Below are 72,089 nucleotides of genomic sequence, written 5' to 3' on the forward strand. Positions count from 1 at the left end.
TCAGTCTGTTGTATACTTTTATTATGTAGTCTTGTCCTAGTGTTTCCTGTTTTCCCTAGTTACTGTTCTGCCTGTCTTGTCTCACCTCCCTGTGATTACTAGTTTTCTCCACCTGTGTCCTGTTAGTCTCCCAGCCAATCCCAGTGTTGATTGTTGTTCTGTTGCACCTGTGTCTAGTCCTTATAAACCTCCCTGTGTTCAGTGTTCCCTTGTCAGATTATAATTCATTGTTACTGTGTTTGTCCTGCTACACTTTACTGTGAGTTTATGTTAATAAATATATTGGACTGCATCAGTTTGCCTGCTTGGTTCTGCTTCTGGGTCCTCACCTGACACACCGTGACATGATTAGGTTGCCTGTCTTCATCAGATCCAGATATAGCCATAAACTTGGTTTTACTTTCATTAACAAGCATGCCAAATTCATCACAATATTCCTCCAGATATTTCAGTTTTTCAGTCAGCCTTTCCCTTGATGTTGCAAGGATAACAGTGTCATTAGCGTTAAAACATGGAGCCATTTTAGGAAGCCATCGTCCCCATATTGTTTCATCTTTCTGATGATTATGTTGACAAACATTACAAACAGGAAGCAGGATGTAGGGGGATCCTTGCCTCACTCCGGTGGATGCTGTTATTGTGGTGGATCCCAGGATACTTGTTGTCACACTCATACATACCCAGCCAATCACCAATCATACCTTTGTTACGTCATCAAGAATGGTGGACATGGACAACACCGACATTCTGTACATATACCCAGCCGATTGCAGTAGGCTATACTGCAATACTGCTTGCGCAAGTAATAATGTTAATATTGTCCAGAATGTCCACCAGGAGACCAGGTTCTCTATGGAGACTCTCTTGTGTGGGGGGTAGTCAGTGAGTTTGGGGGGGTAGACCAGCATAGAGTATTAAAAGGGGGTAGACAGTGTTCCATTCACCTCCACCATCTGTTCTCTCCCCTCCAGGTACTGACAGGAAACTTCCGTTCCACCCCAGAATGAAATCTACATGACATCAACTATTCATTTAAATATTGTATCTTGTAGAATGTAATACATTATAATTTATTGTAAAGTTTAAAGCATTTAAGAGCAATTAATACCGATAATAATTCAGTTCAGTTCATATATTGTGACGTTGCGTTATTTGTAATGGTCACCTTCAGCCACTAGATGGAGCTCCTGCTCCTCCAAGACTTTGACATTCACACTGTTGAGATGGCCCATACCCATAAGCCGACACTGACCCATCACAAGGTATACCAACATCTTTCAGGCTTTGACCCCCCAAAATAATCATATTTGGAACAGATGGAACTCCCATCGAGTGGGTGGAGCACTACAAATACCTTGGTTTCAGGTTGGATATACACCTTAGTGTTAAGCTTAAAGTCACTTTAGGCTTCTTCTACAGATTGAAGGCTTGTTTTGCTTGTTCAGCTCGCAAAAAACTGGTCACTGGCGACTGGCCTCTTTATTCTGTCCCAGAGTTGCTTGTGCCTCTTGTTCTCTTTGACTTTGCGCAGGCGGTCATTGGTATATTTTCATTTACAAAGCCATTCTTGGTGATTTGCCCCCTTACATTTCCTCCAAATTTAATTTGGGAAAAAAATTGTCTAAACCTCAGATCAAATTTTTGGTCTGAGGTTTACCCACCTCAGCCTTTAAATCTGAGGTGGGTAAAAAACGTCTTTGGCCCCTGGTCGTGGAATGACCTGCAAACCAGATTAAAATTGGCCTTGAAAGTTCCCTTGAGAAGATTCAAAAGGATCGTCTTATTCTACAATCCAACACCTGCACATGTTTGCATATGCCCATATATTTTTAGGTTTTCGGTTCCCGTCCATAAATGTAGGCTACATGTAGGCCTATTTGTGTGAAAAATGTACCCGGTTATTGTTAGTGTACTTGTTGTATTTATTGTATAGGCTTCCCACTTGAAGAAGAGACACAGTCTCAATGTGTGAAAAGATATTTGGAGGCTGAATAAAAATAAATCACAGCTGCAACCCCCCCCCCCCCCACACCACCCATCTAGTTAAATAACGACCAGTCCCCTATGTAGGCCTAATCAACTCGACACGAGTAAAATTAATCATGTACGCTCGCAAAAAGTTAAATTGTTTAACATCTTTAATTTACAAGAAGTCTACACAATTAGAGAATGCAGAAGAGTTCTATAGTTTGATCAACATTTGCCTGTTATCACTGCTAATGGTACCAGCATCGATACAGCATGGAAAACCTCAAAATGAAAATGAATTATTATTATTCACAATTACACCAATTACATAATTTCCACGTACCGGACAGCAATGATGGACTTTTATTGGAACACTAGACATTCTAATTGTTGTTTTCCAGAGTGACACTAATCTTCCCCGGTAACATCTTCAGAGACTTGCCAAATACAACTGAAGAATGCATGCAGTACAATAATTGGTAAAGAAACAGAATTTCACTTTTATCTCCATTACCAAGATGAAATGCCTAATAATGCAAACAAATGTCTTGTCTCTGTGTGTCTTTGTGTTCTGTGGTGTGTCTGACTCTGAGCACTGAGCAGGACAGTGTGTGTTGTGTAAGTTGGTGTGTGAGTATAAGTAGTAACACCTCCCTTTTGTCTTGGAGTGTCTAATTGTTGTTTTCCAGAGTGACACTAATCTTCCCTGGTAACATCTTCAGAGACTTGCCAAATACAACTGAACTTTTCAACAACTTCATATAATAGGTCATCACTAATAATCATGATAAAATGGCACGATTTTTTACCTACTCAGTCTGTGTCTAATAGGAGGGCTGTGGCCAGTTTAGAAACCGTCTTCCAGTGACATCATCATTAACTTTTTTTTTTACAAAAATGTTTAGATTTTCATTATCGTGAGAACGATGGCTTCCATTTTCGCATTGCAACTTTTCAGGACTAGAAAGCCTGTAGTTTTTATTAGCTTGTATTCCCCATCGATGATGTCACTGGAAGACGGTTTCTGAACTGCCCACAGCCATCCTATGAGACAGAGACTGAGTAGAATAAAATTGCGTCCATTCTTTCAAGATTATTAGTGAGGACCTATTATATGAAGGATACCATTACCAATATTAAATAGCTAACAAATCATGGCTAATAATACAAACAAATGTTCTCAGGTGTGCGTTGCAGAGCCTGAATTACTAGCTTTCCCACACAGGTCACAGTGAAATGGTTTAAAATAAATCATATGGTTTGGTGTTCTAGGTTTAAGGCCAAAGGTTAATGAGGAAAAACTCAAAACTAGACACTTTGTCTCCATCTGTCTGTGTCTGAGTGACCTGCAGCTGGGCAACAGGCTCGCAAACCTCAGTTCCAGCTGCTGCTCCTGGTGGTTCAATATGATGTCTTGTCAAAATGCGGTAGGCCTGTATCAAAAACATAATGGAATGAATCAGCTTTTTATTTGAATTTCAAATATAGGAGTTACACATAGTATTTCATTGTGGTATTGCTACTTATACTTAAGTTAAAGCATATCAAATACATGTACAAGTCAGCAAGTGACTCAACACATGTATGTGGAATGGATGGTTGTGGAATATATACGCCACTTCAATAACGCAGTTACAATTACGCGCTAACATCACGCAAAATTAAATTACTTTATGTGAAAATAGCCCACAAATCCAAAAGATTATAAGGTGTATTATATATATATACAGTAAGTGACTGTGACACAGGGGTGCATACCATACTTAGTTTAGACTAGTCATTGGTTAGACATACGTTAAGGTTAGGTTTAGGTGTGCTGCCCCGTGGGAGGTTAGCGGTTAGGTTTAGGGTGAGGGTTTGAGATAGGTTGTAGTTGTAGGACTAATGACTGGTCTAACCAATGACTAGTCTAAACCAAAAAATGTCTAAACTAAGTACTGCACACGTGACACCTACGCAGTGTTATCTAGATTTACACTGAGGAAGGCCTCCGGCCCTCCGGGCCAAAACGTCCACTCTGTTGCTGTTTGCTGCTGGGGGGTACAAAATAAAACAAGAATCCTAAAGAATACAAAGTGGGAGTGCTGGTATTCATTTCTACAGTCTGGATCTTCCAGAACCGTGCACCCGTTACTTTATTACGTGGAGTTACTCAACCGGGTGCTTGCTTTTGCTTTCTTCTACAAGTATAATATCATACCATGATATTGTCTTACCTGTAACTTAGTTAGGATCCTGTCCATATTTTCTCAGAAGGTCACTTTGAAGAAGAGCTGTGCAGCCTGAAAGTTGAACTGAAATGATACCAGCTGCTTGTCTCTGTGTGTCTCTGTGCTCTGTGGTGTGTCGACTCTGAGCAGAGCACTGAGCAGGACAGTGTGTGTGTGTTGTGTAAGTAGTTGGTGTGTGAGTATAAGTAGTAACACCTCCCTTTTGTCTTGGAGTGTCTCCTCCCAGATCTCCTCCAGTTAACTGCGGTCAGAAACACCTCCTCCCAGCTCTCCTCCAGTTAACTGCGGTCATAGAAACACCTCCTCCCAGCTCTCCTCCAGTTAACTGCAGTCAGGCAACATTTCAATATGAAAGGCTAAAAACGCTGAAAGGCTTTTGTATCCCATGTCCTATGCTTCATTAACATGTGTGTTTTTCTTTTGTCAAATAACGCAAACACTGATTATGTCAGCAGTTAATTTCCAAAGTCATTGATGAAGTTATTTACAATGCAATAGAATGCAATATAATTGTCATTTAGATTATAAAAAGGTTCTAGACCTACAGTATGTGAACCAGTAAGACGCCTGAGGTCGCATGCACGCATCCACCTGGGTGACAGCAGACTGCTTTGGAATGGGGTGTAAGATCAACGCCTGGGTGACACGCACGTACGCACACACACACACACACACACACACACACACACACACACACACACACACACACACACACACACACACACACACACACACACACACATGCACGCGCGCACACACACAATGGTTGTTGACTTATTTGTATTTTAAATGCAGATAGCCCACTCAGTGCAGGACAGATGATCTAGAGTTCTAGACACTTTAACTGCCATTGTCTCCAAGGTGTCCACCAATTTACATTCTAGACTGCAGCGTGGTTGATCTACAATTCTTAATTCTTGAAGTACTCTCTCAGTCCAAAGGACACTCGATTTGATTAGGCCTCACAGTTCGATGGTATGCATTTATTGTGTTGCATTATTGAGTATGATTTGTTCAGTCCAGAATCAATTCGATAGCTATTTAATGTTTGGAATTGAGTTAAAAGTTAAATTCTGTTCCTATACCAATTCTTGTACACATTCTCTAGTTTTACTTATGCGTAGTTATGGTGACGATTATCCCAAGACCCCACATTGAGAACTATTGATCTACACATGATTTGTATTTTTCAGTTTATTAATGTCTGTTCATTAATGTAACATTTATTAAATATGCCTACAGGTGATAGAATCGAGACTCATTGTCAAGACAGCATATGGTTCAGGCAGCAAAAACAATGAAAGATACATCAGAAACCCAGATCTGAACAGACTGAGAGGACAGAGAGTTTACAAGCCCTGAGTGAGTAGGCAGTCGATTGTCAATTTCATCCTACAGTACACGTACACTTTATAGTTTGCACAGTACAGCAAAGTATTTTCGCAAGTGCAAACATGTCAGTAAGGATACATTAATAAGTACAGTAGTAAATGCAGATATGAGCAGTAGTCATTTAAATAAATGAGTAAGGATATGAGCATGTAGCCTGTAGCCCAAAAGCACAAGTGCTTTTATCCCAGGTTGTTCACGCATTGTACATTGTATTTTTAGACTTGGAAGGTAATGAACTAGAAAACAAAACATTCATGCCAACATAAGGAAAATTAAACGATAAGATACTGTCCATTATGAGGACATGAATACCGGTAGTGTTGTTTATTGTATACATTGTAAATGACAGAACACTTCCAGGTGTGCATGGTAGTGTTTTTGTCTTTGTTTTTAATTAAAATGGAAGAGTTGTTGTTTATCTGTGGTTGATAGTTTGTTCATGATATTTTCAGGTTTCTATATAGACTTGTGGTTTAGCTTGAATAGCAAAAGGGGGCGAGAGACTCATTCAAGCAAGGACATTAATTAGTTGTTGGGTTTTCAATGTAATGCAAATGTGACTCACGACAGGATATGCATAATAGTTAGAACTTTTGCCACACTGCAAGACTATCTTAAGATAAAACAAGAAAAAACTTTTACCACCATGTTTGTAGGAAAAGCTCACTGTGCCGTCACTGAATTTGCAATAAACGTAATGTAGGTAATGAAGGTACAGTAGGTACTGTTAGTGCTTTCTACAGCTAAAGTCCGCCGTAGTCTGAAAACTCACCTCTTCAGACTCCATCATGGCCCGTAGCACTTAATTACCCTAGCCCCTTAGATAGAATTTATGTAGACTTAGATAGCATTTTATACAGACTTATACAGACTTGCTTTTTATGTAGTCATAGCACTTTATAGTATAGTATAGTATGTATAGTTTATATACATAGTTTCATTATATAGATACTCCACTGTTACATTCTTAGCTTACGCATGTTTCATGATAACTACTTTTTATGTATGTGATGTATTGCCATGGTTTTTGTTTTGTTAATTGCTTATTGTAAATCGCTCTGGATTAAGAGCGTCTACTAAATGCCTAAATTGTAAATTGTGAAGTCATAGATAAGACAGGTTGTGCAGTAGTAGGTTACTCATTCAGTGCCATTTCTATCTTCTTATTTTTTTTCCACTGCCAGAATTGTAGAGCCTCTTTCAAGACCCACAGTAAATTCTGTGCTAGGACTAAATGGATGAATCAAAATGAAGATCTACGTCTCTAGTTTCACCAGAAAAATAAATTGAGCTTTTAGCATATTCTGTTCTCTACTTATTGTTGATTTGAATACAGCCTGTTTTCATCAAAAAAAGCCTCTCTGGGAAGTGAATCCTGAGAAAAACACATTTTTGTAAAAGACACAAGATCTCACTTAGTTTCAATCCATTTATTTTCAACTGAACTGACATCAGACATGTATATACTGCATAGTTTTATCAAACAAATGACAAATTATTATTTTTTTTTTTACATTACAACAGTACAGTACAGGCTTTTCTCAGTGTGAGTGTGTGTCAGTGACAGTTTACCGAGCTGCAGTTCAGTCACAGGTGGTGTGTGCGTGCGCGTGCATGCGTGTAGTCCACAGTGTCATGGCATTACAGCACAGTACAGTACAGGCCCATCAGTTTACAGTTTACTGAGCTGCACAGTTCAGTCACAGGTGGTGTGTGTGTGTGTGTGTGTGTGTGCGCGCGCGCGCGCGCGTGTGCACGTCCTTTTTGTTTTGTACACGTGTGTTGTCAATGAAGTGGAGAAAACGGAGTATAAGTTGGAACCAGCTATTGCGGGACATAACTTTAGCAAAATACGGGGTCATTGTGTGCGTGCGTGTGTAGGTGCGTGCTGGGACTGTCTGGTGGGGGGGGCGGACTGTCTGGTGGGGGGGGCGGGCGGGGCGGGCTTTTCCTTGAGCTGCGGTGAGGTCGCACCTGCGCACCTTCTGGTAAAAAAAAAGTTACCGCACACACGCCAACACGTTGCCTGCTAGTGTTTGTTAATTACAGCAAGCCGTTTGTTTTAATTAATAACTCGTAATGAAACATTTAATTGACATGGACATCGAGTAGACTAGACTCGTCAGTGTTTTTACCAAAACAAATAAAGCTTCTACAAGAATCTGCAGTGGAAACAGAAATCCTCACTGTCCACTCTGCAGCCTATCAAACTCGGTGAGTGTTTGCAGCCTGTGTTGGCTCATTTAGCTCAGTGGTTTCCAAGCCTATTTATTCGGCATTTGAGGAGCCACGGACCACCATTTGATGACATTTAGCCTCTCAGACACATTTGAGCCACGGACCACCATTTGATGACATTTAGCCTCTCAGACCCATTTGAGCCACGGACCACCATTTGATGAGAATTATAGCCGACGCAATCAGACCCAAAACTATAGAATATTTTGTTGTCGTTTGATAAGATTGCAGTAGCCTATTTACTATTTATTAACAGTTTGCAGAATGGGTACATTTCACATGAAAGCACAACTCAATATAGCCCCATATGTGCCCTCTCCCTATAGCTACAGAATGACTCAGCATATAGGGTAGCCCCTCTCGGAACCCCCTGGGTCAGCCCAATCCGAACCGAACCGGGCTGACCCGTAGGGTTCCTGGTCACGCTAAGATTTTTCAATGCGATTGTTGGGACGCGGATATACACAAACTTTAGTTTAGTCGATCGGCGCGGTATTACGACGCTTTTTATTGTGTTTGTTTACGGATGTGCGAACTATAAGTACCTTACATACCTCTGATAAAATCTCCTGTGTCGCGGAAGCCGTTAAGTATTTTTAATCCATGTTTGATTAAAAATGTCGCTTTGATTTCCTCTTGTTTATTTACCGTTTATTGTACCGCCTCCCGATGTGCGGTTGGCTTTGCGGGCTATGTCCCTGCCTTTGATCTGCTCCGTCATAGCTGTAGCACCACTAGCTAGCCAGATAGGCGGTACAATGAGGTGTCAATAAACAAGGTAGGAAGAAGCGACATTTTTAATCAATCATGGATTAAAAATACTTAACGGCTTCCGCGACACAGGAGATGTGTCGGTATGGTATGTAAGGTACTTATAGTTCGCACATTCGTAAGTCAATACATGAATAACCATGGTAAAAGCGCGCAGAAGTCCGTCTCATGGCGTGTTTACATTGTATTTGTTTGTGCGTAACTGGCGACAGCCCCACGTGAAGCAGGACCCAATGCAGTAAAGTCATAAAAGTGTCAGAAACTTTACTACATTCGGGTTCTGCTTGCGGGGCTACATATAGGGAGAGGGCACATATGGGGCTAAACTCAATACAAAGACTGTTAGGCTACTAAGCTTTTTGCTTTTGTGTTTTCCAGTGTGTGTGTGTGTGTGTGTGTGTGTGTGTGTGTGTGTGCTGGCTCAAATGCCCAATAAATAATGGGCCTTGATATGAAAAGGGTTAAACTACTGATCTAAATGTACAAATTAACGTAACGACATTTTTCAAATTAACGTAGTGGAGTAAAAGTACAATATTTGCCTCTGAGATGTAGTGGTAAAAGTACTGGAAATTGAAATACTCCAAGTAAAATATATATTATTTGATTATGTTTTTCCTATATTACAACCGTCCAAACGTGTGTAACTATCATGCCAGAATGGTATACCCCTGCTTTAAAGGAGTAATGTCACGTTTTTCTGGACGGCGAAGATATGCTCAATTTTTGTCCGAAATAATTTCAAAGGCTTCAAAAGTAAAAGTTTGGTTTATTTTCAAGGGGCGTTAGCCCCTCCTATTAATTAATTAACATGAATTACATAGGGACCACCATTCTTGATGATACAATGAGTGCCCCTCACTTCACACAGGTGTGATTTTTTTGGTGTTAAGCTATATGTTAACTACTTTAACTATTGAAAAATAGCAGATCTACAAGCTCATGTGTTGCTATAGCTATAGCTATTTTTGAAAAACTGTGAAAATGTGGCACAAATCTTTGAATATATTCTCTCATTGCAAACGTTTTTAACTCAAATCTTTGCTTCTGGGGAGGTCCCTGGAACAGCATATTTTCAGATGGGGGTCGGCCGTCAATTTCATATATTTTTGGGGGTCCTTGACATGAAAATGTTTGAAAACCACTGACATAGAAACACATAAAAAGAAAGAAAAGAAACATGAGGATTTACAGAAAACTGTCAGGATTTAGAAGGCATTTGTAGAATTGTCCTCGGGTCTAATCCTTTTTGTTGGTTTATTTTGAAAGGAAAATGATGCCTGCTGCCCTTGTCTGGAACCCTCCTCAGAACGGCGGTGGGGGAGAGGTACAGATTTGGCTCCCTGCCTCTCCCCGGTCTTTGGACCCGGCAGACCGGTGAGTGTGTTATTACAATGTTATTACAGTGTTAAGCGAACGCAGCTCGTAAATTGCAATAACAATGAATATAAATGACATAATTTTATTTATTTATTTTAAGTTTGAGTACTTCGGTCATTCCTTAAAGATGGAGTGCCGTGATTTTTTTGTCCACCATGAAACATGATCATCAGGTCTTATTGTTAGGAGGTATAACTTGTATACAGTATTTGTTAAAATGTTGTTTTTATGTGGGCACGCCCATCAGTTCATTAAGTATGCCTGGTTTGCCTGATGGGTGGTGATCCGCACCTGAACTGAAGCCGCACCCACAGCTGTAGTTGTATGATAAATGTGTGATGTCACTATATTACTGTTTATTTCATTGGCTCGTTTGACTGTCAAGGGTGCATCCTCCAGGAAGAAACCCTAAATACAAAGTTAATACACCATTGCACATAAAAACGACTCTAGGGTGTCTAATGAAGTACTGTCACCTCATAGACACATGACAAACTGGAGAAAAAAAACTCCCTCTTACAATTTTGATCTATTGGCACTTGAACGTTTTCCTGGGTTTTACTTCTACTTCTACGATACATCTCGGATCCATATATTATAATTTGACCTCCACTACATTTATTTGAAAACATTAGTTACTAGTTACTTTGCAGATTTTTTTTTTTTTTTATTATTACAAAACATGCATTAACCACTTCAGTCCTGTATAAATGTATACAAAAGTAGCCGATCTACAAGCTCACATTTGAAAACTTGTAATGGGACATTCTGCAAAAGGACTACTTTTTACTTTTGGTACTTTATGTTTTTTTTTAAACCAATTATTTTGTACTTTTGCTTAAGTACATTTTCAATTCTGGACTTTTACATTTAACATAGTATTTTTATACAGCAGTATTGATACTTTTTCTTAAAGGACAACTTTAGTTTTTCTTCAACCATGTTTTAGGTTATTAGAGAAAGTAAAAGATCAGTGTACATTTTCTTTCATTTGCTGCTTTCTTTCATTTTACCTATTTTTGACATGGGGGGCGGGGGTCTTTCGAACATGGGGCTAAATATGTTTTTGTTTTTTTTACAAAACGTTATAGCGATTTTTTTTACCATAGTCCTACTAGACCCCATACAATTACATCTGGCCACAAAAGATCACAGGATCTGTCAAGGCGGGTGAGGTGAAAATCTGACATATTGAGCCCATGACACACAGTATGGCATCCCCCCACTTTCCTCCTTCACATTCAGTTGATCCCGTGATCTTCTGTGGCCAGATGTAACTTCCTGGGGTAGCCTAGTAGGGCTATAGTAAATATTATTAAAGAAATCGTCATAACATTTTGTAAAAAAACAAAAATCAGATCTGGACAGATCTGGACATCTGTACATGTACATCAACTTATTTTCAGCTAGGTACACTGACTGCACACAGAAGGTGTAAGTTGGTACTGTGGTGACTTCATAGAAGGAGTAAAACTGCTTAGTTATTTACAATCAGGCCTGTAAAAACCAGGCCACTATATTATATTTCCACACTCACTCCAGAGGGCCACTATATTTCCACACTCACTCCAGAGGGCCACTATATTTCCACACTCACACCAGAGGGCCACTATATTATATTTCCACACTCACTCCAGAGGGCCACTATATTTCCACACTCACTCCAGAGGGCCACTATATTATATTTCCACACTCACTCCAGAGGGCCACTATATTATATTTCCACACTCACTCCAGATGGCCACTATATTTCCACACTCACACCAGAGGGCCACTATATTATATTTCCACACTCACTCCAGAGGGCCACTATATTTCCACACTCACACCAGAGGGCCACTATATTATATTTCCACACTCACTCCAGAGGGCCACTATATTTCCACACTCACTCCAGAGGGCCACTATATTTTCACACTCACTCCAGAGGGCCACTATATTTCCACACTCACACCAGAGGTCCACTATATATTCAGGGCTGCACATAAGCGGTGCGCCAGTGCGCAGTGTGTGCCAGTGGGCCTAATCAGTCCCCGGCCTCACCTGTGCAATTTCCAGCCTCTGCCTCAGCCAATTGATTGCCATGGCAACCCCACACCTCCCAATTGATTACTTAACCAGTCCACTTCTCCCAGTCAGTTTGCACTCTTCAGGCACAGACAGACAGATACAGAGACCTCCATAATACAGTATGGGCACAAAAGGGACCCGTTAAAACGGGTGCTATGACAAGTTGACAACGGGTATTGGTAGGTTCCCTAGTTGCATCGTTCTCAAGTAGGCCGGTGGCCGATGGGCACGTACAGGTGTAGTCATTTCTAACACTTGTTTTTTGTTTATTTATTTATAGGCATTATTTATTAAGGAAAATTATGCCGGCTGCCCTTGATGTCTGGAATGCTCCTTGGGAACGCCAGGGGAGTGACCTCCGAACACCGGGGATAGGGTCGAGATGCCTGGGGGGTCTCCCCGCCCGGTCAACGATAGTGGGCGCGCTATGTTGTCTGGAATCCCCATGCAAATGTACCGCTCAAGCTGGTACATTGAGGTACATTAGGCCCGTCACAAGTATTAATAAATTATTTAAATTACAATAAAAAAATGCATGAATAGTGAAAGTAGCAGATCTACGATATCAAAACAGTTTTGAGCTCCTAGATCTGCTACTTCCACTACTTTCTAACATGGGAACAATTGACTATTATCCCAAAAGTATTGCGATTATCACAAATACTTATTATGAAGTAATTGTGATGGGCCTAAGGGTGTGTGTGGGGGTGTGTGTGTGTGTGTGTGTGTGGGGGGGGGGTGGGGTTGTCTGTGTCTGTGTGTGCGCGCGCATGCGTTTGCCGTGTGTGTGTTGAATCCGTTTTTGATTGGCCCGACGCGACGTGTAATCTACGAGCATGTTGAATTTGGGGCCCGACGTTGACAACATTAAATCTACGAGCTGAACGACGCTGGATCTACGTCAGTTATAGTGTAGTTCTCCCCGGGGTATGGGTTGAATCTGGGATAATCAGGCATAATGGGCAGGCGGGTCGTGCAGGAACTGGGTTGTGCAGGAACCGGGTCGTACCCAGCGGTCCCTCGTGCGACCCCCGTCCATTGTGCTCTGCTACCCGGCCTCCCGTACCAAGGTCTTTAGTCTAGTTTCTCTCTTCAGGTTTCAGATTTCATCTCTTCACATCTCTTCAAAGTACCAACTGTTGAATATCTTGTTTCCTTCCCGCCAGGTTGGCCAAATGTTTTCCCTATCTTGTACTTTCCTTCCCGCCAGGTTGGCCAAATGTTGTCGTTTCTGTTTGATTAACCTCTTTTCGTAGTACTTTTCAGGTGGCAAACGTTGAATTTGTGTCACTCTTCTAGTGACATAAATGAACAGATAATAATTAGTGCAGCTCTGTACCGTATAACCCTACATAGCTATAAGGACATTGTGGTGGTGTGGATGTTAATGCACGCGTGCGTGCGTGTTTGCGTGCGTGTGTGTTTGTGTTTCATTCAATGAAACGATTGACGAATTAAATGTCTTCAAGAGAATCTGCGAATTTTATTTAATTTCCCATCATTCCTTGGAGTCCCATCATGGCAAGGTAACTATTACCTATACTATTTGGATTAAGGGCATCTGCTAAATGCCTAAATTGTACATGGTTGATTAAATAATATTAAATATATACACATCTGTATATATTTTTATCAACAATGTACAATTTAGTCATTTAAACAGATGACCTTAATCCTGAACAATTTACAGTAAGCAAGAACAACAACTAGCTAATAATAAGAATCTTTCTCTTTCTTTCTCTCAAGGTTACAGAGCCTATAGGTTGAAGCTATATATTAAACACTAATTTTGCCGGAAGTGCATCAAAGTAAGAGCTCCGGGGTGCCAGAGTAGTCGCCAGAGTAGTGATCGCTTTTACTCTGAAAGCCATGAACCGGAAACACTTTCTTAAAAAAGTTGACTTGACAAAGTGACCTCACAATCCCCGATCATCTTAATATATTTATATACGCTCCAAAAAGCGTTCATATTTTGCGGGAGAGATGGATGAGGAGCAGAAATGAAGCGCCAGCATATCGATCCTTTCAACACCATGGAGAGCGCCCTGGATGAGGAGATACGAGTCATTCTTTCCGCCGCGCTAACATGGGACTCAATGACAAGCTAATAGTTGCACAGAGCGTTAGCATACGGCAAGCGAAAAGCGAAATGCCAAAAAAAAAATAGGAATAATTCTGAATATTCTTATCTCGCCCCGTGTCGATTGGACGTCGCTAGGACGTCCACAGACGTCGAAGGCACCTCTCGGTTCCAATCCTTATGACGTTTCCAGACGTATTATGTACAGAATGTGTTAATGGTACCAACATCAATACAGCATGCAGTTGTGGACAAAATCTCATCCAACAACAAAATATGAATTAGTTTAGGTTACGAGAGTCTAAATCTCATCGAATGGTGGCTCCGTGGCTCAAATGCAGAATAAATAATGGACCTTGATATGTGGAAATGGTTGAAAACCACTGCCTTACAGAGTAGTAGAGTAGAGTAGTTTTGGTTTGAGTTCCAAAGCTCTTGTGAACTTCTCGCTGTGTCAGACAGGCTGCAACACTGAGAGGTTTTGCCCACTCAATTCATAATTAACGTTCCAATTTTGGCTCATGGACTAAGAACCAAAAAGAACTGAACCGGTTCCCATTGGGAACCAACCGGTGGAAAAGGGGCCTGAAGGCTCATTCATAGTCTGGATATTCGGTGGTGAGGTGACCACCGAACTACACCATGCCTAAGGTTGCCAACCGCCCCGTAAAATATGGGTTTGTATCGTATTTTACAACTAAAAGACCTGTCCCGTAATGAACCGATACGGGACGCACTTAATCCCGTATTTTGGGGTCGTGGAAGAATGACAGCGCGTTATGGTGATTCTCAGTCGCTCACATGCGGACACTCACACATACACACACAAGCAGAAGGGGCAGCCATCTGAGCTATCATGCCGTCACTGAGCCGCGGTGAAGAGCAAACCACCGCCACAGCCCTTCTCTCTGTTTTTACTCACCACCGCTCAACGTTATTTCAGCTCCGGTGGTCACCTCACCACCGAAGCGGTGGTCACCTCAGCACCGAAAATCCAGACTATGAATGAGCCTCGACGGTGTGGGGTTTGACAACCTGACTGCTCGAGAGTGCAGGCCGATTACAAAAGGACTGTAGTAACGGCAGTAAAACATAACGCCACTTGATTGGACGGGGGGACCCCTTTTGGTGTTTTACGGATTGTGTTATACTTTTAGCCATTGGAAAATAGCAGATCTACAAGCTCGTAGCGCGGCACCGAGTGCGCTTGTAGATCTGCTATTTTTGAAAAGTCGTGAAAATGTGACGCAAATCTTTGAATATATATTCTTTCAGAGCGAACGTTTTTAACTCAAATCTTTGCTTCTAGGGGTAGTCCCTGGAACAACGTATATTCAGATGGGGGGGGGGGGGTCGGCGGCCAGTTACATATATTTTTGGGGGTCCGTCCTTGACATGAAAATGTTTGAGTTGGGTTTTTTCAGAAAACTGTCAGGATTTAGAAGACATTTTGTATAGAATGGAGCTCAAGTCTAAATGGGTTAAGGACACTATAGGCACCTCGCTCATGTGGTCGAGTTCTGTTCTCACTCCTTCCGTCTCGTGCGGTCCGTTTCTCCGTCAACGGGGCTGAAGTTGCTGAACAGCAGGATTATATTATATGTTATATAGCAGTGTTTCTGGACCCACTGAAAACTCTCCAATTCCTTAGATTTACACAAATATTGATATAAATTATTCAACGCCTATATCAAGCCATCCTGGTGACTCATGACCATAAAACCTTTGATTCTGTGAAGAAAAATAAAAATATATAAATAACAGCAAAGCAAAGTTACCATGTTTACCCAGGGTAACTGGACTAAGAACTTGTTTACAGCCAGGCCCTGCTCATAGAACATTTCATGGTAGGGGTTCAACGCCTTGCTCAAGGGCACTTCAGCGGTGGTAATTTTAACGTGTCGGTCCGGGGATACGAACTAGCGACCTTCCGATATCAAGACCGCTCCGCAATCCGTTCGGCCACCGCTGCCCCCTGATATATATATTTTTTTAATTCATCTATGCTACATGTATACTACATTTAATAAATACCCTTAGTTTAGCGTTATTCATTTTTTCACAGAATCAAAAGTTTTATAGTCATGATTCTCCAGGACTAGGGATGTCCCGATCGATCACATAGTTTATTTTTTGAAATTTGAAAATTATGTGATCGTCTTTGATTTCCGATCACCCGATCCAGGACCCTGGATGGCTAGTTTCGAGGGCTTAAAATTATTCATATCAATATTTTTATTAGTAAATCTCTATGGGAAGCATTTATGAACCAGGCCCACTGCTGTGCCCTAACACAGCACACCGTTACCGTATACTGACATACTGTGAATATCGAGGAGCCCCTCGGAAACGGTATATTACCGGCATATAATTGTATCTGTTGGATATACCGAATGAGTGCATCGAGTACACTTCTGTGTAGATTTGTAGTGTTTTATGTGTATTTGGGATTGTTGGAGTCCTTGTTGTGCGTTGTTAAGGCAGAGAGAAGCCGGAGCACAAGTATGTGAATAAAATGTTAGTAGAGTATGTTAATATAACTAGTGGTGTCATGCTCGAAGAACGCAGTACCACGCCGTGGTGCCAGTCGTTTTTTGACGTGCACGGCACGCACAGGGACGGAACGGTGCGTGTGCATGCACGCTAGAACACGTCCCCCTATTCAAGAGAAGTCACCAGACTCACCACCGAGACGCACCGAGTACCCAGTGGGTTTACTTTGGCGTGGCAGCGCCCACCCCTCCCCCCTATTTTCACACCGTGTCAAGTACCGTGCCAAATTCAAATGGTCACTAATTTGCATAACAGCTTTAACCGTTTATACCTGAGCGGTTGTTGTGAGCACACGTATACAGCCTATACGGCAAGCATGCACACTTGATTTACAGCAGTGTGGACTGCTATGGCTGCAGTATAGGCTACTGCTGCTGTGTGGTGTTCTCCTCCATCAAAGAACAGTTACAGATTCATTCGTCCAAAGCAAACTTTTTTTTAGTTAGTGTGCAGTAAAGATGTTTGTCTGACCATTTTCATTATACTTTTGTATTTCGTTTGTGTGTCTAAAACTCACACACTATTTAACAATAGGCTTAGGCTATGCAGCTGTTCTGTGTGCATGCCGCGATGCGATGCGCACATGCACACGCGTGCGTGCGTGACGTTCCGTGGTACCAGTAAAAAGAAAATCACCATGACACCACTGTATAACTAACAGAATTGCAGCAAATGTTGCGTGTAAACGCTACAAGCAAGCCAGCTCTATTAACTCAGTGGTAAATATTTCAGCATTTTATGTAGGCGACCCGAGTGCCCGTCTCGGGTCGTACATGAAAGTTACAGAGTTACAGCTTTAAGCTAAGTAAGTCCAATACTGACGGCATGGAAACACACTATTGGGGAGAGGATGGGTTGGACATATCCAGGCACATAAGTGGTTTCATACAAAACCACAAACTTAAACCACATTTTGATTCCATGTATTGCAGATACAAAATAAAAAAAAAAGATGCAGAAAGTCATTCATTCATGCAGTCATTCAGTAAAAATCACATGAAAAAAAAAACCAAGAAAATAAATTATATCCCATTCTGTCATATATAAAGTCAGAGAAAAGAAAAAAAGTGTTTTCAAGCAATGCTATACATTTCATAAACCCTTGGCTGGAAATGTGAGGCCTGTAAGCATAGTCATTAAAAAGCAAATATTGCCTGTGAAATAACAGAAAAAAATAATAATAATGAAAACGCTAACCGAATTCAACAGATATATATTTCACTTTGTACTTTGTGGTCACCCTGTCAAAAATAACACGGGACCTTTCCCCAAATTCCATCTTCACAACAACACTTTTTGTTTTCTTTTGTCAGTAGTCAATCATATTGCACTTCAGTAGGGGTATATACAGGTGCAGAGGGCCGTGGATCTATAGGATTCATGGTTCATTGGGGAGGTTTGGAGACGAGGGCTGTCAAAAGGCCCATGGAGACTCACTGCCAATCATGCAATCAAGGCTGAGTGGCTGGCAGCTTGCACACTAGTGCACACAGGTGTGGGAGGCTATAAGTAGGACTGGCTGCACTCATTCACGTTTCCATAACGTTTCGTTTTGTTCACACTCTTTGTCCATTTCTCAAGCACGATTTATTTATACTGATTCATATCGGGGGGGAGGGGGGGGAATAGCCGATCTACAAGCTCACAACCTTGCCGCGATGCACCGCGTTGTGAACTTATTCATCCGGTGTGTGTGTGCGCGACAACAAAGTACATAGTATCGATCAGGCATCGATCATGCCCACTGTATCGATACTGGCTCAGAGTACTACAGGTGTAAATGTTCAACACCGAGTACCGAACTGAACATTTAAGTTAATGAAATGAACAACTTATATCGAATAATACGGAGAAATTGCTTAGGGTCACACACAAACGGATGAGATTATCGTCCATTTCTCTTGGTGACAAATACACTGTATAGCCTCGTTCTCGGGGGGGCGACCGGTTCGAGCTGGTTTGATGATGTGACCTGAAGACATGGTTGTCCACGCCCCCACATTTTGGTAGCGGATCTATAAGCAGCTATAGGGGAGGGCCAAGATTTGACCGATATACCGGCGTGCCGGCGCCCCGGTGCTCGGCTCTCTCCTCTGGTTTAGAGGCACATTCTCCTCACCCCGCACTCGCAGCAGAACTTGGCAGACTCGACGGGGAACTTCGTCCCGCACGAATGGCAGAACTTGCTTCTCGTTCCGCTGTTGTCCACGTCGTCGTCCGCACCGTTGTTGGGATCGTTCCTGGAAGAAAAGAAAAATCACACCCGTGTGAACCGAGTGCAACTCCACTCTCTCCTCCCCCCCCCCTCTCTCTCTCTCTCTCATTAGCAGGCAACAGTGCAGCACGTGCAGCACTATCTCTCTCTCCGTTTCTGGCAAACAGCGCCCCTACTGGTACTAAGTTATTCTGGTGCTCATACATACATAGGCGGACACATACATAGGTGAACACGGACATTGCTGTTCCTTGGAGTGGTTGCACCACTCAAAGAAGTTGTTATACTTTAGCTATTGAAAAATAGCAGATCTACAAGCTCATAGCCGCGCTACGAGCTTGTAGGTCTGCTATTTTTGAAAAATCGTTAAAATGTGCCGCAAATCTTTAAATATATATATTCTTTCAGGGCGAACGTTTTTAACTCAAATCTTCGCTTTTGGGGGGTTCCCTGGAACAACATATTTTCAGATGGGGTTCTGCGGCATGTAGTAGTTGTCCTATACCTAGAGATGTAGTTGTCCTACCTAGAGATGTAGTTGTCCTATACCTAGAGATGTAGTTGTCCTACCTAGAGATGTAGTTGTCCTATACCTAGCGATGTCGTTGTCCTATACCTAGAGATGTAGTTGTCCTACCTAGAGATGTAGTTGTCCTATACCTAGAGATGTAGTTGTCCTACCTAGAGATGTAGTTGTCCTATACCTAGCGATGTCGTTGTCCTATACCTAGAGATGTAGTTGTCCTATACCTAGCGATGTAGTTGTCCTATACCTAGAGATGTAGTTGTCCTATACCTAGAGATGTAGTTGTCCTATACCTAGAGATGTAGTTGTCCTATACCTAGAGATGTAGTTGTCCTATACCTAGAGATGTCGTTGTCCTATACCTAGAGATGTAGTTGTCCTACCTAGAGATGTAGTTGTCCTATACCTAGCGATGTAGTTGTCCTATACCTAGAGATGTAGTTGTCCTATACCTAGAGATGTCGTTGTCCTATACCTAGAGATGTAGTTGTCCTATACCTAGCGATGTAGTTGTCCTATACCTAGAGATGTAGTTGTCCTATACCTAGAGATGTAGTTGTCCGGGTTGGAGACTTTCCTCCTGAGTCCCACTCCTCCTCCTGACGTGGGAGCGTTCCTCCCAACGGAGCCGTAGCCGGAGCCCACAGCTCTGGGCCTGCTGCCCTGCACACTGACCAACACACCAAACACAGGGATTAAACCCTATATATGTCGTCGACCAAGCTCACAATGCAATGTGACGCTTTGTGAGCTTGCAGATCTACTGGTGTTTTTGCCTAATAGTGACATGCTCAGAATAGATACACTTGGCTTCATGTGGTTAAGCGTGTCAATTATTTCATACAAAAGCACATAAGGGATTCTGCCGGCCAGGCGAGAGACTCACCCTGACGGAGGACTGGTGATGCCAGACGGAGAATTCCTCACTATCCCTGAAGAGGAGCTCTTACTAGATGGGATTCCTGCAAACACACACACACGAGAGAGCGAGAGAGAGAGAGAGAGAGAGAGAGAGATGTTGTTAACAGTGTTAACATTATAAACAATATGGCGATGATACAGTATGTGATTGTGTCTCTAAGGCAGGGGTTCCCAACCTTTATATTTTCACGGACCGGCTGACAGTTCATAAAATGTTCACGGACCGGCAAAACCTAACGTTCTCACGGACGACAGTTGACTGGCCCTTAAATAGGCTACCTGCTGCTATAGGCCTATTATTGTTATATATACTGTATCATTGACCTAAATGGCGTTATATCATTATCAACAATGATATGATTTAAAAAATAAAGGGTTAGGTCTTTTTCATAAATTGCCTTGGACATGTGGAAAACTTAGTTAAACATGCAGAGGGACACATTAGGCATTACTTTACCTTAACCCCATCTTTTCATTTTGACATGAAATAATAATCCTGTACCGTCACAGTGCATTTGGTTTCATTAGCGCAATCGTGACAAAATAGCCTACATGTGGTTGCTGCTGCTGCCCGCCGAGCACACGGCAAAGATACTAAAGGATTGGACAGTTATGCTACGCAACATGGAAGTAACACGGAATCAAAGCCGTTTATAAATCACTGTCAGTGACAGACTGTGAACGGCCGCGTCGACTTTTCACCGCCGTTTGATGCGTCGTCCCCCCCCCTCTCTCTTCTCAGTCGTGTTTTCAATGGATTTTTATACGACGTGAAAACATTCCCCTCTCCCGTGCCAGTGGCACATGCCCCGCGGACATGTGCCATGTGACATGTGCCATGTCCCGCGGACATGTGACATGTGCCATTTGTACACTCAGAGTGTACAAATGGACCCATTAGGGTCCATTTGGTTCCATTTGTACACTTTCAGAGTTAAATTAACAAGGGTTTTACAATATAAATTGGGGTACCAGAGATAGAAATGCCATTAAATCGGGGGGTCCGTAGCATAATGCGTGTGAATGAATGTGTTTCAGAATCACTGCTAGAGCCGTAAAAAACCTCCCTTATCGGTGTTACTGGCATACGTTTTCAAATGGAGGGGGTCCGTGGCCAAATAAATGTTGATTTGGGGGTCCTTGACAGTTTGGGAACCACTGCTCTAAGGGATGAGATGTACCGGTACAGATACTGGTGTCGGTACTTTGGGCCCAATACCACCCTCAAGTACTTGTACTCGGTACCGGACGCGAGACTCTGACCCGAGTACCAAAACATTCGTTTGGACAAACATTCGTTTGGACAAACATTCGTTTGGACAAACATTCGTTTGGCTGAAATGAATGCAACGGCAGCAAGTCTGACCCAGTATTTACAACACTGCAGCAAATCGCCAAAAAACTGACGATCTACTACAAGCATAAGACGATCTACTACAAGCATAAGACGATCTACTACAAGCATGACGATAATTGTATTACGCTTATGACTCAATGATAATCGTGTTGTGACTTTAAAAATAGACGCCTCATTGGCCGCTGCATTTCTTTGGAGCCATGTGTGTCGACGGGAGGACGGAACAATTTACACTCTGCGCCGGAAGTGCGTAAAAAGGCACGCTACGTGAGTGGCACGCTGCCACTCACGTGACTACTGGCCAACCACAGCGCATCTTTTTTCCCCGGAACTTGTCAGACCCGAACATCCGCTCTTGTGACGCACGCAGGAGCTTCCGTGAAGGACCAACGCGGGGAAGCTTGCCCTCTTTTGAGAGCATTCGCCCCCAGAGCCGGAAGAAGAGGCGTCGTCTACCTCTCTATATGTCTATGGCTATATAAGTATGGCAGAGAAAGAGCTGAAGTCTCACCGGTGGACTGTCCTCCAGGGCCCGCCCTCTGAGGTAAACGAGAGGAGGGCGAGAGGGACGTGGACACAGCAGGGGAGTTGACCTTCCTGACCGGACCCGGACCTTTGACCTGCAGAGAGAGAGAGAGAGAGAAAGTAAATGCGAAAAAGAGGTTGCGCATCAGCAATGGCTTTCAGTGGAGTGCCAAACCCAAATCAAGTATACATCAAAAAATAGGAATAAAAAATTCCAAAAAGGTAGCACATCCAAAAATTAAACAAGCGGGGGACAAAGTACTCACATTTCCATTTCTTTATTGGCACACACCAAAAAGGAACGCTCTGATGAAGGCTGCATAGCCGAAACACGTTAGCGTTCCTTTTTGGTGTGTGCCAATAAAGAAAGAGAGAGAAAGTGTTCATAAGTTGCCACAATTTGATTTGAAAGGTAGGTGGCATCTCCTAGTAAGGGATCAATATAAGTCCTGCTTTGAAACTCACACACAAACACTGTTTGTGTGCGAGACCAAAGATATATCTTTATAATCATAATCAAGGCAAAAGTTGGACATAATTGTGCTCAAATCAGGCCTAGTGTGTGTGTGTGTGTGTGTACCGGTGTGCGTGCGGGGGGAGGCTTCTTGGCGACGTCACCAGCCTTGGCCTTGGGCATGCGAGCGGACTGCTCCTTGCAGAATTTGATGTGTCGGTCGGCGGCGCTCTGGTTGAACCGCCTCTCGCAGAACGGACACTGAACATAATCTAAAACAGAGAAAGGTATAAGAATGTAATTGTGGAGAGTTTTCATGCAATTAGTTCATGGTTATTAGTGGATAAACTTTGAAGGACCGCTCCTGTTGTTATGGGGAGAGTTGAAGGATGTCTGCGCCAGAATCTAACCAATTTTGATCATCTGTTTTGGGGCGAGCCATTATAGGCATACATATACAAATTATCTTTCATATAGCACATCTACAATCTTGCAACACATTGTAAGATCTATCTGGACAAAGATACGGAACCTTGCCATGGAAAAAGGGTGCGTTTCAGTAGGAGTGTTGTGCCCTCAGCCATCGCAGCATTAAACAAAACTGCCCCGCCGATAGGATGGTTCTGTATACAGTACTAGGGACTAGGGGTGGGTCCCGAACCTCGGGACCAATCCGGTACCGAACCGAACATGCTCGAGTACCGGGTACCCATTACAATAATTCAATTTCGGTTCTCTCTATCGGTTCCTGGGTGACACCCTGCACGCACGCACGCACGCACATAAAACAGCTGATTATAATCAGATCATGCTACTCGGAGAGCCAGCAACAGACCATGGTAATCGCTTCCTATTGTTGCGTTGTCACACGTCTAACCATTAGACGTGCGATAACAACAACAACACGGAACAATAGACTCTAACGACCCTAGGCCATTGAAATGTTAATGCTTATGCATGCAGAAGACGCTACATTTCGCTCCCTCCAGAAAGACTGGAGCGCGCAGACACATACATGTCCCGACCCAAACATTGAGGAGCTAAAGTAAACGTGACGTTGTTGTGATTAAACATAATGTGCCACGAAAAATAGCTGTCCAAAATAGCTGTCCATAGATGTCCAAACATGATCGCCTCGTTCGGCCAACAAAATATATCTCCCTCCCTCCACAGAAGCGCAGTGATGCCTGATTTATTCTTCGTCGTACACGTGTTATGCTTGCATGCTGAAAATGGCTGATCGACAAGCTCACAACGCGTTGCGGACGCAACACGTTATGAGCTTGTCGATCAGCTATTTTTAGCACGTGGAAATATGCAGGCTGTGAGAACTGAGACCCTTCACAATAAAAGCATGCAGCTTTCACAAGATGGCCCATAATAAAGACAAGGAAAAGGATTAAGAATTAGGTGGCATTTCACATTGCATATGAGCTATTCTTTTCTCCAAAATGTATTTAAAAAAATATATATATATAATTAAGGAATTAATTTGGATAATGGAGATATTGTAAAAGTTGTCACTTTATTAATCCCAATACTGTGTGTGTGTGTATATATATATATATATATATATATATATATACATTACCTGACATTGAGCTTTTTTGTTAAACATTTGACCTCTTTTATATCATTTTGGAACCGAAATAGGGAACCGTTAAGAACCGGAATCGATAAGCAGAACCGGAACCGGTACCGGACTCGAGAAAATCCTAACGATACCCATCCCTACTAGGGACCTCATGTTTTTGTATCGTCTTGGTGTTATGTGCTATGTGTTGTTTTTGATGTGGGTGTTTGAACAGACTGTGAAGACAAATATCCTTCTGGACAATAAAGATTATTATTATTATTATTATGGCAACTTTTTTGCATGACACTGTTGACTGTTGCGTGGCTAAGAAAAATATAACGCTTTAAGAATCGATTTGTTGATGTATTTAACCTGAGGCAGATTAACAACAAATGATGGCAGAGAAGAGGACTCTGGCCAAGACGGCGGTTCTGTGTTACCTGGGTCGAGGCTGGGGGGAGGCGCCGGGGCACCATCCTTGGCTGCACGGATGGTGGCGATGAAATCCTCATGTTTCTTGCGCCAGTTGGACTGCTTCTTGGGGGGTTCTTGCTAATGGAAGGAAAGGAGTTGGTGGGTGGGAGGGAGGGGGGGGAGATGGCGGGAAAAAAACACAAGACACATGCTAATTTAAAAACAAAACACACAGACAGCCACACACCTGGAAGGGGCAAACCCCCCGAACACAACATTTGTTGTACTGTAGATCTCGCCGTTCCTGAGCCAGGTACAGTATGACCGATTGTGTCATTCCACAAGCTTGTTAGACAAGACATGACGACCCATTTAGGCCTGATGTTGAAATTAAAAAGAAAAAGTCTTCTAAATCCTGACAGTTTTCTGAAATACCTATGTTTCTATATCAGTGGTGCTCAACCTTTTTCATGTCAAGGACCCCCAGAATTATCTCTATTGGGCCACGGACCCCCATCTCAAAATATGTAGTTCCAGGGACCCCTAGAAGCCAATATTTTAGTTAAAAATGTTCACTCTGAAATATATATTCAATGATGTGCGCCACTTTCCACGACTTTTCAAAAATAGCAGACCCTAAAAGCTTGTAGCGCGCCACGCTATGAGCTTGTAGGACTGCTATTTTTCAATAGCTAAAGTATAACATCATACTTAAAACACCAAAAGGGGATCCCGCCCCAAAATGGGTTGAAGCAAAATTAAATCTCACGACTGAAAGCGTGTGCACTGAAACACGACACTACTCGTGCCGTTTCCTAAACAATTAACACAATATGTAAATTAAATCATGACGTTTTAGAAATCACAGACTTGAGGCTTTAACCTTTGCTTTCAAATGAAATACCCGAGACCATAGGGTTTTAAATGAAATACCCGAGACCATAGGGTTTTAAATGAAATACCCGAGACCATAGGGTTTTAAATGAAATACCCGAGACCATAGGGTTTTAAATGAAATACCCGAGACCATAGGGTTTTAAATGAAATACCCGAGACCATAGGGTTTTAAATGAAATACCCGAGACCATAGGGTTTTAAATGAAATACCCGAGACCATAGGGTTTTAAATGAAATACCCGAGACCATAGGGTTTTAAATGAAATACCCGAGACCATAGGGTTTTAAATGAAATACCCGAGACCATAGGGTTTTAAATGAAATACCCGAGACCATAGGGTTTTAAATGAAATACCCGAGACCATAGGGTTTTATCGGAAGATGCTTTATTTGAGACCATAGGGTTTTATCGGAAGATGCTTCTGGACATATTGTCAAGTTTGACCACTTGAAATGCTCTAATCTTAAAATAAGCAAAAGTAGTCTATCTAGACTACTTTGGCTTATTCGCTCATGATTAAATACGGTAGAAGAAATGCTGGCATCTCCAGAATCCAAATGACTGAAATCAGTCGTGGCGACTGATAACTTTAATCCATGACTGATTGCAACAACCTTTTCTAAACCTTTATATTTGATAATGACATTATGTTATAATTTAGCTATTGAAAAATAGCAGATCTACACGCTCAGCTTGTAAGTCTGCTATTTTTGAAAAATCGTGAAAATGTAGTGCAAACCTTTGAATATATATTATTTCAGAGCGAAGGTTTTTAACTCAAATCTTTGCTTCTGGAGGGAGGTCCCTGGAACAACATGATGGGGGTCGGCAGACAATTACATATATAATTATGGGGGTCCTTGACATGAAATATTTTGAAAACCACTGACATAGAAACACAAGTTGAGAGAGACATGCAGAGAGATGGAGATAGTGATGGGGCGAGCAATAATGTCAACTAAAACTATGACGGAAAGAAAATAAATAAAACCTAAGGCGTGGTAAACTATATTTCATCAACAAATGAAACCTAGGGAGGGACTAGTGAAGATCCAATAGAACTAAGACAAGTCATCGTGGATTTCACTCAATGGTAAAGCACACAAGCTCAAGTTATTGTATCGGCTAATTAACCCATTCTGACCTGAGATCAGATTCATACGAGGTTTCCACTGGACACACACTGGTCTGATTAACCCATTCTGACCTGAGATCAGATTCTAAAAATGTCAGTCGTTCTTCGATTCTTTCAAAAATAGCAGACCTACAAGCTCGTAGCGCGCCACTCGGTGGCGCGCTATGAGCTTGTAGATCTGCTATTTTTCAATAGCTAAAGCATAACATGATGCCAACACCAAAATGGGTTCCCGTTCAGAATGGGTTAACTGGCTTATGGCCAGCCTAATTAACATCAGTAATTATTAGGGATGGCCAGATCACGTTATTTTGCTCCCGATTCAAGTCCGATCATTTGATTTTGAGTATGCCGATACCATTTTATATATTTTATATTTATATTTTTTTTATAGAACACTTATGCCATATAACAATAACCTAAATCACAGACAACATCCAGTCTAAAAAGACGACGTGATCGGCCCCGATTTCCGAGCGTGTGATCGGATCGGGACGACCCTAGTTATTACGGTGGTACTTGGGAGAGCCAGATATGTTCTGAGATCAGATATTTTCAGCCTACATAGCCGGTCAGGAATCAAAGCGGGGATGGTCAGGGGCTGATGAGGTCATGTTGTGCCGTGTGAAAAGGCTAGTGACACGCCACAGGCCGATGACTTGTGACAGAAGTAGTCCACTGTCATGTGAGTGTGTTTTGCAGCAGCAACGTGATCGCCCTGCTCAGTTCCTTCCCACTATAGGCTCCTATTTGGTTTCAGTCCGCAGTCTCCCACATGTCACATTGGTCTGACAAATGCCTGGTGAAGCTCCATCGTTTAACCCATTTAGACCTGAGGACGATTCTACAAATGCCTTCTGAATACTGACAGTTTTCTGAAACACCCATGTTTCTTCTTTTTTTTTAATATTTTTTATCCCACGCTTTTGTAACCCATTTTTCACCCCTGTGTCAATTATCTAATGTGATCCTGGGCTCTACACACCCTCCGCTAACCTATAGTCCCCATATATGGGGGACACGGGGAGAGCAACGGACTTGAACTCATGCTTCCTTCATGCCTGAGTGTCCAAGTTGCTCCTTTACACCTGACAGGGGGGAGTTTCCCTGGTTGTGCGTGGAAGGAACGCATTATTCCAACCAGTTCCTTTCCCCTCCATCAGGCGCCCCGGCTGGCCAAGGGGAGGCAGTTTAGAGACCAGTTTTTTGTGAGGGTACCTACCCTAGGGGACACGGGGAGAACATGCAAACTCCACACAGAAAGGCCCTTTTGCCCCATGTTTCTATATCAGTGGTTCTCAAACTATTTTATGTCAAGGACCCCCACAAATATGTGTAATTGGCTGTTCCGGGACCCCCCAGAAGCAAAGATTTTAGTTAAAAACGTTGAAAGAATATACATTCAAAGATTTGCGACACTTTTTCACAAATTTTCCAAAATAGCAGACCGTAGCACGACACTATTTTCAATAGCTAAAGTACAACATAATGCACATTTTGTGAATGAAGCCTCATTCATTAATCACAATGTTTTTGTTCATGGAGGTTCGGCCTCATAGATAGAAATATATTTTTTTTTAGACTAGTCGTGTAGTTAGAGGCAAGGAAGCAACCAGGTGCTCAGGAGGTGTGCAGGTATATATATATTTTTTAATTGTAAAAAAGGTGCTCCTGGGATCAATCGGGATAACCCCCCATTGGACCGATGGGCGCAAAACTGTGCATGCGTACTCCTTGAAGGCCACGTCAAATGGTCATGTGTCCCTGATGTAAATGTGATTGATTGCCAACTTGAAGAACTGTAATGAATATGAACCTGAACAAAATTATATATATGCCATCCATTCAAAACAAGATTTGCAACGCACATCCTCCATTCTTGGTGCTGAGCCAAACTGTTAAAACAGACAACGAAGGCCTGCTATGTCGCTGAATACAAATTTGGAGCATTATAAAGTGAGTTGCGAGCCCCTGCTTTTTCAATCTGACCTTCTTTGCTTTGATGGGTTTGAGGGTAGAGATCTCTGTGCCCTCAGCTCTTTGGCGACTGGAGTCAAACACTTTCCTCTTCTTGGCTGCTGCCTTCTGACAGATGGGAATGTGCTTTTTCTGCAGGCCGGGGAAGAGGACAGTGGCTTCATTAGCTTAACGACGTGCAACATTGTTTTTCACCACTCAACAGTAAACAAGCCGACATACAGTGCAAGTCTATACATTCTCAAAGTTACAATTGAATGACCTTTAAGACCTTTTAATACCAAATTGGCCAAATATTACACAAAGAGGCAAACATTGTGAAAATAGACAATCTACAAGTTTAGATATTTTCACAATATCCGTTTGTGGTGTCCTGAAAAGTTGTATTAGATTATGAGATACAGTATATGTCGTGTTCAAAGTTGACATTTAATAATGTTTTTTTTTTGTGGCTTTCGCCTTTATTTTATATTTTTTTATGGAGGGACAGACAGTAGGCTGACAGGAAATGGGGAGAGATGGGGGGGGGGGGGGGGTGACATGCAGTGAAGGCCGTCGGGATCGGGAGTCGAACCCGCGGCACACTGCCAGACTGGATTACCAGCCAAGGTGCCTGGACCGCTGAGCCACGGCCCAGGCCCAACGTTGACATTTAGTTGCTCGTATATTTACCAGGACTTTGGGGAAGAAGTTCCTTCCGCAGATTTGACATGGAGCCAGTTCCTCGGCGGGAGGAGCAGCATCACCATCTGTAATGAAGTTACATGTTAAATGAGTTAATATAGTGTCACAGTCAATGTAATCACTGTGAACAAATATGCATCACGTATTTGAAAATAGTGGGCCTACTACAAGCTCACAACGGCCCACCGTGCGTGCCGTGCACAGTGTTTTGGGCTTGTAACTCGGCTATCTTCAACACATTCTTGTTTGGTGGGGGCCCCCTCCTGAGATACTTCCGGGTCCCACTTTTGTGTCGCTTTTGTGTCCCCATAGAGTTATACTGTGATGCTCTGTCAGACTAAATCTGAGACGAAAATAACCACGAAAGTCTCATTTTACCGCTTTCCTCGCAACAACAAAGCTGCTGCTCTCCCAAATCTGGCTGTGACAGGCCGTCTGCACCACACGATACCATTATATTTAATTGTGTCAACTAAATCCTCATTAATTGCAAACTAGATTCAACATACTCAAGCCTGCACACATTCTAAATATGCCCCCGAAATATTGTACTGAGCAAATGGACTGTTACCACCTTCAATTAAAATGATAATAATAGTCTTTATTGTCTCCGCATCATATATTTTCTTTGTCATGGACAAAACATTAATAATTCCACTCGAGTTGGAAGCATTAAGACCCATTTTAACCCTCAATGGCTTCCTTTCTGAAAAATAACGTCATTGTAAAAAGATTCACACGTTTAGATATTCTATTTACAATGAGATGCAGACGGGAGCTGGTGCCACTTGGACCCGGACGTGACATAGCACTACAAAATGACGTCGGACCTAAATACTGAATTGGATGAATCTAGACTAGAGTTGCAATACCCTCCATTGGAAGCCCATTGATCCAAATCGAATTTGAGATCTGCAGGTATTAAACAACGCTAAACTCCCCAACATTGTAGCGTGTTTCATATAAATCACACCTGTGTGTGAAGTGAGCGGTGCAACTGTACCGTGTGGCGGTCCCCGGGGGGGTCCCCGCAACATCCAGACCACCAGGAATGTTTATGAGCTACTTTCTGTCAAGAAATGCCGTGCAGGTCATTATTTAAGTGTTGGAGTTTGGAAGCACTCGTTTTCATGAACACATCGTGCTGCTGCCTCCTGCATTATGTGCAAATTCGAAACGGGTGGTATACGCACTTCGCTTCCAAACTCCAACACTTAGAAAAACAATCACCTGCACAGAATTCCTTGACAGACAGTAGCTCATCATATGGTGGATTTTTATGAAACAAACACTTTGCAGATTTAAAGAGGATAATTCAAGCTTGCCCTGCAGCTGCAATGTTGGCGAGTTTAACATTGTTTAATACAAGCAGATCTGAAATTTATATTTGGATCAATGGGCTGTCAATGGATTCATCCCATTATGAAAAAATGGGAAATTGCGGCTAGAAGGCAGTGAGCCTGACAGAAAGACCTGACATCAAAATGAAAAAGCTCATCACCCATGATATCAGGCAGCTACCACAAACACGAGAAGTAATTAACTAGTTAGCTACAGTTCAGTTCATTTGAGTGATTCACAAACATCCACAGCAGCTGTGACAGCCAGGCGATAATCATTAAAGTGGGCAACTCAATGTTAGATTGGCTAAATGTAAAAATCACCCTAAATAATAACTTACTGTATGGTTTGGGAAATGGTCTGAGGTAAAGTATAAATGATTTGAATGATTTGCTTGAATATTTGTTGTATAAAAAGGCCTATAATGTTTCAACAATTGCTACAAGAAATAATTGCAACAAAACCTGTGGATAGCCAGTCATTATCGGCATCAACAAGAGGTTGAAGGGTAAATGTTTTGGTCTGATAGCTGGCTAGCTGTACTGTGCAATTATTCGAAAAAAGATTGCCATCTAGATTCAGACACCTATATCATGTTGTGAAGAATTGTGCAGCACTAGTTGGCTGTCCAATTTATTTTAGTTACTCTTCTTATGTATAAGAGAGAAATGTTAAGAGAGGTTTATGTCAAGCTTTGATATTGTCTGTTATAAAGCCAAAGTAGTTGACTCCAGCCTTCAGGTGCCACATTTTGAATGTACTAGTAATGCTAATAGAATCAAGTGAGAATAAAGTAAAATTTGAGATTAAGAAAGAAGCATGCAGCACTATCTGATAGTGATGCAACTGTGTAAATGTATGCTTTGGAAAATGGCATTAAATAATATACTTTTATTTTGCCTTTATGTAGGTAGGTACTAGGTGCCCCCTAGCCCTGGTCCAGTGCTTACAGTCTCTCTCGGAGACTTGCTGTAAGCACTAGGGCTAGGTGCCCCCTAGTAGTCTGTCTTGACAGTCTGATTTATCACCTCCAGCTGATAGATAGCAATGTAATGTTAGCCATTGTTAAAGCTCCCATCCCATAGCAACACAATCACAAAGGCCCCATAGATTTATTTTGGAAAGCTTTCTATTATTATGCTGCTAATAATGGCATCTTGTCTAATGTCTGGGATGATAGTACATCATGTGCATGTTTACCAACCATGGTAATACAAGGAAGCTAACCTGATGGATACGTCAAGAAGATACAAAAAAGAAAGACATTTACAATAAACCTAAAACAAAGTGATGTATTAAGAAGCTAGCATGATGCTAACAACAACACATGCTAGCTGCTGCAATAAAGGGGATGATGAGAGAGAGGGAGCAGATCTGATGTTCACACCCAGTCGGGCCCTACAACAAGCAGCATTATAAAGTTGCGCACCCGGCGGTGTCACGCTGCACCGAAAAGGGCAGATCTACAAGCTCACAGCTTGCGCGGCGCGCAGTGAACGCGTTGTGAGCTTGTAGATAGAGCTATTTTCGCTGGGCCGCGGCGCAACCAAGTCAAAACCCCGAGGCTTCTTCTTGTGACTTGTGACAGCACATAAAACAAAGAGAGGTCGCTGAAGAAAACCACATAGGAGCTGCATATAATGCTGCAGTGTGGAAAATGATTCAGCATTATTCTGATTATCTATTCAGAAGGTGTGTGTCACTGTTATTGTTATTAAAATAAATGACTTACCTTCTACAAACTGATCCATCATCTTCCTCTCCGGGTCTATCTATTCTGTGCTTAGAGTATGATATTGATTCTGTGTTGTAGAGGCAGGAGGATGGGTGCCACTGGCAACTGGAAGCCACGCCCAACCTACCAGTATCCGAGAACTTCATTGGCTCTTTGTGTGTGTGTGTGTGTGTGTGTGTGTGTGTGTGTGTGTGTGTGTGTGTGTGTGTGTGTGTGTGTGTGTGCGCGCAATGGAGAGGGCTATTTTTTTAATTGGAAAACATTTTTACAACATTAAATGTCAAATGTATTTATACCCTACTTACTGTATGTTAACTCAAATAATAATACAAAAAAGACAATACAATTTGAATACTATAGGCCAGTGGTTCCCAAACTTGTGGTAGGGGGTGCGCGGCATGAAAAGGCTAATGGTGGTGCTATGGTTTTATTTTGAATATGTTAACATATTTTGCCAATATATGGCAAGCATATGCAGAATATAGCCTATGCTGCACATATATTCCATATGCAGGCTCATATGTGGATATATGTGGATATATAGGGAATATATGTCTCTATATATTTATGCAATTTATATTTCCATGTGGGGTGTGCATCAGCTATAGTCTGGAGGTATACAGGGGTGCATGGCCAAAAAGGTTTGGGAACCGCTGCTATAGGCATTACGCTATACTAAATCAATAATATTTAAGCTGAAATCAATAATATATAGGCCTATATCAATTTGGATATTAACCTGCAGGCCACACCATGTGGCCCACAAGGTGTGGACCGCATGTGGACCCCGCCTGGCCACCAGTTGCCCATGTATGCTCAGTCTACTCTACTGTATATGCTGGTCATTGGTTGCCTAACAACAACTATCCCTCTGGCTCTTAAACTAGCTCCTCACCACTTGCCCTACACACTTCCACTCGGTTTGAGCATACTGTAGATAGATATACAACTATTATCTATATGCTCAAACCGAGTGGCAGTGTTTATGGCGAGTGGTGAGGAGCTAGTTTCAGATAGGGCCCCGCAGACGCTATTACTGATACATGCATTGTTTGTTTTGAACAGCAGGTGGGAGGCAACCACTATTTCTCCATGAAGTTCCAGAATACTGTTACATGCAAACTTTAGGCGTGAGAAATATCTTTAACATTATTATGATTATAATCTAAATCGTTTCAGTGCTATACCAGAAGCCTGAATAGCCAGGGGTCTGTGTCTGCTTTATTTGGGATATGTTTTATGTACAGTGAAACACTTCATTGTAAAAGCTGATATTGCAGGCTATATAGCCCAGACACTGGAAACCACTGTCTCTCCCCACCATGAGTGTTGTTATAGTTCAAACAGACTGCATGGGCCAGAGAACACACACTTGGCCATACTGAACACACATGTGTGAACTTGAATCGAGTGATTCACAGCCAGACGCTTGTCCTCGGCTCACATAAAAGATGCGTTCGTTAGTTGGATGGATGCTTGGATGCATGGCCATATGCCGTCACCACTCACCACAACAAGATCCCTGTTTGACAGACTGACTGGATCCCCCCCACCTCTCTCTCTCTCTCTCTCTCTCTCTCTCTCTCTCTCTCTCCCTGTCCCTCTAGCTCACACAATGATGGCTCTGTCTGTGCTGCCTTATAGCTTTCATTGTAATTTGGCTGATTGCCGGGGTTCTCATCTTCATAGGACCGTTACTCTACGTGGCTGGAATCAACAGCTGGTTAAATGTAGACTATTATATTATAACTTGAGCTAATTGTGCATATCTGCAGAAATGTTATAGGCTACTGTCTGTAGCTGAGAGCTGGCTGTGTCCCAAACATTTTAGAACTGCGACTGGACCCCGAAATAATGGACCACGTTCACGTGTTTTGTCCAAACCTACAAGCTCACAATTAACGCCTCGCAGCTTGTGGCATTGTGTGCTTGTAGATCTGCTATTGTTTTTGCAAAATGCATGACTTGAAATGCAGTTTCTTAATGAAAGCTATAACGTTTCTGCAGAAATGTCATACTGTAGCTATAGGAGCTGACTGTGTGTCCCAAACATTTTAGAACCGCTAGACCCAAAATAAAGGACCTAAACTTACTAAAATCTATTCTGAATGAACCACGTATCCCTATTTAAAAAATAGTGAAAATAGCTCTTCAGGGAGCAGTTAAGGGTTTTAAAATGCCTTGCTCAAGGACACATGGGTAGAGTGGGCGCCACCCCATGGATATAAGATTATGGCTTGAAACATGGCGTTCCTAGTTTTGTCATTAGGTATGGTGTGAAATCTACCCATGCACTCACACATATACAGTCATGAACAAGAATCTAAAACAGCCATTGGTCACCTCCTCTCCCTCTGACCTGCTGACAGGTGACATTTTAGGGCGGTTTCAAAGGAGGCCAGTGATTTGCTTGTTTTAAGGGAAGGGGGCAGCGCATTCCACACCTGAATAGCAGTGCTGCAGAAGGTGAATTTACACATATTTGTTTTGTAAGTGGGCGGCACCAGATCATTGTTTACGCTATACCTCTAGTTGTGTGGCTGTGTGACCTCTAGGGGTCATCAGAGTTACTACAGGGGGTCTGCCAAAACTTTGTGTGATTGCAACCTTACACTAACCACTTGAACCCATCACTATCCTGAGTTATGCGTTTGCCGAAAATATAGCAGATCTGTAAAGCACAGTCGATCTGCTATTTTGGGCAAATGCTGGTTTGGACAATACACGTGAACATGAATCCAACACAGCGCTATATAAGCCTAGTGATGCAAACAAGGCTATACTGTATAAGCTATCTAAAATCTATATGAAAATGTTCTGCAACATAATTTTATACATTATGTAGTAGGGCTCCCAGGCCTGCTTCATCTAGCTCTTAGCTAAGCGGGTCCTTGGGCTGAAACACATTGAAGACCCTTTTTAAGGCTACAATGTATAGGGCTTACGTGGTTATAACCTAACAACTGTGTAGGCTATGGATCTGAATGGAGGCTAGCAATTCCATTTCAAACAGAGAACAGAGAAAGCTCTTATACGTGTTCTAATGTTGGTTTACTTTGTTTCCACAGAGACATTTAGGCCGGGCCATATACCATTACACATGTTATGCTGTATGATGTCATTCAGGAAGAGAACTGACTCAGCCTCACAAGTGTAATCATGCTGATCCCCAGTATTTGAATCAAAGTAAAGATACTTTTTGGTATTTAGGACGATTTTACAAATGCTTGTTTTTCTGAAAAACCTCATGTTTCTATGTCAGTGGTGCTCAACCTATTTCATGTCAAGGAGCCCTAGAATTATATGTAATTGGCCGCCGACCCCATCTCAAAATATGTTGTTCCAGGGACCCCCCCAGAAGCAAAGATTTGAGTTAAAAACGTTCGCTCTGAAAGAATATATGTTCAAAGATTTGTGCCACATTTTCACGATCTTTCCGCGCTATGAGCTTGTAGATCTGCTATTTTTCAACAGCTAAAGCATAACATAATGCTTTAAACACCAAAAGGAGTTGTGCACTCGAGTTAAAGTTCTGTAGTAAAAAACAAAAAAATAAAAAGTATGCTTTTAGAACTACTACTAATTTTAGAAGTTAGAACTAACAATAGGCAATTTTCCACAGGTTGAATTTAATTGCGCAATAAACCTGACAATCGCATCAACAAATTCAAATATGATCATCTACAAAGAACTACAGTATGCCAGATGGAAGGGCTTGTGAGGGAGTCATAGAAAAATGAAAACACATATAAAAACAGTATATAAAACAGTGATTCTCAACCACTGCTGGGCCGTGGAGTGGGCCCCCAAATAAGACGTTAATGATAATATAACATTAATATAACGTGATGAAAATATCATGGTATGTTTTTTCTTTAAAGCATAGGAAAATTAGTTTTTATTGTCGATTGACAATTAAAATAAACATGCTCTGAAAAGCTGTGTGTGCCGCAAACACTTAAAAAACACTTAAAATATATGTTCAAGTGAAGTGGGCCCTGATCCAGTGTGGGTCAGAGCAGGGGATTGCGGACCAGACAGTGGCCTTGTGGTTATGAGTGTTTGCCCTGAAACTGGGAGGTCAGGGTTAGATCCCCGGCCGGGTCATACCAAAGACTGTAAAAATAGGACTTGGCACTCCAGCATCAATGGGTTGGAATGGGGGGTCAAATCAACGAATCAAATGATTTGCGAGCGCAGCACGGCTGCGGCTCACCGCTCCTTGAATGCAGCTCACCGCTCCAAGAGATGGGCCAAATGCGGAGGACATGCCTACAAATTGTAGGCATTGACTTTTTGGTTTTGCTGTTATATTTCTTCTGTGTCGCAGGTCTGACCTTATGTTCCTTAACTGATTACACTACTGAAGGCTACAGTCTTATTTGATTCTCCTGTAAAACTTTTTGAGGGGCTATATTCAGCTATAGTGTAGATTTTTGTCCTAACACAAACATTAAATGCCATTAACAATGAATTTACATCATAATAATAATAATAATATCTCAAACGTATATAGCGCTTTTCTGAGTACCCAAAGACGCTTTACATGGGGGGGCTCTACAGAGTCAGGTAACAACATAAATAAAAACAACTTCATTAGAAAAAATAAATAAACACTAAAAGCTAGAAAACATTAACAGTGAAAAGGGTTAGCTAGGGTGAAGAGGTGGGTCTTGAGGGTGGTTTTGGAGGGTGGGGGCATCTCTGAGTGCCACAGGGTTGGGGCAGCAAAGGCAAAAGCTCTGTCACCCCATGTCCGGAGTTTGGTCTTGGGGACGTTGAGGTTTGCATCACCAGACCTGAGGGAGCGGGAGGGGACATGACGTTTGAGGAGGTCACAGAGGTAAGGGGGAGCCGGGTTGTTTAGTGCTTTGTAGGTGGTCAGGACTCTCAGGAGTGTTTTGAAGTGGATTCTTTGTTTAACCGGTAGCCAGTGAAGGTCACGGAGGACTGGTGTAATATGGTCTCACACACACACACACACACCCACACACACACACACACACACACACACACACACACACACACACACACACACATTAACTGTATATATGATGATTTGGGGTGTTACAGTACAGTACAGTACAGTACAGTACAATACAGTGACAGTGACAGTACAGTACAGTACAGTACAGTACAGTACAGTAGAGGGACCCACACACGGTAAGGGCCGATTCATACTCCTATTTTAGAGCCGAATAAAAGTAGGTTCGGCTCTGTAGGCTCTACAGTGTAGAACCTACAATGTGAGGTCATTTGAGGTTCGGGGGGGGGGGGGGGGCGGGTACCGTCCTAAAGTCGTCTCTTCGGTGCTACTGAACATTTCTGACTAAATGCCATTTATGCTTCTGTTTAAAAATAAAAATAAACTTGAATAAAAATAATTTGAAAAGAAAGTGAATGGGCCCCTGATCCAGAATAGGTTGAGAACAACTGGTATGTACAGCACTATCAAGGACATTCTAATCTAGGCCATTTACAGTGCATGACAGCTGCTCATCAAATCACAAACAATGGGGAAACTAGTACTAGTTCTTGTCCATTAAATACAACAGACAATTGGACATCTTGCCATTCTTCCAGCCTTGTCTTCAAATGATTTGTATTCCCCCCAGTTTTAAGAAGAAGAAAAAAATAAAATAAAACAGATTTCAATATTTAATACACTAGAGCAGGGGTTCCCAAAGATTTTCAGCTCAAGACCCAACAGAGAAATGTGGTGTCTCCCCGGGACATCAAAGTTATACAAAAATACATTATGGATTTTCATAACATGCACATTTGGCAGTGGGCAGCATTTTCTACTTACAAATAGGCTACGCTGTGTTTCGGTAAATGTATTTTCTGATAAATTCAAGCCTACCATGTATGCTTTGTTTTTAAATGTACCGGTATGTGCTCTTTTTCGACTTTGCAATTGCACTATAAATCAAAATGTCCCCATAATATGAACGGTGTCCTGGTATAAAACAAGTTTGTGTTATGCACATGGGTCAGTATCTACTATTATGCATTTATTAGAGCAGCGGTTCCCAATTATTTTTGGCCATGTGACCTCCTGACATAAGCTGACGCACCCCAAGGAGTGCACACACCACAGCTTGGGAACCACTGTATTAGAGTATAGTGGGGTCTGGGGACCCCCAGGGGTCCTCGAGAGGATAGTGAGGACTAGGAGCCAAATGGACCTTTACCGATCTGTAACTCTGAGATTTGTACACTTTTTGTACACATTTGTGGAGTTATGGGGGGTCCCAATGCGTACCATGTTTGGGGTCCTTGAAACCACTGGTTTAGAACAAGGCAGTGTGTTGATGTTATAGTGGTGTTGTTTCAGTAGATTATTCTCTCTGAGGGATGTAGTGAAGGGTTTACTTTCAGGAGAATTCAGAAGTGGAATAAAAACGTTACTAGGTGTAATTTCACACAAGCCATACATCACTACACTCCAATTCAATACATAATTATGAATACATCTCTGTGTATTTCAATGCAAGCACTATTGAAATCTTTCTGTCTGAGCAATGAAAAGCAGACTGTTTGCTCAACGGCCATATATTGTAAACTATACATTAGTTTACCAAAACATTGGTATAAGAGCATGCATCATACTCATAGTACGCACACTTTTACGTTTAGAAATGTCAACATCTATCCTGACGAATAGAATTACTGCTTCAGCTATTTATTTATCGTTATGTGCCATACCAAGTACTATTTTGGGCTAAAATGGTTAAGAAAATGCCCTTTATTGAACCCTGGGATTATCACAAAAACAAGAATCAGACAGCACAGACAAAGTATCTCTTTTGGCAACAAGGTGTGTCACAAAACTATTGTGGAGACTGGATAATTGGCTCTTGTGGAGTCCATCCACTGAGACCTTGGTGTTAAACTGTCAACCATCAATCGACAAAGGGTAAGCACAACTGTCAGTGATTAAAGGCAGCATACTCCAACTGACCATGAGCTTTGTTCGGCTTCGGTAGGTCAAAGAAAAGAAAAAGAAAGCTCATAAGATCTTACAACGCGCTCACATCGCGTCGTGATGCAACATGTTGTGAGCTTGTAAATCTGCTATATTCAAAAGGTCTTTTCAAAAGATGTTTGAAAACCACTGCCCTAGACACGGACCTATATATAAGTCGAGCTGCATCCATAGATTGAGGGAGTTCACTGGTTCTGTGGGAGCACTTGAGCTCGCTCCACAAAACCTTGAAAAGCCTCCGTCCCATATTTCCATTCCTCCGCGGACCAGTGACAGGTGGAAAGGCCACTTGATGCCATGTCGCCGCTCTCGCCTAGCAAGCTTTCACACTCAATCTCATGTCAATAGCCGTGGAGGAAAGGTGCCAAGGGGAGGAGGCTTTTTAAGGGAATTGGAACACGCCCGAGTACAGCATGAGGATGATGAGGCCATGACGATGCCGGGTCACACTCGGCCGACGGAAATAGAGGATTGTGTTCATTCATGCCGTTGGCAGAGACGCTTAGTGGCCCATGACCAGCTGGGGGGGGGGGGGGGGGGGGGAGTTAGATGAGATGGGAGTAACGTCATCCAGTATCCAGTTAGTTGTCCTCAGCTTGACTCTCCTGTTCTTTGGCTGAAGAATCCTGGATCTTCTCCGATCCTTCTCCCTCATTGCCTGATAGAGAGGGACGAATGGATAGAGGGTTATCTATTTCTAAAGTGACAATTTAGGGACTTTTAATGAAATAGCTTTAACTCCTTGAATTCATTAATAATAGTATTTTTGTATTTTGGCCCAAATCCTCCACGCACGCACACGCAGTCTTTAGTGGTTTTATGGCTCAGAATGGAATAAAGTATGATGTTGGGAGCTTAATAAAACATTCATTCGAGCCTCCCACTAAGCATATCAATGGTTCTATATCTATAACACGGCACGCTAGAACCATAGAGTATTAAAAGGATCGAGACTGATCTGACGCGAAGCTCATGATAATAAACACATTTCTTTTTGGGGCCGAACAAATAATTAGAAAGAAGGAAGAGAAAAAAAGGGCAGGGTACAGCACCTTTTTTTGTTGTTTTTCTTCTAATTATTTGTTCGGCCCAAAGGATTGTGTTTATTGTCATGATTTGACACCATCCGAGTTGGCTTTGGCTATGGGAAAAAATCATAGGAAATTCTCTTCCGGGCCACTCGTCGTCATGAAAGGGGGCGCCCCCTTTCCACGCCCCCCCTTTCCAGACCTAGTGGTGTTGACGTGACGTCACTCCATAGACATTACATGTTAAAAGACCTACATTCAGGAGCCATAAACAAAGCTTTTTCTGAAGGTAAACTTTATTCTATTTGGTTTATCTTGTTTTCTTCATAATAATATTGGTCTTTTACATTTTAACATTTGGAAACGGCCTTAAATGGTGCAGAGAAAGCAGGTAGGGATGTAGCTCTGGTCCATAGCCTTACTCATGGACCAGAGCGGGGAGCAGATCGGCGGGGAATGGCTGTGAGACAGGCCTATTGACGAAGATTGATTGATTGAAACCTTTATTTCAGGGGAATCCAATTGAGACCAGGGTCTCACTCAAGGCCCCAGCTCTCACTCGAGGCCCCAGCTTAGCTAGAGACCTCTCGTGGCTTATTGCTTAAATCAGTGCTTTATACGTGATTGCGTCAATGCGTTTTGTCACCCTCCTCCTCCTTTCTCACCTGACTTGTTGATGTTGAGCTGCGCCAGGCCCTGTGCCAGGTCGCCAGCGGCGGCGGGCCCCAGCTGTTCTCCGCCGGGGGGGTCCGCGGCGGCGGCGGGCATGTCGTGGACGGCGTTCCTGCGACCGGTCCGCCGCGAGCCGATGAAGCCCTCATAGGTCGCCTCCACATCCGTCATCGCTGACCCACGTCACCATAGCAGGGCCTGCTGGGACACAGCACTGCACACGTGTACGCACGCATGCACGCACGCACACACACACACATTATGCCGATCAAAAAAAAGCTAAATAATTACACTTATATCAGCCACAGCGATATATGGGTCAGCCTGTGCTGTACGAATCCCTCTCTCCTTTCATTTTTACAAAGTAATCACAGATTTGTTTTTGTTGTTAATCTCAGTCTAGGGTACCAGTTTATAGCTACACATTGGTACAGGGAGGATGACAGAAAAAATCACACCCGTGTGAACTGAGTGGTGCAACTCCCCCACCCTCCTCTCCTCTCCCTCTCTCTCTCTCTCTCTCTCTCATTAGCAGGCAACACTAATACTATCTCTCTCTCTCTCTCTGTTTCTGGCAAACAGCGCCCCTACTGGTACTCAGTCATACTTGTGCTCATACATACATAGGTGAACACATAGGTGAACACATAGGTGTACACGGACATTGCTGTTCCTTGGAGTGGTTGCACCACTCATAAAAACACCTACTAGTCTGTAGCAATACATTGCATCACGTTTCCGGAACTGATTTTCATCACACTGTCAAAGTTGATAATGTGGACTTCACTTCACGTCTGCTATATACAATTACAATAGGACTAAAAGTGCCTTGCCCACCACCACCGGTGTGAGTTTGAAGATACGCCGTGGTGTCCATCCATCTAGCATCTATATACCAACACGATTGGGGAGGGAAGCCGCTGTAGCTTGTGACAGTGTTGATTTTGTCGACTACCTTTTTTCACTGACAAAAACTAAATGGAAACTAAATTAAAACTAAGCTATGATGACTAAAACTACAACTGAATATATTGACAATTCCGTCAACAAATAAAAACTAGACTACAATGTTAGAAAGGGACAAGTGGACAAGAGATCCAGTAGGCCTATAAGACACAAGTCATTTTATTGGTTGCGTGCTGAAAAACAATCTTGTAGATCGGCTATTTTCAGAAAGTTATACGTAAATCAGCCATTATGACGGCATCAAGGCCAGCCGAAATACATTTTAGTCGACTAATTCAACTGTAGATTCAGTCGACTAAAATCGTATGATATTAGTCGACTATAAAACTAGACTAACACTAAAACATTCCAGGTGACTAAAATGTGACAAAAACAAAATGAAGAGACTACCGGTAGGTGCTAAAATCTTTGGAATCTTTGCAGGGGAAATTCTGTCTCTTTGGGGTTTCCGGTTCAACAAGTTTCAGATGGTCATATCTTCTTCATTGTTTTTCCAATTTCAATGAACAATACATTATATGAAAGCTTAAATTATGTATAGTTTCATAATATGTAAACAACTGAAAAATGACCATGGTCCCCTTATTTATCAAACCACTGTACTCGGTCACATATGACTAACCCCCCCCCCCCCAACACATCCAGTTCCAGCTGTCACTCTCGACCTCATCATGTCATGGGTTGGTGATGTAGACCAGACACGCGTCGTGACTGAGCGCAGGACACGACACAGCCTGGGACAGTATAGTGGTCGAAAGTCACAATGTACATTTCCTTGAGCTACTGTGCTTAATTTTTTTATTATACTTTGTTAATATACAGTCATACAGTGGGTTGTATCTGTCATAATATGAATTGTCTGTCATATATAGGGCTCTGTTTGATACTCTAAGCGACATCCGCAGTCCGCAAACTATAGCTATAACTATAGCTATAGTGCTCCAAAATAAAGTGAAATCATGTATCCAACATTTCGGCCATATACAATAATTAACCATGGCCTGGCTGCAATGTAACCTGATGCTGCCAGATCCAAAAAGCTGGCAGCGTCAGGTTAGCTGCAATGCATCCTGGTGAAACTTTTACTTGTAGTTGAATAGCATTTGATCAGGAATATCTATATAGGTTACTTTGACATGTGTAGCCTATATACTGGGGTTGTCCACCACTGCAAAAACACAAGGAAGTGTGTGTGCGTGCGTGCGTGCGTGCGTGCGTGCGTGCGTGTGTGTTCACACCATGCAACCCTGTTATGCACACAGGTCAATGTACACATGCATAATGTGTGTGCCTCAGCGCATATGCTACTACATAATTATATGTCGCCCATGCAGTGTCATCGGCGACTCGCTGAATCTGGTCCTCCTGGCTTTACTGCCAAGTGCACAGTTGGCCTGTCCTTAAAATAGCATACAAACAAATGCATAATAGAACAAGCCAATGTGCTATGCCCTCATTTTCACTGACTGGCTGAGTGGCAAGTTAGATCTTGAGCTAACAAAACTGGTGGGTGGGTGGAAGTAAATATTTGAACACCGAAAACAAATTTAATTAAAAACTGAGAAATTCTCAAAAATAGTGAAAGTAGACAGAGCAGCTATTTTCACTAATATATATCTGATTCTCTGCTGTCGGGAGGAAACCTCATAACTCCAAAATGTTCATTTTTCAATAAATTCAAAATATATTATTTTCAGGAAATTAAGAAAACCTTATATTTTTAAAACAAAGCAATACTGCCTCATCAAAGTTGGTGTTGTAACTTTAGTCAATTACTTCCATGAGAGGGGGAGAGGTGGTGGAGTTAGTTGTTTTAGCAGACAGTTTGAGGGTCCAAAGTCCAAAGCACTTTTTACTACTTTCCATTGGTAGGCCTACAATATTTTCGAAACAACACACATTGGTGTTCAATAGCACTGATTTATGGAAAAATCAATAACCTCAAAAATTGTTAGGCTATACGAGGTTTCCTCCCTACAGCAACGAAATATGTTTTAAGTATATGGAGCTTTCCTAGAAATGTATTGGAGTCAAAAGCCTATATAGGCTACAATAATTGTCTTACATGCATTGCAATCGACACACGCACGCAGACAGACAGACACGCGGAGACGTGGCGCATTTATCTCTCTCACGCACGCACACGCACGGCGCGCGCACGCACACACACACAAACACACACACACACACACACACACACACATACACACACGAGGCTTTATAGACCAATCTCTGGATTTGAGATTGATTTTTGTGACTCCTCAAATGGTCAAATCTGATTAAGGCACAACAATATAATATTTCTTATAGTTCATAATATGGTGCATGGATTGATGATCCACTTGAACAATTAGCCCAATATACTTTCTCCTCCTGTGCGGCTTCAAGTTCATTTCTTAAACCAAATTGACTTGATATTCAGCTGGCTCGCAAAATAAAAAATAATATAATGATAGGCTGAGGAGGAGGCTGATTCCACGGGAGAGCATGCAGTGATTTTAAATGTCAGCAGCCGGCCAGTTTGGCCACTGTATTCGTCTATAGCCTATACGCATTTTGTTATTTTAATTTTAAACCGGTGTAGTAGTGCCATATGAGGCTGTAACGTTAAGGGTCGATGCATCGTCTATATGATGTCCAACAGGCTGACTGTAAAAGCAAGCATCGGACAGACAGACAGACAGACAGACAGACAGACAGACAGACAGACACTGGCCTGAAAGACAATTAACCTCGCAGAAGATAGAACACGATTCCAGTCAAATGCACACAGCTATAGGCTAGCCTATTTAAGCATACGGCTACAGCCATGTCTTCCATATTAGCAGCCTGCCTGTGTTGACAAAGACCATGCACTCGAATCTCCGCGCCTGCAAGGCAGACGTAAATGTAGGCTATAGCTGGCTATAAAGGTCTCCATACACCGGGCGCGATTTCGGATTTTTAAGCTGCGTTTCTCCATCGGTTTTCCGAAAAACGCGGCCGGTGTGCATTCGAGAGAAGGGAGCTATAATATAGTCTAGGTCACATGCAATATATTATATTATCTCTATCATATCAACAAAATGAAAATGTCTCTCCCTTCTCTATTTTCCAAGAATGCATGATGATGCCTCTCTCCTACCTGTTGGGGACTGTGATGGCTTCCTCCAGGTATTTGCGAGGTCACATCACATCATCATCAATCATCAAAGGGATTTCGGTTATGTGCCGTTTTCTTGTCGGAGGCAAGGCAAGGCAAAATGACCATGCACGGGAGACGGGACGCAGCCACCGCAATGAGTGCAATTTTCCTAGCCATGTATGTGCGTAGGCTACTGCACCATCTGCGTATTCCCAGGGGGTTTATCAAGGCTGAGGTCATGCTTATTAAATTATCATAAGCTTTGCTTCAGCTTCTCCACCAAGCAAAATCCCCACTGTATATAATAGCTTACCTACAGTCTTACAAATATGGTCATTGGTGGGATTTCAGACGAAAGTTACCATCCGCTCCCGACCGGATCATAAACCCGAAATGGAATGCTGCCCAGGCTATAGTCCTGACGAATACCAAACGACTCGCCCCTTTACCAATTCGCCCCCGCGAAGTTAATTTAGGACCTTCCTTCTAGCAGTTAATTTCGTTATATTAAACACATTTCTTCCATGTAGCCGGGTAGCCCATGTTTTGTAATGGCATCATCATGCTAATATGCCCGTGGATATGAATACCGGACATCTCACCCCGGTGAGTTGTCTTCACTTTCTGAGACAGCGGGTGAGTTGTCTGAACTTTTCGCTGAGATTATTTATTTATTTAACAGTAAAGTCCGGTGAAACACTGTTGTAAGGAGAAGAGCGTCTCTCTCTCTCTCACTCGCGTCTCTCTCTCACCCCTAGCCCACCGCTGTGGTTGTCAGTCCAACCACAGAGGTTGCCCGCCAACATTTGCGACAAGCCTTGCAAATGAACCAAGTTGGTACAACACAGGGATCTCCATATGTGGAGCTGACTATCATCACCTGGATCTCCATATATGAAGATCACAACACTGACCTCATCAAACTCTGGATAGCCATACATGGTTTGACATATATAAGCAGATACAGTATAAGTAACTCTACAGCTGACCTCACTGACACAAGATTAATAGTTTAACTCCTGCTTCTCAACTGTGCCGTATATTAAGACGCTGTTGTTTCAGCGCAACCTCGTCCTTTAGGGCAAGGTCGCTTCTCGCCCTCAGCCCTCAGGGTGTCTTACTGGTCATAAAGGCACACTATCAAGAAAATAAGAGCATGGCAATTCATTAAAAAAAAGGTTGCCAACCCCTGATGTAGCGTAATATTTAGTGTCCATGCCCAAGAATTCAAGTTGTAAAAAGGTGTGTGGGCTAATCTATCAACTCCAGGAAGCTAGATAATTTCATATGCATGGATGACGTTTATTATAACTTCATGCAACCTGACAAGCCTCGTCTTCTCATCATAGCCACTTTACTTGTGTATCATTAATGTGCTGTGTAGCCTATATCTTAAAGCTAAAACAAGCGGAAATTAAAGTTACCGAAGGCTATGAGCAACCTAACACCACGAGGAAACCATCTAACCAAGTATTTATCCAGAATTTGTGTGACTTACTGTATTCAGTGCACCATGGATGACATAATTTGACCCCATTACTGCACAGCCCTCATGGCACATATGACTGCATTTCTGCTTATGCCTCCTTCAGACACACCCAACTGGCTATACACAGTTGGATAGGCTATACATGCACATAACTTGTACAGTATGTTGTGGTGGACTGTAACATATAGGAGTACATACATTTACTTGAGCATTTATGCTTATTACTTTCATTCCCTGCAGTAACATTTCAAAGGCAAAACAATATTGGATTGACTTCACTAGATTTGAGCTTGTAGGCTACATATCTGATATTTTCACTATTTATTTACTTTTTTACTTACAGTATATCACTGTACATCCCTGGAACATGTGACGCGTTTAAAACCTAAACACCAGTGTGTAATAATAAAATGCCAAATGTTTATTAATGGTCATAAAATACAGTAGAACACGAGAACACCTCACGAGAACACCTATGTTCGAATTCTAAACACCTATATGACTTTGATTGTAAAAACTAAACACGTTTATGTGTTTAAAAAGTGTTACTGGCGATTAAACATGTTCTTCTGTTTATAATCTAAACACAATAACAGTCATTCTGTTTTGAAAACTTTAAGGTAGCCTATACATTTCAGCACACAAGGTGCATGGTAAACAGCACCTGTAGCACCACAACACAAATAAATAGTAAATTGATTATAATAAAACAAAACAAAACATTCAGGATAATTGTTCACCTTTTGCTGGAAATAATTTGAATAGGTTTTTAAGTTTGGTCTGCTATTTGTTTTTAATAGTGAAAATGTGGCACACATCATTGAAAATTATATGTATTCTTTCAGAGCGAATGTTTTTAACTCAAATCGTTGCTTCTGGGGGATCCCTAGAACAACATATTTTCAGATGGGGGTCGGCGGCCAAGTACATATAGCTTTTGGGGGTCCTTGACATGAACCACTGATATAGAAACATAGGTTTTTCAGAAAACCCGTCATGATACAGGTACAGGGTGAGGAGGGTACTACAGTAGCTTGCAGAGGTTGCCCTCTGGTGGACAAAGGAATGAGTGGCCACCAGTGTTGTTTTTGACAGCAAAAGTTAGATTTTAGTTTTAGTCCTTTGAATCATGTTCATTTAGTTTTAGTCACCTGACATTTTAGTCACCTGAAATGTTCTGGTTAGTCCAGTTTTAGTCGACTAAATGTCATAAGACTTTAGTCGACTAAATCTACGGTTGATTTAATCGACTAAAATGTCTTTTGACAGGCCTTGATATCGTTGTAATGGCATATTTTACACTTTGGTTGCATGCTGAAGATAGCAGATCGCGAGCGAAGTCCCGTGAATCTGTTGCACGCATGCTTGTTACGTGCACACGCCCGCGACTCACCAGACCTGGATTCTGTTTTGCTTTTTTTATGCTTGCGTTGTTGCGCCCCTCTTCAACAGACCTGGATGAGACCTGTGTTGATCCCCCCCCCCCACCCAAAAAAAGAAACAAACAACAAAAACTATTCCAAGTGTCTGATATCATAGATGGTCGGGTCTTTCATAAACTGCAGATGTTTGTGGGTCACTGACATGAAACCTGCATAGTGAAAAACAAGAATGACAACTTCATATCACACCAGCATGCGTGCCAAGCTTAAAACCCCTTGAAAGTATTGGCATGACTCTTGCAAAACAAAAATGTGCTTTAATTAGATACTGTAAGTAACATGATCAGCATGGACATTTTGGTAACAAATTCACAGGGTGATTTTGTCTGCTGTCCATATCAAGCTTTAAGAATGTAACATTTAAGATTGATGCCAGGAAAGAAATGCGCATGCATAAAGTGAGTGGAAAATCGAGTGGCAATGTGAATTTAACTTGAATGATGAATCTGTCGTTTAATGCAATCAGATAGGACAAAGTTGGAAACTTTGGATGTATGGGCTGTCTGTCAAGGCCAGAAATTAGGATTTTGACACTCAGTATAGGCATTCCCGCAGAACTTCCAGGTATGATGATGTCATGCGCATATACCCTCTATTAGTAGTTACTCTGTTATGTTTTTAGAACATTATGCAGGGTAGACTTACCCATTGTTCTGGCCTTTTTAACAGCTTTAGTGACATCCCGTTGTTTTTTTTGCACATAGGCCTGTAAAATAAAATAAAAAAATCAAATGCTTAACCACACTTCCATCTTTTGTTTATTACACTGCAATATGTTGTCTAAAAGGTCTGTACTTGAGACTATAGCATTGAACTACAGTAGCCTACATTGAACTTAAGTGCTATATACTTCACCTGTTATGTGTCGGCCATAAATTCTACCGGTATGAGGAGATATGAACTGGGACAAAAGCTGCAAGGAAAAGAGCACAGCACTGCAAATTAATTTGATCAATTGCAACTTCAATATAAAGCAAGATAATATAAAGCAAGATAGTGCCACCAGAAGTTGAATTGTATAATTTGGAATAGCATAACTTGAAACTTAGTGGTATAGATACATTGAAAACTCTTTTAAATATTCACTAACAGTATTATAATACGGAAAATAGGGGCATCAGGTTGAAAGTGGTATTAAAAAAAAAAGAGAAAAAAAGGTCACATAATTCCTCATATTAGCCAAAGCAATATATCAGGCTGCAAGATGAAGCCAACCAACCTGTTGTTGTGAGTAAACAGGTAACTAAGAAGGGCTGGACAATTAACTGAAAATATATCAAAAGATTCAAAACCAATATTCAGAACTAATAACCGACTTAATCTGGCTCATGTAGATGAATAGATTAATCGAGAAGCAGTGTTTTTCCTTTCTTATTTCAATGAATCAAAATTCGAATAGATTAAAAGTAAATAGGCTAAATATAATCGATGAAATAATTTGTATGATTAACCACTATGGGTATGGTAAGTGATATATTTGGTCAATAGGGAGGGTATCAGGTTACGATCGCCCATAATACATCTCGCCCTCGATTGTTTTCCGCCGACTTCACACCGACCACTCAGTGCTGCGGTTCTTATATTCTTTATTTAGTTTAACTGAGAATAAGGTTAGAAATACGTTTAGGGTTAGGCATAGTTTAGCTGGGGTTAAGTTTAGGTATATTTCTGCTCTGCAAACAAACTAATGATAATAATACACTTTATTTATAACACACTTTACATTTCCACAAACCTCAAAGTGATACAGGGTTTGACAACACTTGACGACAACACAAACTACATGACCATACTGGGGATAAAGGGTCATTTTTTAAACAAGGTGAAATCCGGGCTTTTCTTTTTAAGACCCGAGATTAATTCATGAAATGTATAATAAAGGTTCCAAGTACTTACAGGTCTTTGTTGTTCTCGTGGAAGTGAATGGCTTGGTTGTCGGGGTTCAGGGAGATGTCAAGGTGAGACGTGTAAATATTTCCTATCATTTGCTGACCTGCCTCGAAATCTGCGAACACTACAACAGCACCCAGTGGCCGTAGACCTGAGGGGGTCACATTCATGGTATTTAACAGACAGTAGATATGATACAGGAGACATCAGAAGACAATAGACTGTATAGACATCAGACAGTGGCCCTGAGAAGACAGTAGACATTAGACAGTGGACAGTGAACGTATATTTAAAAAAGACACTTACTATGTCCAGCTCAGCAGCGGGCAGAGTATGAGTCATGGGTTCACATTCTTCTGATAGCGCCGCTCTGCAGCTCAGAGCCAGTGCAACCAGTGCCATCAGTTTGTACAGAGCACACATCGTGGAAGAGTCACTTGCTGATTGTATTCTGGATCAGTGGAAATGAGACTTGAGCCTGGTTTGATGTGTGCACCTGCTGGTCTTTATAAAGACCTCCTGCCTTCCCTACATGGCCTGATCTTTAGACCTCAAAGTCCAAATGGTGCATGTAATCAGACAATCTGCTACCCCTGAAGGGTGTGTGCATGGGTATTTGTCCAAGACTGCATTTTGTAAACACCTTATGTGCGTGTGTGTGTGTGTGTGTGCGTGTGTGCATGAGTGCGTGCGTGATCATGTCTGAATTCCAAAGAAGCATCCTTGATCCTTCTGTGTTTCACCTAACCCCTTGGACAGATAAGGACTCTGATACATTGTATACACATTACAAATCCAAAAGAACCACTCGAACTCTCGAAGGTTTAAAAAACACAGTTCATGTGGGTACAGTTCATGTAGGTACACTCCCTTGACTTACGGTCATAAACAGGAATCAGGAATGTAGTGACAAATGCAACACAAACACATATACACTGATCTATGTAACTTACACCACTCTGAATATATCACCTCAGACTCTATGGATCAAAATTACAACGAACAACTTCATGCCACATATGAGGCTCTCATGGCAATGCATCCCGAAATAATCAGTGTATGCGAGTGCAACCTAGCCTGGCGCGGCCAGACTCATAGCTTCCTCCCTGGGAGGAAGCGTCAGTGAATCCTCGCTATGAGTCTGGCCACGCCAGGCTAGGTTTCTCCCACCATGGAGCTGAAGGTTGGAATTCCCAAAATTGTTTATACATGCTGGGAGTCCCCCTGCAGGTTATTTTATTGGTGCTTTTGTGAGTGTAAAAGAGTGTGTAATGGAAAATAAACTACTTGATTTATTATGTGTAGAGGGGGCTACTGATATACTCAAAAATGTTAATGCAAGCATGCAAGGGATGTTACTGTAATTGTGCTTGGGACTGGAGCAGTGTTGGTCCAAATGGTCCAGCCAAATATTGCAAAAAAAACTGCTGTGTCACACATGCCTGGGGCAAATTTGCGTTCATGACTCAGGTAAATCGAACGCATGATGACTAAGGTAAACCGAGTTCATGACTCAGGCAAATAAAGCGCATGACTAAGGCAAACAGAGTTCATGACTCAGGCAAATAAAGCGCATGACTAAGGCAAACATGACTCAGGCAAACAGTGCATGACTAAGGTAAAACGAGTTCATGACTCAAGAAAATCGAGCGCATGACTAAGGTAAACCGAGTTCATGACTCAGGCAAATTGAGTGCATGATTGACATTTTGCACAGTGTGCGTGGATAGGGGCTCAAGCCCCCCTAGCTCCCCTTTCTGCACGTGCCTGACGGGGAGAACATGCAAACTCCACACAGAACATTCTGTGTGGAAATGATTGCATGAAATGATTGCATTTCTGGTCAATTCTATAAGACTAGCAGTTAATTTAGCCTCTTCAGTTAGCCATATACTAAACTGTGGTGCATCCTAAGCAGAATTGGTTTCAGCACTCTTGCAGCTCTATTTTGTGTTAGCTGGAGTTTTTTTGTATATCGCTTTTAGCAGCAGAGGACCACATAACCATACAATACTCAAACTGTGAAAGCACTAATGCCTAATGTTTCCTCCTTTCTAATTAATGGTGTAACATAGGGAGAGCATCTGTATGTAACCGCAATAAATCCTGCCCCATTTTTACAACCACAGTATCAATATGATCCGACCAAGTCAAGCGCTCATCAATTGTGACACAAAGTAACTTTATTTTATTAACTTGCTGTATTTTGGTCCCCGCCATAGTTAAACTCAGTCGGGAGTCTCCGGCCAGCATATGTTTAGTGCCCAAGACAATGCACTTTGTCTTGGAAACATTCAAGATCAATTTGTTTTCTTTTATCCAATTTGACACTAATTGTATAATTCCTTCGTTAAAACTTCATTCAGCATATTGCACGTTGTTGCAGCGCTAAACATGGTCGAATCATCTGCATACATGACCATAGTTGCTTTATCTAAAACACACACACACACACACACACACACACACACACACACACACACACACACACACACACACACACACACACACACACACACACACACACACACACAAACACACCTGAATGATTGATGGAACATTGAGGCAGTGGTTATACTGTATATAATTTTTATTATTAACATTATTTGCAGGTGTATTTTAAGGTGTATATGACAACAGTGTGTTTGTATGATGAGGACATGTAATAATAGAATGGGACTCGAGCCCACGACCACTCCAGTACGGTATCACTGCAAATCCTCATGCGTCTGCTAGTGATGCTAATCTTGGGGGAAAATACGACCGGTGCCTGCATTCATGATACTTTGACCCGCCCGAGGGTTACAGCTCGGTCCGCGCCTTCGCTGTCATAGTGCAAAACTCTGCATGAGGGGAGAGAGGAGACAGGAGAGTCAGTCAGCGATACAGCAGTCGTTCTCAACCTTTTCTGAATCTCCAAAATGTCCGCAGCCCATTTTAACTGATTCTACAAATGCCTTCTAAACCCACTCAACAAAGTGACACACTGTGAGCTTGTAGATCTGATATTTCTTTATATCCAATTGGGGGAAAAAATCTAAAATGACACAGATGCTTTTCCGGTTTTAATGGGTTAATGATCAATCAAATCGTATTCAAGGGCTTGGGTAAATAGTACTAATGTAGTTAGTTCCTATATTTAACATATTCTTTCAAGGTTAGAAAGGAGAAAACACCATGGCATTGGTCGCACATTATCACAAAACACATAGTTGTTTGCCAATTATTTGGGGGCCCACTTGCAATATGCTCATCTGAGGTGCAGTGTGTATGCAGAACTGTGCACGCACACGTCATCTCCGTTGGGAGGAAACCTTGTATGCCCAAAGCTGTTTCTTTACAGGAAATGCTGAAAAATGTGTTCAATATTTTTGAGGGGCGCTAGCCCCTCCTAGGCTCCTATATCCAGCTTTTGGTGTCTGTCCACGAACTTTGTCCTTCACAAACATTACATTCCCATTGACAATTAATGGAGAATTTTACGTCATAGTGTCTGCATTTCATTTAGCAATGAACTAAAATATAGTACAGTATAGTACTAGTATAGTACAATAGTAAAAAAACTATTCTGCCCAGCAGTAACACCATGCATGCTAGCTGTCTAGGTGCATGAATTCCTTATTGATTGAATTATTGTTCACTGTGAATTAAAGCATAATAATAATAATAATAATAATAATAAGAAGAAGAAGACGAAGACATACCAGACATCCCGTCGTACATGTAGTGACTATCAGGCAAGAATTTCAGACATTCAGCTTGTTTCTTAATGTAGTCCTTAGAAGTGGCCAGCTTAGCAGCCTCGTGATGTTTGCCTTCCCTTCCTATACACACAGACACATACATTAAACACACTGCATAAACATATATGTATATATATAAGACATACTATAATAGACAACTATACTGGACATGTATGCAGCCGTTGCATGGTAGTCAAAGTACAATTTGAGTGTTGCCTGCTAGGTCTTAGTACCACACTGTGTGTGTGTGTGTGTGTGTGTGTGTGTGTGTGTGTGTGTGTGTGTGTGTGTGTGTGTGTGTGTGTGTGTGTGTGTGTGTGTGTGTGTGCACGCCCACATGTGTTAGTGTGCAACTTACTGTAGAAGAAAAGGACTCGTGACTCATGTCCAGAGAAGTTTCCTTTGTAGTTTCTGACCAGGCAGTTGGGGCAGGTCTTGTAGAAGACCACATCGGCTGAGACATTGTGCTTGGACTTAATGCCATCGTGTTTCCTCTCTGGAACGAACACACACACACAGCATGACACCTGAGTTTACCTCCAGGGAGGAAATCTCATCTCTTGTATCTTATATCGTCTCTGTCGTATGTACAGAACCATATGTACAAAATTGTAGGTTGTAGATCTGCAATAAGAGGTTTCTGCACAACAGCAACATTATAGTGTGGAACTTACCAAATCCTCCAACATGCAGAGTGAGAGCTCTGCCCTTTGGGTCAACCACAGTGGCATCACTAGAGCGACCCGAACATACGCCATGCCTGCAGGACAACACGCATTCACGTACATTTCATTTATAGTATGTAGTGGTACAGGGTTAAAAACAACTTTCAAAGGCAACCAAACTAAATGGGACCATACTGGGGATAAAGGGTCAATTTAAACTAATGAATTCAACACATTAAGTACTTACAAGTCTTTATTGTTCTCGTGGAAGTGAATGGCTTTTTTGTCGGGGTTCAGAGAGATGTCAAGGTGAGACGTGGAAATTTTGCCAATCATTTTCTGACCTGCCTCGAAATCTGCGAATGCTGCAACCAACACCCACTGGCCGTAGACCTGAGGGGGTCACATTCATTACATATATAGTATTTAACAGACAGTAGATATGATACAGTAGACATCAGAAGACACAGTATACATCAGACAGTGGACAGTAAACAATAAAGACAGTGGCCACAAGGCAGAGAACATTAGAAGACAGTAGAGACAGACAGTGCAGGACATTAAAAGATAGTAGAGGGTATAAGACTATAAGTATACAGTCCATAGCCGGAAGACATGAGACTAACCTTGTCCACCTCAGCAGCGGGCAGAGTATGAGTCATGGGCTCACATTCCTCCGCTTTCTTTGTGCAAAACTCTGCATGAGGGGAGAGAGGAGGCAGGACAGCTGTCAGTCAGCTAAACGGCAGTGGTTCTGAATCTTTTCTGGATCTCCAAAGTGGAGCAACTCTGCATCTGACCTCAAACCCATATGGAGCTGACCTGTTCTGACATTCCATTCCATATGTTGATCCTTCCCCACCTTCCTCTTCGATGTCTCCCTTTTGACTGATACCAGTTCATTCAAACTCTAGACGGGCATGCCCCAAAGCTGCTTCCGGCAGCTGGCGAAAACTCAACAGGCCCGAAAATTATGGCCCGGCCCCAGGGCTGGACTGGAACAAAAATTTGGCCCACCACAACCAGCCCCCTAAATGTTGATCTGATCCCCCATGCCAAAGTGCCAGCGCTCGCCCAGTAGTCTGCCGTCACCCAGGCGGATGCATGCACGCCCTTTAGGGCGAGGTCGCTTCTTGCCCTCAGGGCTTCTTACTGATTATTATTATCATTATCATTATCAATAATCATTATTATAATTTAAACATCATGTTATCATTAACACCTTAGAGTTTTGCCAATTATTTGCGGACCCACTTGCAATATCCAATAGCCTATTGGGTGGAAACCTTGTCCAAAACTGTTACTTTTCAGAAAATAGAAGATGCTGTGTTCCAATGGATCCAAAGTAGTTATTATACAGTTAACATCTCTCGTTAATACTATTCTATTGTTTCAATATTTTAAAACCCACAGACAGACGTAACCACCTGGTGTTACATATTATGGACATGTCATTATAGGCTAAAATCCTCAATGTTTTCCCCTTTTTTCATTTAACAAAGACATAAAAAATAGGAGATTAATTGATTAAATATTTCTGCCCAGCAGCAACACCATGCTGTCACCATGCATACATTCCTATTGAATTGTTGTTCCTGTGAAAGAAAGCATCAGAATAAATAATTATGTAATAATAATAATATGAATGTTGGTACTTACCAGACTTCATGTTGTACATGTAGTGAGGATGGAGCAAGAACTTCAGACATGCAGCTTGTTTCTTAATGTATTCCTGAGAAGAGGCCAGCTTATGCATCTCCAGATGTTTACCTTCCCTTCCTAATATACATTAGACACACTCCATAAACATACTGTATACAGTATATACTGTAATTAGTAGATACTGTAATAGACAACTACATTCAGTCAATGCCTGAAAGTCATGACAAGGTACAATTTGAGAGTTGCCTGCTAGCTCGTAACACAGTGTGTGCATACATGTAGGACTATGTGTCTGACTTACTGTAGAAGAAGAGGCCTCGTGACTCCTGCCCAGAGATTACTCCTTTGTAGATTCTAACCAGGCAGTCGGGGCAGGTCTTGTAGAAGACTACATCGGCTGATACACTGATCTTGGACTTAATTCCATTAATTTCCCTCTCTGGAACGAACACACGCACGCACGCACGCACGCACGCATGCACGCACGCACGCACGCACGCACGCACGCACGCACACACACACACACACACACACACACACACACACACACACACACACACACACACACACACACCATTATACACAAGCAAAGGGCCAGCGTCTCAGCATTTCATTTTGTTTACTTTATTCTTATTTATGTTGGTTGGTTCTTCATTCATTGAATCTTGCTTGTATCTGTACCTCTCCTATGTTTCTCACAGCTGGTGCATTAAATTAATCAATATGGCGATATATCGATTGAACATCCGGACGATAGGTGAATCGACAGAGAGGCTGCTGTATCGATACGGCAATAAACGTCCACCACTAGTGACAGCATGACACCTGAGTTTACCTCCAGGGAGGAAATCTCATCTTTTGTATGTTTATCTTATATCATCTCTGTCGTATGTACAAAATCTTATGTACAACATTGTAGGTTGTAGATCTGCAATAAGAGGTTTCTGCACAACAGCAACATTATAGTGTGAAACTTACCAAATTCTCCAACATGCAGAGTGAGAGCTCTGCCCTTTGGGTCAACCACAGTGGCATCACTAGAGCGACCCGAACATACGCCATGCCTGCAGGACAACACGCATTCACGTACATTTCATTTATAGTATAACACACTTAACATTTCCGCAAACCTCAACGTGGTACAGGGTTAAAAACATTTTGCAAAGGCAACCAAGTGTCAATTTAAACTAATTAATTCAACAAAACAAGTACTTACAGGTCTCTAATGTTCTCGTGGAAGTGAATGGCTTGGTTGTCGGGGTTCAGAGAGATGTCAAGGTGAGACGTGGAGATATCACCAATCATTTTCTGACCTGCCTCGAAATCTGCGAATGCTGCAACCAGCACCCACTGGCCGTAGACCTGAGGGGGTCACATTCATTACATTGTATTTAACAGACAGTAGATTTGATACAGTAGACATCAGAAGACACAGTATACATCAGACAGTGGACAGTAAACAATATACATTAGAAGATAGTGGACAAAACGCAGAGAACATTAGAAGACAGTATAGACATTAGACAGTGGACATTAGAAGATAGTAGAGGGTATAAGTATACAGTCCATAGCCGGAAGACATGAGACTAACCTTGTCCACCTCAGCAGCGGGCAGAGTATGAGTCATGGGCTCACATTCCTCCGCTTTCTTTGTGCAAATCTCTGCATGAGGGGAGAGAGGAGGCAGGACAGCTGTCAGTCAGCTAAACGGCAGTGGTTCTGAATCTTTTCTGGATCTCCAAAGTGGAGCAACTTAACTCTGCATCTGACCTCAAACCCATATGGAGCTGACCTGTTCTGACATTCCATTTTATGTGTTGATCATTCGCCACCTACTCTTCGATGTCTCCCTTTTGACTGATACCAGTTCATTCAAACTCTAGACGGGCACGCCCCAAAGCCGCTCCCAGCAGCTGGCGAAAACTAGAGTTCTCAACAGGCCCAAAAAATAAGGCCCGGCCCCAGGGCTGGACTGGGACAAAAATTTGGCACGGTGATTTTCGCATAAATTTGGCACAGACCGGCCCACCACGACCAGTCCCCTAAAAGTTGATCTGACCCCCCATGCCAAAGCGCCAGCTTTCGCCCAGTAGTCTGCCGTCACCCAGGCAGATGCATGTACGACCTTTAGGGCGAGGACGCTTCTTGCCCTCAGGGCGTCTTACTAATTATTATTATTATTATTATTATTATTATTTAAACTTCATGTTATCATTAACACCTTAGAGTTTTGCCAATTATTTGCGGACCCACTTGCGATATCCAATAGCCTATTGGGTGAAAACCTTGTCCATAACTTTTCCAAAACTTTTAAGAAAATAGAAGATGCTGAGTTACAATGGATCCAAAAGTAGTTATTATACAGTTAACATCTCTTGTTAATACTATTCTATTGTTTCAATATTTTAAAACCCACAGACAGACGTAACCACCTGGCGTTGCATATTTTGGACATGTCATTACAGGCTAAAATTCTCAATGTTTTCCCCTTTTTTCATTTAGCAATGAAATAAATAGGAGATTCATTGATGAAATATTTCTGCCCAGCAGCAACACCATGCTGTCACCATGCATACATTCCTATTGAATTGTTGTTCCTGTGAAAGAAAGCGTCAGAATAAATAATTATGTAATAATAATAATATTAATGTTGGTACATACCAGACTTCATGTTGTACATGTAGTGAGGATCGAGCAAGAACTTCAGACATGCAGCTTGTTTCTTAATGTGTTCCTGAGAAGAGGCCAGCTTATGCATCTCCAGATGTTTACCTTCCCTTCCTACACAGATACAGACACACTCCATAAACATACTGTATATACACTGTAATTACAGATACTGTAATAGACAGTTCTACATTCAGTCAATGCCTGAAAGTCATGACAAAGTACAATGTGAGAGTTGCCTGCTAGCTCGTAACACAGTGCGTGCAAACATGTGTGAGTGTGTGCATGTGTCTGACTTACTGTAGAAGAAGAGGCCTCGTGACTCCTGGCCAGAGAAGACTCCTTTGTAGATTCTGACCAGGCAGTCGGGGCAGGTCTTGTAGAAGACTACATCGGCTGAGACACTGATCTTGGACTTAATGCCATGGCTTTCCCTCTCTGGAAAGAACGCACGCATGCGCACACACACACACACACGCACACACACACACACACACACACACACACACACACACACACACACACACACACACACACACACACACACACACACACACACACACACACACACACACACACACCACCATTATACACAAGCAAAGGGCCAGCGACTCAGCATTCATTTTGTTTACTTTATTCTTATTTATGTTGGTTGGTTCTTCATTCATTGAATCTTGCTTGTATCTGTACCTCTCCTATGTTTCTCACTGCTGTGACAGCTGGTGCATTCAATTAATCAATATGGCAATATATTGATTGAACATCCGGACGATAGGTGAATCGATAGAAAGGCTGCTGTATCGATACGGCAATAAACGTCCACCACTAGTGACAGCATGACACCTGAGTTTACCTCCAGGGAGGAAATCTCATCTCTTGTATCTTTATCTTATATCGTCTCTGTCGTATGTACAAAATCTTATGTAACATTGTAGGTTGTAGATCTGCAATAAGAGGTTTCTGCACAACAGCAACATTATAGTGTGGAACTTACCAAATTCTCCAACATGCAGATTGAGAGCTCTGCCCTTTGGGTCAACCACAGTGGCATCACTAGAGCGACCCGAACATACGCCATGCCTGCAGGACAACACGCATTCACGTACATTTCATTTATAGTATAACACACTTAAAACTTCCGCAAACCTCAACGTGGTACAGGGTTAAAAACATCTTGCAAAGGCAACCAAGTGTCAATTTAAACTAATTCATTCAACAAATGAAGTACTCACAGGTCTCTAGTGTTCTCGTGGAAGTGAATGGCTTGGTTGCTTGGGTTCCGAGATATGGCAAGGTGAGACGTGGAGATTTTGCCAATCATTTGCTGACCTTCCTCGAAATCTGCAAATGCTGCAACCAGCACCCACTGGCCGTAGACCTGAGGGGGTCACATTCATTACATTGTATTTAACAGACAGTCGATATGATACAGTAGACATCAGAAGACACAGTATACATCAGACAGTGGACAGTAAACAATAGAAGACAGTGGACACAAGGCAGAGAACATTACAAGAATGTAGAGACAGACAGCTGGACATTAGAAGATAGTAGAGGGTATAAGACTATAAGTATACAGTCCATAGCCGGAAGACATGAGACTAACCTTGTCCACCTCAGCAACGGGCAGAGTATGAGTCATGGGCTCACATTCCTCCGCTTTCTTTGTGCAAAACTCTGCATGAGGGGAGAGAGAAGGCAGGACAGCTGTCAGTCAGATAAACAGAAGTGGTTCTGAATCTTTTCTGGATCTCCAAAGTGGAGCAACTCTGCATCTGACCTCAAACCCATATGGAGCTGACCTGTTCTCACATTCCATTCCATATGTTGTCCTTCCCCACCCGTCCTTCCTCTTCGATGTCTCCCTTTTGACTGATACCAGTCCATTCAAACTAGATGGGCCTGCCCCAAAGCCACGCCCGGCAGCCGCCGAAAACTAGAGTTCTCAACAGGCCCGAAGATTAAGGCCCCTGCCCTACCTGGGGTCGGAAACCAGGTACAGGCCTACCTGGGCCAGGACCAAGTACATCAAACCCTGTACAGACTCTATGTACATCAAACACTGTACATACTGTACATCAAACCCTGTACAGTCAAAACACTGCCCCCGCTGTCATACTTAGATCTCCATATATGGAGCTGATCTGTTCTGACATATTCCATATGTTGGTCTGACCTCATCAAACCCTGTACACTCAAGACACGCTCCATATATGGCCAATTCATTCCATATTTTGATCTGACCCCCCATGCCAATGCTCCAGCGCTCGCCCAGTAGTCTGCCGTCACCCAGGCGGATGCATGCATGCCCTTTAGGGCGAGGGACAAGGAATAGGAGATACAGGCGATTGAAAGAAACGGATAGAATGGATTATTATGGCGACGACGATCTAAGATGAACGATCCAGTGCTGTGCTAACAACACAGCTAGCTAACCGGCTAATGTTAGTAGCAATATGGGTCGCTTGATCGAATGCACTATAAAAACGCAATTGCCGAAGGGCTTCGGCAAAGTCAGCAAGTGTCAGTATCAAAATTAGGCTTCAATTGCGAAAAGGCTTCGGCAATGGCGCGGAAACGGTTATTATTACTATTAGAGTTTTGCCAATTATTTGCGGCCCCACTTGCAATATCCAATAGCCTATTGGGTGGAAACCTTGCGCAAAAATGTTACTTTTCAGAAAATAGAAGATGCGGTGTTCCAATGGATCCAAAGTAGTTATTATACAGTCAAAATCTCTTGTTAATACTATTCTATAGAGCGTCGCAGTCCCGCCCCCTCGAAAGACCCGGAAAATAATTCCCTGTTAATTTTCCTCATAGACTTTTCAAAAAGTATTTATTTAAAGACGTTTACGCCGCGGACAAAGCGAACTCTTGTCGTGAGAAATCATGACAATAAACACAATGTTTTGGGCCAAACAAAGAATTAGAAAGAAGAAAAAAACGGCAGGTTACATCACTTTTTGTTGTTTTTCTTCTTTGTAATTATTTGTTTGGTCCAAAATATTGTGTTTGTTGTCATGATTTGTCACGACTTGAGTTGGCTTCGTACGACGCTTAAAAGGTCTTTAAATAAATACTTTTTGAAATGTCTATGGGGAAAAGGCATTGGGAATTTCCTGGGCCTGGCGTCGTCATGAAAGGGGGCGGGACTGCGACGGTCTATTGGTTCAATATTTTAAAACCCACAGACAGACGTAACCACCTGGCATTACATATTTTGGACATGACATTACAGGCTAAAATCCTTAATGTTTTCCCTTTTTTTTCATTTAGTAATGAAATAAAAAATAGGAGATTAATTGATGAAATATTTCTGCCCAGCAGCAACACCATGCTGTCACCATGCATGAATTCCTTATTTATTGAATTGTTGTTCCTGTGAAAGAAAGCATCAGAATACATAATTATGTAATAATATTAATAATAATAATAATGGTACATACCAGACTTCATGTCGTACATGTAGTGAGGATCGAGCAAGAACTTCAGACATTCAGCTTGTTTCTTAATGTGTTCCTGAGAAGTGGCCAGCTTATGAATCTCCAGATGTTTACCCTCCCTTCCTAATATACACAGATAGGACATTAGACACACTCCATAAACATACTGTATATGTACTGTAATTACAGATACTGTAATAGATAACTACATTCAGTCAATGCCTGAAAGTCATGACAAAGTACAATGTGAGAGTTGCCTGCTAGCTCGTAACACAGTGCGTGCAAACATGTGTGAGTGTGTGTATGTGTCTGACTTACTGTAGAAGAAGAGGCCTCGTGACTCCTGTCCAGAGAAGACTCCTTTGTAGATTCTGACCAGGCAGTCGGGGCAGGTCTTGTAGAAGACCACATCGGCTGAGACACTGATCTTGGACTTAATGCCATTACTTTCCCTCTCTGGAACGAACGCACACACACGCACACACACACACACACACACACACACACACACACACACACACACACACACACACACACACACACACACACACACACACACACACACACACACACACACACACACACCACCATTATACACAAGCAAAGGGCCAGCGACTCAGCATTTCATTTAGTTTACTTTATTCGGTTGGTTCTTCATTCATTGAATCTTGCTTGTATCTGTACCTCTCCTATGTTTCTCACTGCTGTGACAGCTGGTGCATTCAATTAATCAATATGGCAATATATCGATTGAACATCCGGACGATAGGTGAATCGACAGAGAGGCTGCTGTATCGATACGGCAATAAACGTCCACCACTAGTGACAGCATGACACCTGAGTTTACCTCCAGGGAGGAAATCTCATCTCTTGTATCTTTATCTTACATCGTCTCTGTCGTATGTACAAAATCATATGTACAACATTGTAGGTTGTAGATCTGCAATATGAGGTTTCTGCACAACAGCAACATTATAGTGTGAAACTTACCAAATTCTCCAACATGCAGAGTGAGAGCTCTGCCCTTTGGGTCAACCACAGTGGCATCACTAGAGCGACCCGAACATACGCCATGCCTGCAGGACAACACGCATTCACGTACATTTCATTTATAGTATACCACACTTAACATTTCCGCAAACCTCAACGTGGTACAGGGTTAAAAACATATTGCAAAGGCAACCAAGTGTCAATTTAAACGAATTAATTAATCAAATTAAGTACTTACAGGTCTCTAATGTTCTCGTGGAAGTGAATAGCTTGGTTGTCGGGGTTCAGAGAGATGTCAAGGTGAGACGTGGAGATATCACCAATCATTTTCTGACCTGCCTCGAAATCTGCGAATGCTGCAACCAGCACCCACTGGCCGAGGACCTGAGGGGTCACATTCATTACATATACTGTATAGTATTTAACAGACAGTGGATATGATACAGTAGACATCAGAAGACACAGTCAGACAGTGGACAGTAAACAATATATATTAGAAGACAGTGGACACAAGGCAGAGAACACTAGAAGACAGTAGAGACAGACAGTGGACATTAGAAGATAGGGTATAAGTATACAGTCCATAGCCAGAAGACATGAGACTAACCTTGTCCACCTCAGCAGCGGGCAAGGTATGAGTCATGGGCTCACATTCCTCCGCGTTCTTTGTGCAAAACTCTGCATGAGGGGAGAGAGGAGGCAGGACAGCTGTCAGTCAGCTAAACGGCAGTGGTTCTGAATCTTTTCTGGATCTCCAAAGTGGAGCAACTCGGCATCTGAACTCAAACCCATATGGAGCTGACCTGTTCTCACATTCCATACTGTATGTTGTCCTTCCCCACCCGTCCTTCCTGTTTTATGTCTCCCTTTTGACTGATACCAGTCTATTCAAACTAGACGGGCCTGCCCCAAAGCCACGTCCGGCAGCCGCCGAAAACTAGTGTTCTCAACAGGCCAGACAGACGTAACCACCTGGCATTACATATTTTGGACATGTCATTATAGGCTAAAATCTTAATGTTTTCCCCTTTTTTTCATTTAGCAATGAAATAAAAAATAGGAGATTAATTGATGAAATATTTCTGCCCAGCAGCAACACCATGCTGTCACCCTGCATGAATTCCTTATTTATTGAATTGTTGTTCCTGTGAAAGAAAGGATCAGAATAAATAATTATGTAATAATAATAATAATAATAATAATAATGGTACATACCAGACTTCATGTCGTACATGTAGTGAGGCTTGAGCAAGAACTTCAGACATCCAGCTTGTTTCTTAATGTATTTCTGAGAAGAGGCCAGCTTATGCATCTCCAGATGTTTACCTTCCCTTCCTAATATACACAGATACATTAGACACACTCCATAAACATACTGTATACAGTATATACTGTAATTACAGATACTGTAATAGATAACTACATTCAGTCAATGCATGAAAGTCATGACAAAGTACAATGTGAGAGTTGCCTGCTAGCTCGTAACACGGTGCGTGCATACATGAGTAAGTGTGTGCATGTGTCTGACTTACTGTAGAAGAAGAGGACTCGTGACTCCTGTCCAGAGAAGACTCCTTTGTAGATTCTGACCAGGCAGTCGGGGCAGGTCTTGTAGAAGACCACATCGGCTGAGACACTGATCTTGGACTTAATGCCATTACTTTCCCTCTCTGGAACGAGCGCACACACACACACACACACACACACACACACACACACACACACACACACACACACACACACACACACACACACACACACACACACACACACACACACCATTATACACAAGCAAAGGGCCAGCGACTAAGTATTTCGTTTCATGTTGACTTTATTCTTATTTATGTTGGTTGGTTCTTCATTCATTGACTCTTGCTTGTATCTGTAACTCTCCTATGGTTCTCACTGCTGTGACAGCTGGTGCATTCAATTAATCAATATATCGATTGAACATCCGGACGATAGGTGAATCGATAGAGAGGCTGCTGTATCGATACGGCAATAAACGCACTAGTGACAGCATGACACCTGAGTTTACCTCCAGGGAGGAAAACTCATCTCTTGTATCTTTATCTTATATCGTCTCTGTCGTATGTACAAAATCATATGTACAAAATTGTAGGTTGTAGATCTGCAATAAGAGGTTTCTGCACAACAGCAACATTATAGTGTGAAACTTACCAAATTCTCCAACATGCAGAGTGAGAGCTCTGCCCTTTGGGTCAACCACAGTGGCATCACTAGAGCGACCCGAACATACGCCATGCCTGTAAGACAACAGGCATTCACGTACATTTCATTTATAACACACTTAACATTTCCACAAACCACAACGTGGTACAGGGTTAAAAACATCTTGCAAAGGCAACCAAGTGTCAATTTAAACTAATTGATTCAACAAATGAAGTACTTACAGGTCTCTATTGTTCTCGTGGAAGTGAATAGCTTGGTTGTCGGGGTTCAGAGAGATGTCAAGGTGAGACGTGGAGATTTTGCCAATCATTTGCTGACCTGCCTCGAAATCTGCGAATGCTGCAACCAGCACCCACTGGCCGAGGACCTGAGGGGGTCACATTCATTACATTGTATTTAACAGACAGTAGATATGATACAGTTCACATCAGAAGACACAGTATACATCAGACAGTGGACAGTAAAAATAGAAGACAGTGGACACAAGGCAGAGAACATTAGAAGACAGTTGAGACAGACAGTGGACATTAGAAGATAGTAGAGGGTATAAGTATACAGTACATAGCCGGAAGACATGAGACTAACCTTGTCCACCTCAGCAGCGGGCAGAGTATGGGTCATGGGCTCACATTCCTCCGCGTTCTTTGTGCAAAACTCTGCATGAGGGGAGAGAGGAGGCAGCACAGCTGTCAGTCAGCTAAACGGCAGTGGTTCTGAATCTTTTCTGGATCTCCAAAGAGGAGCAACTCTGCATCTGACCTCAAACCCATATGGAGCTGACCTGTTCTGACATTCCATTCCATATGTTGATCCTTCCCCACCTTACTCTTCGATGTCTCCCTTTTGACTGATACCAGTTCATTCAAACTCTAGACGGGCACGCCCCAAAGCCACTCCCGGTAGCTGGCGAAAAGTTCTCAAAAGGCCCGAAAAGTAAGGCCCGGACCCAGGGCTGGACTGGGACAAAAATTTGGCACGGTCATTTTTGCGTGAATTTGGCCCAGACCGGCCCACCACGACCAGTCCCCTAAATAATAATAATAATAATAATTATTATTATTTAAACATCATGTTATCATTAACACCTTAGAGGTTTGCCAATTATTTGCGGACCCACTTGCAATATCCAATAGCCTATTGGGTGGAAACCTTGTCCAAAACTGTTACTTTTCAGAAAATAGAAGATGCTGTGTTCCAATGGATCCAAAGTAGTTATTATACAGTTAACATCTCTTGTTAATACTATTCTATTGTTTCAATATTTTAAAACCCACAGACAGACGTAACCACCTGGCGTTACATATTATGGACATGACATTACAGGCTAAAATCCTCAATGTTTTCCCCTTTTTTCATTTAGCAATGAAATATAAAATAGGAGATTAATTGAGCAACACCATGCTGTCACCATGCATACATTCCTCTTTAATTGTTGTTCCTGTGAAAGAAAGCATCAGAATAAATAATTATGTAATAATAATAATAATATTAATGTTGGTACATACCAGACTTCATGTCGTAAATGTAGTGAGGATCGGGCAAGAACTTCAGACATTCAGCTTGTTTCTTAATGTATTCCTGAGAAGTGGCCAGCTTATGAATATCCAGATGTTTACCCTCCCTTCCTAATATACACAGATACAGACACACTCATAAAACATACTGTATATACTGTAATTACAGATACTATAATAGACAGTTCTACATTCAGTCAATGCCTGAAAGTCATGACAAAGTACAATGTGAGAGTTGCCTGCTAGCTCGTAACACAGTGCGTGCAAACATGTGTGAGTGTGTGCATGTGTCTGACTTACTGTAGAAGAAGAGGCCTCGTGACTCCTGGCCAGAGAAGACTCCTTTGTAGATTCTGACCAGGCAGTCGGGGCAGGTCTTGTAGAAGACTACATCGGCTGAGACACTGATCTTGGACTTAATGCCATGGCTTTCCCTCTCTGGAAAGAACGCACGCACGCGCACACACACACACACACACACATGCACACACACACACACACACACACACACACACACACACACACACACACACACACACACACACACACACACACACACACACACACACACACACACACACACACACACACACACACACACACACACACACACACACACACACACACACACACACACACACACACACACACACACACACCACCATTATACACAAGCAAAGGGCCAGCGACTCAGCATTTCATTTTGTTTACTTTATTCTTATTTATGTTGGTTGGTTCTTTCATTCATTGAATCTTGCTTGTATCTGTACCTCTCCTATGTTTCTCACTGCTGTGACAGCTGGTGCATTCAATTAATCAATATCGCAATATATCGATTGAACATCCGGACGATAGGTGAATCGACAGAGAGGCATGCTGTATCGATACGGCAATAAACGTCCACCACTAGTGACAGCATGACACCTGAGTTTAGCTCCAGGGAGGAAATCTCATCTCTTGTATCTTTATCTTATATCGTCTCTGTCGTATGTACAAAATCATATGTACAACATTGTAGGTTGTAGATCTGCAATAAGAGGTTTCTGCACAATAGCAACATTAAAGTGTGAAACTTACCAAATTCTCCAACATGCAGAGTGAGAGCTCTGCCCTTTGGGTCAACCACAGTGGCATCACTAGAGCGACCCGAACATACGCCATGCCTGCAGGACAACACGCATTCACGTACATTTTATTTATAGTATAACACACTTAACATTTCCGCAAACCTCAACGTGGTACAGGGTTAAAAACATCTTGCAAAGGCAACCAAGTGTCAATTTGAACTAATTCATTCAACAAATGAAGTACTCACAGGTCTCTAATGTTCTCATGGAAGTGAATGGCTTTTTTGTCAGGGTTCAGAGAGATGTCAAGGTGAGACGTGGAGATATCACCAATCATTTTCTGACCTGCCTCGAAATCTGCGAATGCTGCAACCAGCACCCACTGGCCGTAGACCTGAGGGGGTCACATTCATTACATATATAGTATTTAACAGACAGTAGATATGATACAGTAGACATCAGAAGACACAGTATATATATCAGACAGTGGACAGTAAACAATATATATTAATTAGAAGATAGTGGACACAAGGCAGAGAACACTAGAAGACAGTAGAGACAGACAGTGGACATTAGAAGATAGTAGAGGGTATAAGTATACATCACATAGCCGGAAGACATGAGACTAACCTTGTCCACCTCAGCAGCGGGCAGAGTATGAGTCATGGGCTCACATTCCTTCGCTTTCTTTGTGCAAAACTCTGCATGAGGGGAGAGAGGAGGCAGCACAGCTGTCAGTCAGCTAAATGGCAGTGGTTCTGAATCTTTTCTGGATCTCCAAAGTGGAGCAACTCTGCATCTGACCTCAAACCCATATGGAGCTGACCTGTTCTGACATTCCATTCCATATGTTGATATTTTAAAACCCACAGACAGACGTAACCGCACCTGGCGCTACATATTTTGGACATGTCATTACAGGCTAAAATCCTCAATGTTTTCCCCTTTTTTCATTTCGCAATGAAATAAAAAATAGGAGATTAATTGATGAAAAAGCAACACCATGCTGTCACCATGCATACATTCCTATTTAATTGTTGTTCCTGTGAAAGAAAGCATCAGAATAAATAATTATGTAATAATAATAATAATATTAATGTTGGTACATACCAGACTTCATGTCGTACATGTAGTGAGGATCGAGCAAGAACTTCAGACATGCAGCTTGTTTCCTAATGTATTCCTGAGAAGTGGCCAGCTTATGAGTCTCCAGATGTTTACCTTCCCTTCCTACACAGATACAGACACACTCCATAAACATACTGTATATACTGTATACATTACAGATAATGTAATAGACAACTACATTCAGTCAATGCATGAAAGTCATGACAAAGTACAATTTGAGAGTTGCCTGCTAGCTCTTAACACGGTGCATGTATAGTATACATGTAGTCCTATGTGTCTGACTTACTGTAGAAGAAGAGGACTCGTGACTCATGTCCAGATATTACTCCTTTGTAGATTCTGACCAGGCAGTCGGGGTAGGTCTTGTAGAAGACCACATCGGCTGAGACACTGTGCTTGGACTTAATGCCATTCTGTTCCCTTTCTGGAACAACACACACACATTTAACATCTTTATTTGCATTCACATTTTAAAAGGAATCTCTTGAACACAAACAATAGTGGATACGCAAGCTTTAAAGAAACTCTACAACAAGTGCTTCAGGATACAGATCACGGGTACAGAAAGCATCGCCTTCTCCATATATGGCGACTGCCAATTATTGCAGACACTGAACAGAATTCTGCCGATGCCTTAGCTCTCGGCTTGGGCATGCCTGCAATCTGCAGGCCCCTCACGACTGATTCATGGACATTACAGAGGCTTCCAAATATGAACACAAGTAGTTTACATTTGTAGCCAAGCTGTATAACAGCGTCCTTAAGACACTGGTACTTAAGCACCTTATAAGGAATGCCTCTTCCAGACTGTGGTCAAATGTACATGCCACTTCCAAAATGGTCACTTATCTAGAGATCCCATTGTCAGAGATCCCATTGTAGTGTGTGCGCAACATATCTATTTTTTGTCTCTTTTTCCTTGGATATACAGTAGTGTAAATTAGTATTACCCATGCAGGTTCGATGGCATTGTCTTAATATTGTATTGTATTGTATTGTATTGTATTGTCTTTTCTGTAAAGGTTTGGTAGTGTATATTAGTTATATATTAGTATGATTCTTTCATACACATTCTCAGACATTCCTTTGTGCTTAAACTGAAAAAGCAATAAAACTTTGAATCATTAAAAAATATATATATGTGGATGTAAAATAGTGTCTCGATGTGAGGGGCGTGTTGAGATAGATATTCACATTGATTGATTAATTAATTAATTAATTCAGAGATCCACTGCAGATATCAAGGACCACAATGGAAACGAGTCCCCAGGACGTTTTTGTGTTATCCGTTTAGCTTTGACGTCTTACTGTGCCACGACTAAAGTATTCAGTCAATCAAGCAAAGGGCCAGCAACTCAACTTATTTTATTATCTTGGTTTGGTTCTTAATTGACTCTTCCTCGTATCTGTATTCTGTACATCTCCTGTTTCTCACCACTGTGACAGCATGACACCAAAATGTACCTCCAGCAGGCATCTCATCTCTTGTAGCCTTATATCGTCTCCTATATGTACAAAACTGTACAGTAGCTTGTAGATCTGCTATTTTTGCTACTTTTGTGTGACACTGTATATATGATCCAAGTAGGGCGTTAATTTAAGAAACACAAAAGGTATTATGGAGATAGGAGGTTTCTGCCAAACAGAAATGTTAGTGTGGAACTCACCGAATTCTCCAACATGCAGAGTGAGAGCTGCGCCCCATGCGTCAATTACCATAGTGGCATCACTAGAGCGACTCGAACATACGCCATGCCTGCAGGACAACATATATGTCATATAAATGCACACACGCACACACACACACACACACACACACATACACACACACACACACACACACACACACACACACACACACACACACACACACACAGTTATTGATGATATTCACACGGCTGCCATCTTGCCAGCAAGGTGATACCTATATGACACTTCCCATATAGAGAGCCCATTCATCCAAACAGAAAAGTGCTCTATAATTATATTAAACAACATCAAAATCACCAACAGCTGTAGGGAAAGCTTGAATTATCCTCTTTCAATCTGTAAAGTTCTTGTTTAATAAAAATCCATCATAGACATTTTATGAGCTACTTCCTGTCGGACCCCCGCAGATAAAAATAATGCATATAATGGTAATTAATTGATTTAATCAATTTGGGCTTGTTTTCTTTTACAATTTTTCTTTTAGTTTTAACCCAGAAATATCACTTACAACATATTTAAGTGGATAAGTAATGATAATAAAACATTTTATTTATAACGCATATACATTTCCACAAACCTCAAAGTGCCACAGGGTTTACAAACATCGATTGCAAAGGCAAACAAACAACTACAGTACATGGGACCATACTGGGGATAAAGGGTCAATTTAAAAACAAGGTATAATCGGGGCTTCTCTTTTTGTTAAGACCCAAGATTAATTCATGAAATTAATAATACATGTTCCAAGTACTTACAGGTCTTTGTTGTTCTCGTGGAAGTGAATGGCTTGGTTGTCGGGGTTCAGGGAGATGTCAAGGTGAGACGTGGAGATTTTGCCAATCATTTCCAGACCTGCCTTGAAATCTGCAAACGCTGCCACCAGCACCCACTGGCCGTAGACCTGAGGGGGTCACATGCATCACATTGTATTTAACAGACAATATGATACAGTAGACATCAGAAGACAGTATACACCATATCGGTGTATAGACATCAGACAGTGGCCCTGCGAATATAGACATTAGACAGTAGAGACATTACACAGTGCACATAGAAGATAGTAGATGTTATAGACAATACATACAGTATAGGTTACATAGCCTGCAGTCTAGGAAGTTCATGAGACTTACCGTGTCCACCTCAGCAGCGGGCAGAGTATGAGTCATGGGTTCACATTCTTCTGATAGCGCCGCTCTGCAGCTCAGAGCCAGTGCAACCAGTGCCATCAGTTTGTACAGAGCACACATCGTGGAAGAGTCACTTG

The 72,089-nt window shown here is 42.0% G+C and overlaps 3 protein-coding genes across 5 annotated transcripts; all 3 read right to left on the minus strand.

The window, feature by feature from the left end:
• Positions 1 to 17,590: 17,590 nt before the first annotated feature.
• Positions 17,591 to 32,555, minus strand: zc2hc1a (zinc finger, C2HC-type containing 1A). The gene is made up of 9 exons (XM_080794393.1): positions 32,439 to 32,555; positions 29,354 to 29,430; positions 28,694 to 28,813; positions 24,698 to 24,809; positions 22,808 to 22,953; positions 22,214 to 22,322; positions 20,311 to 20,386; positions 19,969 to 20,094; positions 17,591 to 18,923 (listed from the first exon to the last, which is right to left on the minus strand). Exons 1-9 carry the CDS (start codon positions 32,458 to 32,460, stop codon positions 18,782 to 18,784), a joined length of 930 nt encoding a protein of 309 aa, XP_080650519.1. The 5' UTR covers positions 32,461 to 32,555; the 3' UTR covers positions 17,591 to 18,781.
• Positions 32,556 to 39,978: 7,423 nt separating this feature from the next.
• On the minus strand, positions 39,979 to 45,357 carry pkia (cAMP-dependent protein kinase inhibitor alpha). Of its 3 annotated transcripts, none has more exons than XM_080793727.1 (3): positions 45,220 to 45,357; positions 41,123 to 41,330; positions 39,979 to 40,087 (listed from the first exon to the last, which is right to left on the minus strand). In XM_080793727.1, the coding sequence occupies exons 2-3, from the start codon at positions 41,298 to 41,300 to the stop codon at positions 40,011 to 40,013; spliced, it is 255 nt and encodes an 84-aa protein (XP_080649853.1). In that variant the 5' UTR covers positions 41,301 to 41,330; positions 45,220 to 45,357; the 3' UTR covers positions 39,979 to 40,010. The 3 variants fall into 3 exon arrangements, with proteins under 3 accessions (XP_080649853.1, XP_080649855.1, XP_080649854.1); XM_080793729.1 differs by having other exon boundaries at positions 41,123 to 41,327; positions 45,220 to 45,351; XM_080793728.1 differs by having other exon boundaries at positions 41,123 to 41,343; positions 45,220 to 45,351.
• Positions 45,358 to 48,222: 2,865 nt separating this feature from the next.
• LOC308336446 (small ribosomal subunit protein bS18m-like) lies at positions 48,223 to 50,463 on the minus strand (the record flags this gene model as incomplete). The annotated part of the gene is made up of 3 exons (XM_080793811.1): positions 48,223 to 48,299; positions 49,006 to 49,063; positions 50,347 to 50,463. 3 exons carry the CDS (start codon positions 50,461 to 50,463, stop codon positions 48,223 to 48,225), a joined length of 252 nt encoding a protein of 83 aa, XP_080649937.1.
• Positions 50,464 to 72,089: the final 21,626 nt, after the last annotated feature.

This window comes from Protomyctophum bolini, assembly GCF_963924005.1.
Source record: "Protomyctophum bolini genome assembly, chromosome: 21".
NCBI lineage: Eukaryota > Metazoa > Chordata > Actinopteri > Myctophiformes > Myctophidae > Protomyctophum > Protomyctophum bolini.

Coding starts and splice junctions, on each gene's coding strand:
- zc2hc1a (XM_080794393.1), bottom strand. CDS start 32,460: ATGATGGATCAGTTTGTAGAAG. Junction 29,431..32,438: donor GATGGATCAGTTTGTAGAAG/GTAAGTCATTTA, acceptor ACTTCATTACAG/ATGGTGATGCTGCTCCTCCC. Junction 20,387..22,213: donor CCCTGGAGGACAGTCCACCG/GTGAGACTTCAG, acceptor GTGTGTTTGCAG/GAATCCCATCTAGTAAGAGC.
- pkia (XM_080793727.1), bottom strand. CDS start 41,300: ATGACGGATGTGGAGGCGACCTATGAGGGCTTCATCGGCTCGCGGCGG. Junction 40,088..41,122: donor GCTCAACATCAACAAGTCAG/GTGAGAAAGGAG, acceptor CCTCTCTATCAG/GCAATGAGGGAGAAGGATCG.